This window comes from Haliotis asinina, chromosome 1, assembly GCF_037392515.1.
Source record: "Haliotis asinina isolate JCU_RB_2024 chromosome 1, JCU_Hal_asi_v2, whole genome shotgun sequence".
NCBI classification, from domain to species: Eukaryota; Metazoa; Mollusca; class Gastropoda; order Lepetellida; family Haliotidae; genus Haliotis; species Haliotis asinina.
The window spans coordinates 75,033,883-75,105,971 of NC_090280.1; the positions used below are offsets into that span (position 1 = coordinate 75,033,883).

The window sequence follows — 72,089 nt, forward strand, 5'->3', positions numbered from 1 at the left end:
GTCATTGGCTGGTTTTGAATTAGGTGTCCTACATCCCAACCCTTTGTTTCCACATGCTTTTTTCTTATCACTTGCACATGGACATTTGGATCATACAGACTCTCCGGACAGTGTATTAAAAGGGTTAGTAATCATTATGTATTTTATGCTATTGTAATGTATAAAGTGCTACATGTAAATATATCTAAGTCAGATTAATATTATGTCTCAACATGTTACATATACTCTGTGTGTGTGTGTGTGTGTGTGTATGAGTTGAGTGAATGTGTATGACAAAGGCCATATTTGATCATATGTGTGGTGTGGTTTTTTGTTGATGTGGTAGTAGATTGTATTGTTTATCAGTGAACTGATAATGGTGTATATGAAATATATAGATATGTAAATAGTATTCATGGTATGTTTTATATCATGAACAGGTCGATACCAGATATTATTGGTCAGACGCCAGGACAACACCCCCGTGGGAATCATAGGGTATATATGTTTATATCTACTTATAGAGTACCTAGCATACATATAATTATACATATTTTTATGGCATTCCAATTAATTAAGCATAATATCAGGCATGTGATAATGCCATATTTGTATTGTATGAGCAACTGAAACTGCAATGATTATGATGTGCTAAGTTTATATTTGTATCACTTATGACTGTGTAAAGTGTTGCTTTTATATGTCACCTTGTGAGAGTATGTCAGCTTGAGTCACCTTGTGAGAATTGTACTCTTATTTTTTCCATTCATTGTTGCAGGGTGTCAGTTTGTCATCAGTTTTACTCAACCAATAAACAGTTCTCACACCCTAGCCTGTGTCACTGTGAATGAATTCGCAAGACCATATTGATGGCTGTAACATTACCACCAAAAAGCACGTTTGGTAACATTTAGTAGATACACATCATGTGCTGGCCAATTGCCGGGTGCTACTGAGTATTTGAAGCACGGGAAATCATTTGGAACCGACGGTGTTACCCGTAGGATTCAAATGACATATTCCCGTGCTTCAGAGTACTTATTAATAAACCCCGACGGTTTAGCTGGAGGTTTCAAATGATTCCCTAGCTTCAAATACTGAGTAGCATTAAATTGGCCAACACGTAATGTTTATCGACATTGTCAACACAAAAGTAAAGCATAAGACACACGCGCATTTTCCTGTCTGCACTCACTGACACTGATTACGTGTACAGCAGTGAAGTGTCATCAGCCGATCCTTTCCTCGAAAAAAGTACTAACTGTTTGAACGTATTAATACGCTGCGAATACTCTTGCAATTTCAAGGAATCGAATACAGTTGGCTCATGTTTTTCAACCAAGGCACCAAAACGACCAACGAATACGTGGTGCTCTCTGCGCTGTAAACGCGAGGGGTTTGCAATTGCGCTGGTATTGATAACACATTTCAGGATGTTTTCGATTTACCTTCAGTTGTTGGCGGTCTGTAGCCCGTTTTGATATTGTATCGTTCTCTGTTTTAGAGTTAATTACTAGTTTTAAATATCTATCTGTGTTAATATAGTTGTTTTACTGTCCTTCGTTGACAGATTTTTGACCATTCACTGTTATGTATAATATTAATGGTTCTCGTCACGACATGGCTGAAATATTGCCGATGTGACGTTAAATATTAACTCACTCACTCACTGCAGGATACGTTCACCATGGACAAATGATCAGCAGCGTATGGTCAAGATTCGGTCAAGATTGTCGTTTGAGTGAAGCTGTTTTGCTATATTAATTCGTTTCAGTTTCAACCTCAAGGGTTATGAAAATGTGAAAATGTTGAAATTGCAAACCGTGATAACTGTGAACTTTTGTACGAGATGCTGTTACCCTCATCAGTGAGGCCAAGTGAGACATGTAAATACTTAGGTAATTGTGTATGGAAGTACTTTGATGAATTTAATACCGGAGGCAGTAGTGTATGTTGGATATTGACCCAATACGCCTTCACCTCCATATGAAGTGTGAGCATGTCATGTTCAGGTATATTTCGTGAAACTTTTGAAAGTGGCATGGACGAAAGATTTTGTTATGGACTAAATAATCTTTGAATTGTAAATACGTGAATCTGTTCATCAAAGTGAGATTAGGCTGAATAAAAAAGTGCAAATAAAAAAAAAACAAATGTTTCTCGGGCACCGGCTCATCACTTTTATATGTGTGCGTAACAATATTTCATTGCCATTTCAAAAGAGTAATTTTGACTTTGCCTCGTCCATTTGTCCAGTTAATGAATGAGTGTCTAAGAACGAGTGTGACAGAATCAACCACTCATTAACACGTACTAAACTTCCCAAGCTCTATTTCTGAGAAAAAAAATAGAAATGTGTTCCTTCCTCGTCACTTATTTTCAATCATTTAAAAAATAAAAAAGAAGCCTTATATAGCCTTGAGTTATAATTAAATAGGTATAAATGTTAACAGTTAGCCACAAGGTATATCTTGAAATTATGGACAATAGTTTCAGATATAGTTAAATATGTGAACATGTTGAAAGGAGGCGCATTATGGTATACCGTTACTGACCACCTCATAACATTTTACTAGCGGTTTGCATGGGTTTCTCTCTGAGGTATGTCACTTAATAATAGACATTTGAATATACATTTGTAGAATATGTATTGCCAACATGAACTAAATTTACTCTTTTAAAGTCCAGTGATAAAGCTGATCATATAGGAAAGCTGAATACGTATGTTGATAAATCTGTGCAAGAGAGAACTAAACTGTTAATATTGTGGCTGTTGTGCAGCTCCTGTATCATGGGCAGATGGTCGACGTCTCTTGAATAAACCACTTAATGCAGAGTTATATCAACAAGACGTAGAACGTTACTGGTGCTCACGGAGATACATACTTCTCCATTAAATGTCTTAGACCCAAAGTTTACATTAATAGTACATTGTTTATGCAACGGATAACAGCTATCACACTCTTTGCTTTGGCTGTCTAATGCCCCTTTCAATAATATTCCAGTAATTACTGCGGGCCCGCTCTGATAACTTGTACCGCGGTTTCCCGTATTCAAATCCACTGAGTCTCATAATTACGACCATGGGATCAATTACGGGGTATTGTCCTGGTATCGCAATCTACAGGACACTAAAATACGATAATAACATAGGACACACACCCCAAGAACAGTAAAGCATGTAACTATAAAAGTTAGGTTGTCGTTCAAGTTCAGGTTTTAGACAGTTCTGAATTTCCTTTGTGATTCACCAACGAACTAATTATTGGTCAGGAAACGCCTTTCTACTCAGATTGGTACAAGGAAGGAGTAAGGTCGCTTAAAGAAGTACTGGATAATGATGTAAAATATTTGGATTTTAATGAATCTGTGGCTAGGTTTCATTGCAATGCCATTTTCTTATCGCATCAAAGTATGATCACTTGTGTGAAACACCTACAAAAATATAATCTTGCTATCCTTAACTCAGACCGCTTATCATTAGAATTGCCTATAGCACCTTATTACATTCATTAAATGTTTCATCCCGACTGGTACAAGACTCAAACGTGTTCCACTTAGTGATGTTCGGGTCTGCGTGTGCATGTGTTAGTGTCATGTCCTGGTTTTACTGTGCCATTCTATCGGAATGCAAGCCAGAGTATATCATGGCTGTCTCACTTTACATTATGACCCCGAACCGACACGTACTTGCTTTTCTTAAATGGCACAGTGACAGCAAGTTGATTCTTTTAACGTATTTTAGCATTGCACGACCACCTGTTCTCCGCGTAGATGCTCTGTCCACTACACCAAAGAGGCAGATACTCACTGTCACTCACTCACTCACACAGAGATATCCATTTACGTATTTATACATGTTAAGTACATCAGGAATCTACAGATTATGTATGTATTTTCTTCATGGTTTACGTGACGAAGACAGTATACCGTCTGATAACATCAAAGTTCAATCAACGGAGCAAGTCGCGGTAACTTGAATTGAGTGTTTCACCGATGAATCATTAACTTTTGAAACAAAGATAGAGATGTAAGTACAATATCGTATATACTTTTATTGAAAAAAAACGGACTGGAAGCTGACGGCAAGCTAAATAACAAACCCCCAAAATATTAAATACACCAACCCCAATGCGCCCACTGAGTCCATTCATAAGGCTTTTAATTTCATATACGGATCTGATTAAGTAGTAATGGCAAGGATATATTTCCTATCTTTATATCGCCAGAAATGTGATTCGATGTCGACTAGAGCGCATTGTCGGCGTGAAACGTCTTAAAAATTATTTAATATTCATTGTTTCTCACAGATCAACAAATGCTTTTAAAAACATTTTTAAGTCGTCCATTTTTGTCACACAAGTGTCTATATATCTCATTTTTCTGATAATGACATTTTTTCATTATGCCAGTGCACTAAAACAACTTGAAAATGAGAAAATGGCGTAATAACGACTATCTATAATTTTACGAATGTTTGAAAGGAAAAATAATTAATCACGTCGAAATTAACTGGAAAATAGTCTTTGTCTTCTTTGACAATAAATGGTATTTGGAAAAGCAATTAAAACTGGCATTTCCTCCCATCTGGGGGCGAATTCCTGTGTATAGTGATCTTGAAATCTCAGTGCAAGTTGAATCCCACCCTATGACAGCTTGCTACAGGAGTGACTACATTGGTCGGCATTTGACAGGAGACGTTAATGTGTTTGTCGTTAATTGTCGATGTTAGTGAAATTATCTTGGATCGTCACGATAGTTAATGAGATATTCTGATATAATTGCCAAACCTGGGACTGATTAGGTGTTTCATTTGGGATGGTAATAATCCTTGGGGTCGGATCTATGTGAAAATAGTATCAGATTGCATCTATCTTTTTTCGCTTGTTTTGTTTTGGTCTTTTTTCGAGAATGGACTAGACAAGGCGTTTTGGGGCAGTTGTTAGTGTATGGTGTAATATAGATCTTTAAAACTTTAAAATTGTTCATATTAGTCTGTACGGAAGTTTTAATTCTGTATTGAATCAGTGAAAAAATGACTATAGATCTGTGCCGACTTTAGCGGCATCACAGCAATATCACAGCGGAGGACGAAATACAGTGAGTGAGTTTATCGCCACTTTTAGCAAAATTTCAGCAATATGACGGTGACTGATACTAGAAAACTAGAAATGGACTTTACACATTGCACCCATATATTACATGTTGGTAGTTGAACCCGTTTCTTCGGCGTGACGAGCAAACGCTTCAACCACTGAGCCACCCCACCGCCACTACAAGATCCAGGATAAGATCAATGACGATTATACATTTTGCCCATATTCTTCTAATATATATTTGAGTTATTTAGAAAGCTGCTAAAAACACATAAACATTAATAGTTCCATGTCTAATTACAGTCAATTGTTTCATCCTTTGTCCACGTGGCAATGTATTTCATCGCATAACCATATAACCCTAAACAATGCAATTCTTAATCAATACATGTAATATTATTGTTAAGGCCTCACAGGGAGTATAAATCGACCAGGGCGATCAAGCGAGACTGACTTAACTGTCCTTATTCAAGGCATGTATAAACCTCAGACAAGGCCGACGGGGAGAGGCATAACTGACTATTTATAAAACAATTATAACAATTACTGTAGGAATCGATAACGCTATTGTTCATGAATTTCCATCCAAATAACATCGGCTGTTCAGTTGTTCTGTGAGATAAAACATTCGCTCTCCCAACAAAGGAATATTAATGTTATTAGGTATAATTATATATCAAGTAGTGTGTTAAACGTTTCCTATGAAGTCAATATAGCCCGGAATTCAGGATATGTATCAAGTATATAGGTATACATCACTTATGCGGGCACCCAAATAAGTTAATGGACAAGTGTTTCTGTATTTTTCCAGGGTTTCTTCACAAGCTTTGTATCGCATAGCTTGTGAAGAAATCTGGAAAACAAAAGGGAAAGATGCTTCTCTTGCTTTCATGCGACCCGTTATTTTCCCCTCAGTATATAATGACTTCGTGCTAGCCTGTTATTCAGTGCAAAAGAATAGCCAGTCTTGACTATCTTCAGAAGTACACTGTATATGATGTAAGCGGCGGTGGGATTGTCCAGCGTTAAAACAAAGACACTTCTTTTGTGCTTCTGTTATATGTGTTAAACATTATTAAACATATATGGGGTTGTGGGGTAGCACAGAGGTTTGGTTCGTCACGCCGAACGCACGAGTTCGATTCCCCACATGGATACAATGTTTGAAGCCCATTCCTGGTGTCCCCCGCCATGATATTGCTGGAATATCGCTAAACAGGGAGTAAAACTAAAGTCTCTCATATGATGTAAAATATGAAATAGCTTTGAAATGTTTATGTATGGACCCTTCAAATCAGGGATGACATCAAGTGTTTGCAGGTAGATCATGTAGGTCCTGTCCATCTGTACAACTTGCCAACTTGCCTCAAACCGCAAGTATTTACACCTTACAGCACCCCAGTATAGCTACCACACGATACACAACCGTGTACATCAACCCGCTCTCACCTACCTGTTCCCGTCCCTCACTAAACACCCACACGCGGGCACGTGAAATAAGAAATATTTCTGCATGTTAGACAACCGGAATGGGGCCAGGTTCAACTTTGACGTCATATTAAACAACATGACGTCATAGAATCCGACGTGCGCAGTAGTCGAATTATTTTGCTGACAGGCGGCGACTGGTCAAACAGATACATATGTAGCTCGTTCCTGTATATGTCAATTCATGTTCTCTTTGAGATTTCCTGATGAATCAACAACTTGTAGTACGGATTCTCCTAGAACGAGATATCTGAACTCAATGCGAGTGTTGACGTGACAAAGTCTGACTGTGATGAAGTGATGCAGGAAGTGAAACGGTTCAGAGAAGAGCGTGAAATTACGAGATTGGATGTGACGGAACTCAAAACTACGATAGACACTTTGGAAAATGCTGTACACATCCAAACAGAGACTATTTAGACAGAGATGTACGTGATTTGGAAACCAGAAGCAGAGGCGATAATCTGGCTATCTATGGAGTCGAAGAACTAGACAAACACACTGCAGCAGACTGTCGCAAAAAAGTGCTTGATGTGCTGAATGAGATTCCCTCTCTCAGCCTGACAAGTGGAGAAGTCACCCCGTGCTCATAGAGTTGGTCACCGTCCATGAGACCGTGACAAGCCTATAATCATCAAACTTATGAATCTAGACGACAAACAGAATCTTCTTTCCAACGGAAGCTAATGGCTCCACAAAATATTACCATAGACCACAACATGACACGACGACAACCTGAAGTACTCTGGCGTGACCAAACAATCGGTTGCAACTTGCCGAGTTTATATACAGAATAAACGCCGAAAGAAAGGTTACCCTCCTCACTTTATGAATTAGTTTTTAAAATCTGTCCGTGATAAGTTACAAGGCATTAATTCACAAGAGTTGGGCTTTATGCAAAACGCGAAAGTGTTAGATTCGTTATATTCACCTGACGGTGAAACACACCGTTTTCAAAAGACTTTTCGACCGTGACGAAACAAACCAATAACAGTGATTTAGTGATTTATATCAGTGTCCAAATGAAAGATTCACAATAAAATCTGGTTTGAGATAAATATAAAACACTTAAAGTCAATGTTTTCAACTATTAAGACAGGACACAGCTGTGTGTAAAGTTGTAAATGAATCATTCTTATGATTTCAATCTTTTAACATTTTCCTCTGATTTGCTTTAGTGAATATAAGTAGAACGTGTCTTGATATTGTGATATTGTCAAAAGGTTTAAATTATCTTCTTTGTTAACATTTTTGCTTGTTAAAGTAACATTATTCCTTTTTCTGTTTACACATACCAAAATCAACCGCCAAAACGTAGCAATATTCAGGTAGTATTTGTAACAATTTCATGCGAAGAATGATTCTATGGGGTATAAAGAGAGACTAGAATGCATGATTTTATACACAAGTGCGAGAAATATGCCACGATTGTCATAGTTAGAAGGCATAATCAGCGCTACAGACAGAGTGACGTCACCGTAGACAGACCAAGAAGTGGACGTCCACGAATCACGATAGCTGAAGTTCATTAACGAAGGGAGGACCATCATGCAGACAGCGCATGCCACAGTTGTCCCTTGCTCGTTGTTCAAATTTCAATGGCCCATGTTTGCGCAGGGGTAAGCCCGGCCCATGTGCAACAGGATGTTGATTGTCATCAGAACCATTTCCTCGCTCGACAGTTGACCAGGTAGAAAGTTGACTCCCAAATTTATGATTTGGATATTTCCAGGTAGTAAGTGTTTATGAAATCGACTTGCGTTATAGCTAAAATGGATAGAATTATCATTAAAACGCCCGCACGTTATCAGAATTGAGCGGGCCACTGTAACTTATTAATGCCCGCAAAATTCTTGACGACGGGCCATTATCAAGCCCGTTGTTAGGTGACGTCATAAGTAGCTCAGCTGTTGAAGTTCAGTCAAATATCTTTCCCCCATGTACCTGAGCCCTTATGCACTTCCCTGCCTTTGCCAACCATGACAGCTGTACCATAAATTACCACATACAGCAATGGAAATATCGACTTGAAGTTTAACGTTGTTTAGCACTGAAAGCAATGGCGGCTGGCAGTATGGGCAAAGGTCAAGGTCGAATTTCGTCACTCTCAATAGTGACGTCATCTGCGTTGTTCTATGACGTGTCTGTATTTGTAATTCATGTGTCAGTGACCTCCGTCGTTTGTTGTTAGCAGTAAATGCTTGAAAACCGATGACGTTGTTTATATTTTTATTTAAAATTCTATTCATTTTAGCTAAAATAACGGTAACGCTACTTTTCAGGGCATTATAATTATCAGTATTTTCAACTGCCCGACGAAGGAGAAAGACCTCGTGCTTCTGCAAATGATAATGCCTTAAAAATAGCGTTACCCTTACTGTTATAAGCTGAATGATCATTGGTTATAACCCTATATCATTTGGTCATGACACGTTATTATCTGTTTGAAGTATTATTATCACGTCTTTTCTGTGCGAATCGAAAAGTCCGAGAAATCGTCCACTTTCGACGTCTTTACAACAATATCAATTGAATTCATTTCTCGTATTGTGCATTTTTAGGCTTATCCAGATTATATAAACGCTGGAATACTAACGTAAATATATCACCTGCGTGGGTCATTGAGAAGGTACTCTAGGGGTAGTTGGTTTAGCGTTATTTTCCAGCTGGACGTAGGTGCTGAGGGTAAACAGAAGAGATTGCAATTGAAGAACTGGTGTTTCTTCCTCATACGCTTGAAGATTTTAGAGTCGAATTCCAGAAATGTCCGAATTGTTTTTATTGCTTATTCAGCACGATACCCTTACTATGGGATAAAACAACTGCCAGTGGTTTTCAAATGCGCTAAAGCAAGCTCACTCTCTCATTCACACAGTCTGTCACGGCGACGATCTGTTTGATACTGCAGGTCAGTGCAAATGAGTCAGCCATTCCTAGAAAGCTTTACGTGAAGGTATGGCTCCGTGTTGATGCCATCAAAGCTGATAAAATCAGAAGAAAGAATGCCATAATGAATTATGACACTCCCCGTGATAATGTGTGTAACGTTATCCGAAATATGATTATATTGGGGAGACGTCTGATTGGTGAACATGTGATGTAATTTGTTCGTGCTAATTGTTGTCGTTCCTGTGAATGGTGTTGGCGTCTAGTGCCTAGCGTCTAGTCTAGACATGCCCATTAATGATGTCTGTCATTAGTATGTCCATACAAGCAGCTGCATGTTATGTGACCATGCCATTATAAATGTTGCTAATACTTTCTGGTAGTAACGATGACGTGGACAATTAACGAGTTAGAATTGGTCTTCAGCAACTCCACGCTTGATGTGTGAAGATCACTGCTAGAGCTGGCTTTCAACAACTCCACGCTTGACCAGTGTAGATCGGGACTAGAACTGGTTTTCAGTAGCACATGCTTGCCGTGAGAGGCGAATAACGGTACTGGGAGCTCAGACTAGCTCACTTTGCTCACACATGTCATGGTATCCCATCTGATCGTATCCCGATCGATGCTCATGACGTTAGTCACCGGATTGTCTGGTATAGACTCGCGCATTCACTCTCTTTAAACAATGATCGCACAATGTTCATGTATCTTTATAAGTGATGTTGCACTTTCATTACATTCTACTTTCATTGCACTAATTACTTTTCTCAGCATACTTAACGAAGCCTTTACACTTTATTTTTGCGGGGTCATTACTAAATTTACAAAAGTACGATATATATAATATTACCCAAAGTGAGTTACACTCGTCATTTAATATATGATTATATTTATTATTATATACGACAGCATCAGTTGGAAGCAAGACAATACAGATGAAAGAGGCCGCATGTAGGTCTCCCAGCGGAGTTTCGACATTTGCACGTGGAATCGTAAAGCCAATTTATAAAAAGGATAAACCTGCCCAAAGAAAAATCTTTCAGGATTTATGCAAGGACTGACAGTAAACCATTCCATGGCATGTGCTATCACGATATCTAGTCTTATCGATAATACAGACAAGTAATTTGTTCATTGACACAGCTGGCCAGCCCCAACAGGAATTTTTGAAGGTAAACTAAATTTAACCAGTCCATTTTCCTTTCAAGATTATATTTTCCATTGAAAATAGAAGGCATATCCATTGTCTATGTGTAATATATTTGATTATCTACTTAACTACATTCCTTAAACGTTTTGAAATAAGCAGACATGAAACGTGATAATTATAATGGCGACTTTACATTTGCATACAAGATCATTTATAACTAACCAATTAAACAACGATCTCTTGACATGCATTGGGGTAATTAAATGGTGAATCATGCATTATTTTTCTACTCCGCGTTGATATAAGGTAGGCTGTGATAGGGCCGTTATAACAGATCGCGTTACAAGCCATAGGAACTGCATTGATACTGACCACATAGGACTGATATATTCCACGCACGCTGTAGTAAAGACGAGGATGAGGACGATGCTGAAACTCATAGCAGCGTTATCGCTGTGCTCTCTGGTAAGGACTCGCTTCATGTTGTATATTTATTTCGGCTTCCAAAATGCTTTCTAATTTAGTTTCTCAGCTTGTTTCGGATAATACCAAAGCAAATAATTTTCATGGTCAGCCATGATAAACTGCTGATTGCATTCCGGTGTAACTGTACGGGGCTGGTACATGCATAGACTCGCACAGGAATAAGTATGTGGAACAATTTTGAATTTTACACTTACATGCAGTGTGCGAAATAGCCATTGTCCCGCAAGACCGTGTCTAGTAAAAATCCTGTCGGGTCAGTAAATCTCCACAGTTACAGGCCCGACTGGCAGTGAATTTTCATGGGATCTTTTTTTTAATATATCACACTCTCCGACTGTTAAGTTATAGAAACACATATGAATCGTGCAAGATTAGGGTATGATAAAAATGTTCAACATATTAGCATCTCAGTGATGAAACATTTGTCATGTCGGCAATATTGTATTCTTGTCTGTTGTTGTAATCTTTTACTTAGTTCCTACATCCAATTTTCTAGTGAATTATTTTGGCCAGCAAAATTTTCAACTATTTCGCACAGTGTCTACATGTATATATTGCCAGAGTGAGGACACATTTAATATTAGAGTATTGCTGCGAGACAAAGACAACCAACACAAAGAGGATGGTAAATGTTATTATATTGTACATACTGTTTAGACATTTATACTGAAATTGAGATAGTGGTGAGCTTGGTTAAACGTTGCTTTGAACTGTATCCCAGTTATTTAGAGGTGAATGTGTACATCTCAGACGTGCGCTGGGGTAGCCTAGTGGTTACAGCGTTCGTTCGTCACGATGAAGACCTGGGTTCGATTCCCCTGTTGGGTACAAGGGTGAAGCCCATTCCTCTTGTCACCCGCTGTGATGTTGTTGGACTAGTAGTATTGCAAAAAGCGGCGTAATGGTGGGACACATGATGGTGGGATCAGAAAAAGCCCTTAAACGTTGTACTCCAGAACATAGAGAATGTAACCCAGAAAAATCTATAGGCTCATTATTTAGCTTTCTTTATTTAAAATGGTGTTTAGGAACTTACATTTATGTTTGTGCATGTCAAGTTACATATTTATACAACTAGTTTACGACTGTCAATAATCTCATTAATACTTTATCATATACACTCAATGTAATTTCTTCACAGTGGTGTGTTGTGTTACATTGTCCCTTCTTAAATGTTGTAAATGCGTATTCCACATAAACACTTCACTTTTTTTCTTTGCAGGTTCATTTTGCGGAAGGTAAGTACATTTTTCAATACAGTAAACAGTTTGTGTTCTTGAAGACCCATTCTTTTATGTTTTTGTGAATAGAAATAGGCATTGTTTCAGTAAAGCAGCTTTTATACAAACGGTACGATTTTCATATTTACGGGGTGGCTGTTACAGTCGCTTTTCGAATTAAGAGATGGTCTCTATCCATGTGTAATCGCAAAAAGTCTACACTTAAGTGAGTGAATGGGTTCACCCGTTTAGCAATATTCAAGCAATATCCCGGCGGGACACACCAGAAATAGGCTTCACACATTGTACCCATGTAGGGACTCGAACCCGGGTCTTCGGTGTGACAAGCGAACGCTTTAGCCACTAGGCTTCCCTCTAAAACGTTTATGACTAAGGTGAATGTGTATGGTCCACACCTCTTACTGACTTACTCAGAATGCTACGTAATGAGTATACCATCAAAACGTTTAAAAGTTTTTAAAAAGTGTTTGAAAGTATTTTGCTTACATGTATCCCAACTTCACCAGAAACATGAAAAACATAGGTATATAACCATACGCGCCGACGTATAAAACTATCTTAAAACACATAGTTGGCACATGTTGGCACATAGTTGGCTACTCAGTGATGTGAGTAGTTTTCACACGACAGATCAGAACAATTAATATTGTAATTATGTCCGATTGGCTCCAAGATTAGACCAAAACCTTTGCCAGTTCAACTGTCAGTCATTAGAGCCAATCAGAGCAACATTACCATATTATACTGAAATGAATACTTGAAGGGATATTAAGGTCAAAGAAATTATATATAATTGCTGGAGTGTTTGTTCAAGTGCACGGACTATTAATTCTATTATGACAGAAGATGACTTCATACCATTAAATAATCGATGTTGACAGATATTGTTTAATATCAGTCAAACTGATAAAAACAATGACTATTTTCCAAGGAAATGTATTGTCGAACACTATTCTCTATATGTAAATTTTGTTTTGATATTTGAAACTCGTGAAGATACAAATTAGAAATGATCCTTGGTAACCTATACTTGCCTAAGAGACGACTAGCTGGATCAGGTGGTCAGGTTCGCTGACTTGGTTGACGCATATCATCGTATCTCATTTGCGCCGATCGATGCTCATGCTGTTGATCACTGGATCGTCTGATCCAGACTCGACTATTTACAGATGGCCGTTACATAGATGAATATTGCTGAGTGCGACGTAAAAATTAAACCTACTCACCATGTATTTGATTAAATAAATTTTTCATTTCTGAAATGAATTATAAATATATCAGTTATTTGCCTTCACGGTGAAACCTTCGCCTCAAGTTAATGATTGTTTCAAATATCCTCAGTCTTAAAGTCTCAATACAGAAGTCTGTAAAACGATATTACAAAAGTTTAAACTCACATGTTCAAATCATCTTCCTGAGATTCTAGCATCCCAGGGTTATAGGAATTACAATGTCAGTCTGGCTGAATATGTGTTGTTCATGCTATTGTCCACGTGGAGTCGGGTTTCTGACACTGCGCAGACTCTCCCGCCTTTGCAGTATGCATATTATACACTATAAATTGAAGGCATGCTCACCTTCTTGGGATAATACATTTCATACGTACTCTGTACATCGAAGGCATGCTCACCACCTTAGAATAATACATTCCATACGTACTCTGTATATTGAAGGCATGCTCACCTTCTTGGGATAATACATTTCATACGTACTCTGTATATTGAAGGCATGCTCACCACCTTAGAATAATACATTCCATACGTACTCTGTATATTGAAGGCATGCTCACCACCTTAGAATAATACATTCCACACGTACTCTGTATATTGAAGGCATGCTCACCTTCTTGGGATAATACATTTCATACGTACTCTGTATATTGAAGGTATGCTCACCACCTTAGAATAATACATTTTAAACGTACTCTGAATATTGAAGGTATGCTCACCTTCTTGGAATAATACATTCCACACGTACTCTGTATGTTGAAGGCATGCTCACCACCTTAGAATAGTACATTCCATACATACTCTGTATATTGAAGGCATGCTCACCTTCTTGGCAAAATACATTCAGTGTAAGAAACAGAAATCAATAATGCAATGCCAGATGAGTGATGTCAAATATATCAGATAACTTTACAGCAGACTAAAAAATCTTACTCAATGAAACAAAACAAAATAATTTGCTATGCCGATTTGCGGTTGAACTGTAATACAACTAAATTGCCCTGTTAAAAACATTTCCCATAATTACTAGTGAGAGTCATTCAGCACCGCTACAATCTACGTCGGTAAGACTGTGTTAATAATATTTCTAATGTGAACGTGCAAGTTGGCAGGCCCAGTAGCATGGGCTATTTCCAGCGTAGGATTGTTCTTGTCGTATATCCGTTAGGGGCGGGAAGAGGCTTTTTTCATCGAATATTTATTTATCGGAAAAGGTGGGGAAGGGGTTGTTTTCATCGTATATTTGTAGTAGTTGGGAAGACGCTGTTGTCATCGTGTTGTTAAAACAGTGGTGGAAACTCTCTTGCTGGTTTTCTTTGTATTTTCGCGCTAGCATATATTTTAATTATGATATTATTTGAAATTATCGTGTTAAGGCCTTAGTACATTGTGAACATGTTTCGTGCGCATTACGTTTCTTTATAAATAAAATTTCCTCCATCGAAACCAAATTACCATGCCTATTTCGGATTTTTCTTGTTCATCCATTCTAATTTTGACTAAATGTGGACAAACAACAGGGGAATGATCATTATGCCAAGATAGATACATGTGGACACAGTCATGTGGACACAGTCATGTGGACACAGTCATGTGGACACAGTCATGTGGACACAGTCATGTGGACACAGTCATGTGAACACTACATGATCTTGAAACATGATTGTTGTTGATTATTAGTATGTATTTCTGTTTAATCAATTGTCCATTCAGTGTGTTTGTTTATTGTGTATTCAAACTGAAATCAACGTAAAATTTAACTTTATCTTCCATGTGAATTGACAGAACGTACTTTTCTGAAGCAAAGGTTATTCGTATGAAACAAAAGCCACAAAACTCTCACATGAATAAGACTTCTCTTCTATAAACAATTGTCTATTGACTATGGTAATAATACCAGGATAAAACCTGTTATAAACAAAAATATAAATAAAATAGCCAGTGAGTGAGTGAGAGTGAACGTATGATACAAATCTGAATGAGGCCTTTTGTCAGTCATGCCCCAAATATAAATTTTCTGTATATCTAGCGTAAGGTTTTCAACATTATAACCTTGATGAGCAAACATGGCATGACGGGGTTTTTTTTAAATCCTGTTAAAAAGCATCTGCTATTGAAGTTGTAAAATATAAATACGAAAGACTGGCTGTGATAATTTAACCTAAATTCCAGTGATGACCTTCAAACAATTTGATAATATAATGCGTGTGGGAGAAATTCACATCTCCACCACCGATGTAGATATTTGTAATTATCTCTGACATCTGACAACCCGGTATTCGAGGTATCTATGGCCTTTTCAAATGAGGAGAAGAGAAAGGAAGAGCTTGTCACCACGTTTTATGAAAGTCCGTCCTCCATCCTTTATGTGCCTGCTCTGTACCTTTACAGCGAGGTCCTGTGCCCGCCCCTAATATACAGTTGCTCTTTATGGTATGTCTCCAACGTCTAAATTGCAACGTCGTCATTGTCTGTCTCGCAGTCCCGAACCAAATTATTTTCCCCACAGTCCAGCCGTCCGTGCAATGCTAAAGCCCTAAATGAAGCAAGGACTTCCCCTAGTTCAGGATCTCTGGTTTCCTTGGAGTTCCTTTTCAGTATATTTTAACAAAAGTCACTCACTCACTCATTCGCCGACCCACCAACCCACTCAAACACTCACGCACTAAAACACCCACTCACTCACTCACTCACCTTCCCTTCCACACACTCATCCACTGACGCATAACCTCATTCACGCGCCCACTAACCCACTCACTCACGCACCCACTAACCAACTCAGGCAGTCACTAACCAAGTCACGTACCCACTAACCTACGAAATAACGCAGTTACAAGCCACTCACTCACGGATCAACTAACTCACGCACCCACTAAACCTAAACCTAAACACTTATTCACGCACCCATTAATTCACTCACTCACGTACCCACTAACCTACCCACCCACTTACTCACCCACTCACTCACCCACTCACTGAAGCAGTCACTCACTCAACCACTCACGCACTTACTCACTCAACCACTCACCCACTCACTCACTCACTCACTCACTCACTCACTCACTCACTCACTCACTCACTCACTCACTCACTCACTCACTCACTCATATGTTTATGTTTCTAGGAAACGACGGCTGCGGACAGCCTGGTGATATTGTGTTCATCATAGACACGTCGAGAAGCATCTGGCCACCCTACTTCTACCAGCAGCTACACTTTGTACAGAATGTAGTTAAGATGTTCCATGTCAGGGCCGACAAAACCAGAATTGGAGCGGTGTCTTTCAGTGAGGGAGCTAGAGAAGAGTTTGGTTTGGGCGAATATGAAACCAAACAGGAAGTGACAAACGTAAGTAAAATGTAAGCTCGAAAATGCGAAGATCGAGAGAGTGAGTTTTATTTTACGCCGCTTTTAGCAATATTCAAGCAATATCACGAGGGGGGACACCAAAACATGGCAATATTCCAGTGAGTGAGTGAGTTTAGTTTTACGCTGCCCTCAGCAATATTACAGCTATATGGCGGCGGTCTGTAAATAATCGAGTCTGGACCAGACAATCCAGTCACCAACAACATGAGCACCGATCGGCGCAATTGGGAACCGATGACATGTGCCAACCAAGTCAGCCAGCCTGACCACCCGATCCCGTTAGTCGCCTCTTACGACAAGCATAGTCGCCTTTTATGGCGCGCATGGGTTGCTGAAGGCCTATTCTACCCCGGGACCTTCACGGGTAGCAATATTCCAGGGCAACTATACTCTTCACAATAACATACGCCAGTAGCGTACCTGCCATTAGGCACTTTAGGCACGTGCCTACACTTAGTTCAATACGTACCTTCGATCCAACATGGATGATGTCCACATTTCATCACGTGCACTTGCCCATGTACATGTACACAAAGAAATGCCAGTAAACACAGACCTTGTCACTGAGCAATTTTCTGCTCAGAAGACAATTCGCTTGGATTCCCTTTAAGACTGTACAAAACATGCTGACAGCGATAAAGCATACAAACCTTACCCATGAAAAAATATTTTTATGAACAGATTGAAATACATTCATTCAGGAAATCATAGCAGCGCATGCTGCCTAGAGCAACCATTTTTTGAAAATTTTCTTGGAAGTCGAGACATGCCCAAAACCCCCTACACTTTCCTTCTTTCCCGAGTACGCCCCTGTACACAGCAAACGACATGTTAACACGCTGATAGGAAATCAGCCAAAAGGAATTACCCATGGATGTTGATGAAGTTCGTGTCAGTACGAAGGAGAGTTGTAGTTACAGTTTAGGTAACGTTGACAAAAGTTACGGGTCATGTACGAAGCAAAGACTGGGCATCTCTTAGGAGATCAGTGATCCCTACCATTTTTTCAATATATACACCTGGAAATTAATCAAGCAACACCCCATTTTTTTCTATTGGAGCAACTTTGAAGTGTTCTGACAATCAAAATATGCCGGGTTGATATAGTTTGACACTTTTTTATTCAACAGACGATCTCTGACAAACAACTTAAAGGGAAAAAGTATCAAGACTTTGCTTTATTGCAACGAAATCCAAATTCTTAAAACTGTCTTAAATTCATGAAAAAATGGACACAATTTACTATTCATCCACAGACGTTGTTGTCAGGTGTATTAACACAAATGTCACATGGAAAGAAAGAACAGTCATCTGAGAGTCTGCACACCGACTTTCATCAATATCTAGTGTGTCCTCCCTGCGCACGCACCACCGATTCCAGACGCCTCCTCATTCCTTGGATGAGTCTCCGGATCTGATTCTGGGGGATCCTGTTCCACTCCTCATGCAGGGCAGCCGTCAATTCGTTGAGATTATGGACTGGTGGGTCTCTCTGCCTCACACGACGGCCAATAAAGTCCCACAAATGTTCAATGGGGTTGAGGTCAGGGCTCATGGCAGGCCATGGAATTCTGTCAATTGCATTTTGCCGCAAAAAATCATTTACAGCATGCGCCCTGTGAGGTCTAGCATTGTCGTCCATAAATATGGGTCTCGTTGCCAGAGGATGGTTCTCAAAATGAGGTACCACAGCCCTGTCAAGAACCTCCTGTTGGTAACGAACACCGTTAAGGTTGCCACGGATGGTAATGATATCCAACTTGCAGTTCATGGAAATGCACCCCCATACCATAACGGAACCTCCCCCAAAGGCCACAGTCTCCTGGATGTTCCGTGGAGCCATTGCTGTGTTCCTCTGCCTCCAGACCCGAGTACGACCGTCCACCATGTGCAGCAAGAACCGGCTCTCATCTGAGAAATGGACCTTCCTCCAAGAGGCAATGTTCCAGTGCAAACGGTCATTACACCAGGCCAGTCGGGCTGCCTTATGGGCTGGAGACAGTCTGGGTCGCTTGATTGGCCTCCTTGCCCGGTATCCTGCAGCTTTCAGACGATTCCGAACAGTCCTGTTCGAGATGGGTCTCCCTGGAAGCCACTCCTGTCTCAACCGAGAGCTCGAGTCGAAGGACCTGCGCCGTACAAGTCTCAGTAAAGCTCTGTCCTCCCGGACTGTGGTCTTCCTGGGTCTTCCTGGTCTAGGCAGGTCTTTAACTTCATTAGTGGCCCGGTATTTTTTCAAAAGTTTTGAAATTATGGAATGATGTCGTCCGATTTGAGTCCCGATTTGTCTTAGAGACATACCAGCATTCCTCATGCCGATTATTTGCCAACGAGTGGCCTCTGATAATTTCCTACGTGCCATGACATTGAAATGAATGAAAAACCGAATGCAATCGACAACCTGCGCTTGTAAACACCCCAGGGAAAAAGTGCATTTTTCGAAAGTTGAGGTTAAAGCAATGCACGTGCGCTGTGCAAGCTTCACGCGCGTCATATCAACCCATGAAAAGCTCATGCTGTATGTCAATACATCAAAATTGAATAATCAATCATCAAAATTACTTCGTTAAACTTTGTTAAGTTTTTATGTGTCTTTGAATTTGGTGTTGCTTAATTAATTTCCATATGTATATTTCAGAAGCATGATTAGCAAAAAACATACCTCATTGGATTGGATTGTCTGCTTATCATTGCATGTAGTAACGGAAGAGCAAATCTATTTTGCAATTTTTTCTCCCCGCGTTCATTTTTACCTGTTTTCTAGGCTATCGGTGACATAGAGTTCACAAAGGGTGGAGCCACCGATACCTATCTCGGGCTGCAGATCGCGCAGCAAATGATGGCGGTGAGCGGAAGGAAGGGAGTGCCGCATATTGCGATTGTCATTACAGATGGAAAGTCAACAAATACGTCCCTAACCTTACGAGGTAAACTAAAGTTCGAACGTCCCATTCTTAATGATACCACCGTGTTTTTTGTTGGTTTTTTTTGTTTTTTTTTTGTTTGGGTTTTTTGTTTTTTGTTTTTATTTGTTTTTGTTCTTGTTTTTGTTCTTTTGTTTGTTTGTTTGTTTGTTGTTGTTTTTTTTGTTTTGTTTTGTTTGTTTTTATTTTTGGGGGGGGGGGTTTGTGGGTTTTTTGTTTTTTGGGGGGTCTTTTGTTTTGTTTTTTTATGCTTTTTGATTGTTTGTTGTACTTTTTTTTCTTAAGTTTTGAAATACAATGCAAACATAAACGCATACATTTATGTGATTTCATTTTGCGTTTCTTTTGCTGCTCAGTATATGCCGAATTGCCACAGTTAGGCGTGTCAGTAACCTCTGATCGTGGCTCAAAGTCCAGTCTACAGCAAACTTTGCACTTCTAGCCAGAATGATCTACAGATACGCGAGCGTAATTCAACTGAAATATCGGTGAAATATGCGTTTAACCAAGTCGACTCACTAACACTCATCATAATAATATTATTTCTCGTCATAACGTTTTGCTATCTCATAACACCTTTAAAAATAACTGAATATATATCATATATGCTCAGTCATTATGAGCTTGTATTGGGAAATATATTGCTATTCTGATACCCGTATTCAGATGTGTATTGCGATATATTCGGAGCTTCGGCGTGTGACATTGACTGTACTTAAAGAGCCTATTTTCTGCTCAAGGCTTTAAAATAAGTGTTATGGTAGTGACATCAGAAATATTGAATTTAGATTTCATTTTGATGGAAGGTAATTTCTATTTTAGTATTTGTTTACAAATGTCGATTCGTCAAGTAATTGGAAACCATTGAGAATAAAAGTCTCTGAACCTCACAAAAACAGCACATAGACAAAATCACTGAACTTTAGAGCCTCCATCACCAAATATCCGTTTTTTTGTTTTGGTTTTTTTTATTGTTTGTTTGTGTCGTTTTTGTTTTTTTTCGTTTTTTTTGGGGGGGGGAGGGGGCGGGGCGGTTTTTTTTCATAAAACAACAACATTGCAATGCGTATCGTTTGGAAGGCTTATTGCGGTATATGATATATCGGTATACCGGGGTACTACCGGGCATTCCTGCTATTCTCCAGAGTCATCAAAGGCGAAGAAACAGGGTCTCCAAATCTTCGCAGTTGGTATAGGTTCCCGGGTGGACATTGATGAATTGGAGAAAATGGCCAGCTCCCCAGCGGAGGAGTACGTGAAAACTGTCAGCTTCAGAAAACTGGACACCATTCGAGCACTTCTTGCTATGGATGCATGTCAAGGTAAAGTTTTAAAGAAAAACAGTATACTGGTATACCCATTAGAACCTGTTTTCATTGTTTTCAGTAATTTCAATATTCAGTATTTACCTTGTAATCGGGTTCACAGATGGTCAGATGGTCTAAACCGAAACAATTTGCTGTGTTTAGTTAACCATGCACTCACTCACTCGACCACTCACTCAACCACCTAGTTCAACCACCCACACACTCACTCATTCCCTACTCACTCAACCCAACCCATACCTGCTAGAAACATATGATTGTGGGTTCGATTCCCATGTCTCTGTTCTGTGAGATATTGATATTCCCCAACACATCCACTTCACACGAAACTGAAACATTTACACCACTAAATCATTACAACTCATGGAACATACCTTTGACAGAGGCTGATTATATGTGAAGCCCATTTATACTGAAGTCCCACCGTTATAATGCTGTAAAATATGATAATGCTGCTCCTAAAAGGGACGCATTCGATTAACTATCAATATCCACGATAGGAGAATGTATTCAGTAAGCCAACCCTCCCCGCAATGACTGAGATAAACGTTTATCACACATTTAATGAGGCAGAATGAGCTTGGGCTGAGGCCTGCCATCTTAACAATAATGCTACCCCAACAGTGTTTTGTATCATTAGTGATCCGAATATATGGTAAATTTTAACATTAATAATTTCTCGTGAGAATTGTTTTTCACAGTGACAACCCCTGTTCCGCCTACAACAGAATCAACAACTACAACGACGACAACTACTACCACAACTACGACAACTACCACAACAACTACTACAGGTAGATTCTGTGTATTAACGTTTTCCATACCTATTTATCACGGAAATTGATTTTGCTGAGCTACATTATTGCGACTTCGAATACACTGTTATTTGATACAATTGTGGGCATGAAGGATTACTGAGACATGCGGGGTTTTATTTGGGTTTTTTTCGTAATTTACGCCAAACTCAGAACTCAGCAATAGTCCAGTTATATGGCGGCGGTCTGTAAATAACCGAGCGAGGACCAGACAATCCAGTGACTAACATCATGAGCATCGATCTGCGCAATTGCGATACGATGACATGCGTGTTTTGGAGGAAGGGGAATAGTGTAAGCGTGGGGGAATGTCGGTTGGGAATAGAGTGGATGGTGGATTGGAGGCAACAGTAAGCGAAAAAGGTCCGTCGGACCCAACAAAATGTGTTTGACGAACATTAAAATAAATGAGAGGAAACAATATTCAAGTATTCAAATATATCCATTACAGTTCCAACTACCACCACAACTACTACAACGACAACGACAACGACAACAACTACACCCACAACAACGACTATGAGCCGTAAGTACAACCAGTACGAACTGCAACGTGGATGCTTGACTCATCCAGCAATTATCCAGTAATTAACTGAAACACCCACCAAATAACTCGCTGGTTCAATGAGCAGGTCAAGCTGAGTTAATTACTGAAAAGATCATAAAGATAGTGATCTAACTATTTATAACTGCCGCGAAACTAGTTCTGACTGCCTGACATATAACGTGTCTATTTTCTCTCTTTTTGCCAATTCGTAATGCTATTTCAGCGGCTTTCCCTTTTTTGTATCTCATTTGCTAATTAAAATACAATCTACTTACCCCATAAAACAATTCGGTTATTAATGGGATAAAAAAATGCCAGAAACGTAAAATATTTTCTGTTAGTGATTTAAAGATCCATGAGCTTAAAGAATTGTCTGTTAAGGAAATAATAATTGGGATGTATGCTACAGGAAAACGGACATACCAGGTTATATCTCCTCAATTGATCACATCTTAGAGGTCGATTTCAATATACCTTCACTGATGGACATATTGATTTGGAAAGTCAGTATGTTTGTAAATATGGATTCATTTTGAATTCGACTGACTGGTTTTGTTTGGTGGCGAAATAGCGATGTCAAGTTATGACACAGACAGTTGTAATTGATAGCGCATGCCTTTGGTGGATTGCCTGTCTCTCTACCTATCTATCTGTATCCTAACGTTCTGTCAATAACAACTCTGTATATTATAACACAGAAACAGATAGATACTAATACATATATAGACTGATTACTTTTCAATTTTTTTCTTAATCGTGACATTTAAACACCACACTCAAATATATTATTATATTGCATAGCCTTTTCCTTGCGACGAACTAACATGCGTGCACTACCCTGCTTTGTTTATTGTCTTGCTTTTCATCCTTGTTGTATGAATTATTCATAATGATACACTTCCTTATTCCAGTTGATGCTATAATGGGCGCCGAGGCAATGAGACGTGAGATATTTATTATTTATAATTGTGAATGCTAACGAATACGATGATGTATTATTGTGTAAGCCAAGGAGTTAATTTCTCAAGTAGCACGGCGTTGGTAATATCATTGACATTGATTAAGACAAAGACAACCTTTTCAGTGAGTAGTTCCGTTAGGACTGATCTCGTTTGCTGAAGAAGTCTTGTGTGTGTTTGTTCATGTTTTGAAACACATTATAAGAGAAAGTCCTTTTCACTACATATTCAGAAATGAAATAACGTACTACTAATAATTTTCTTTATAACAATGTAATTATCGAAAGCTAACCGAGATTTTTATTTCCTTTGGAGATAGTTTATTCTACTTTGTCACAGTGTAGCGAGTGAATCTATTCACGAAGATTACCACTTTGTTCCAAAGTCTGCTAAACGCGTTTAATATTTATACGTTGTTTGTAACAACGCGCATAAAATATATATCTTTCCACTCATTAGATAGAAACATCACATTTCATTCAACATGTGGAATATCTTATTCATCATGTATATTTTATTGTAGTGCTTTTAGAAGTTGTTAAATTAAAAATGCAAAACATTGAAACGTGTCTAACTTGCACAACCCCTTGCAATGACAATTTAAATATAATATACATACAAAATAAACAACAACAAAAAATAGTTCCGGTCTATATTGGTGAGACATTAAAAAATGAGTATATACAGAATCAACTTAAAAATTAAACCATTGAAATCTTCGCGACTCTTTCACGAGACGTCACAGGCTAGTGACGTAACATCCTTTTCTGCAGTTTGCGGTGGGAAGCCAGCTGACGTCATCTTCGTAGTGGACACCTCCAGCAGTATCTGGATTGACGACTTCAAAGTTCAACAAGACTTTGTCAACGACGTCATCGACATCTTCGACATCGGTCCATGGAAAAGCCAGGTTGGCTTGATAACCTTCAGCGACAATGCATCAGTGGCGTTCCATCTCAACACTTTCGAAGACAAGGCGTCCATCCAAGAAGCTGTGAAAGCCATCAACTACACTGGCGGCAAGACCTACACCGCGGATGCTCTGTCTTTGGTACAGAAGAGCATGATGGCTGCCAGAAACGGCTTCCGGAAGTCGGTAGCTCACATCACTATTGTCATTACTGATGGCATGTCTGCAGAGCCCGAGAAGACGAAAAACGTTGCAGATGAGCTGAAAAAGAGGGGGATGTATGTTTTTGCAATAGGTATGAAAATACGTGGCTTTACAAATATCATGCATAACATCATTCCAAACTCACTACAAAAGTAATCACTAGATTATCTCTGCTATTATATACTCATGGAAACGGATAAGGGCAAACCTGAAAAGGCAAATGTTCAGTTATTCTTGCTCACGTTTCTTCACAAACTTCGTATTGTATTGTGGGTGAATTTCTGGAAAAGAATAAAGGAACACTTGCACATGTAGGCGCTCTCTTTTGCGTTTCCATGTGTGTATGTAGTCTCTCTCCCAAACGTAATGTCATAAATTAATACAGGATTTCCAGTTCACCTCAAGGTGGATACGCCAAGGCCGAAAACAAGGAACAAAGGTCCTTCTACTCCTCAAGTAATTATACATCGCAAGCGTATATTTGAGGTGTAATTTCACTCACGTCAAGGTTGTCCCGTTAAAGACTGTTCTGTAACTTGTGCATGCACAAAGCGCTTCATAAACGCCCGTTAATATTATTCTTAGGATTAGTAATGGCACTATATTTATAGCTATAACATACCGATATGACACCATATAACCAGTAGGGATTCCACAATGACCATACAGTTATACGTTCAACACAACGTGGGTATCATCTTACAAGTCTTAACAGTAACTGTGTGCTTCTTAGGTGTCAGCAACCAAACCGACTTCCCGGAGCTAAAGGCTATTGGATCGTCGCCTGCTGAAGACTTCGTCTACCAGGTCAATGGCTACAAAGCCCTGAGGAAACTCAAGAACATCCTTGCCATGAAGACTTGCGAAGGTAAGCACTGGCGCTTGGAATCAAGCCTTAATTGTCTGAAGAAAAAGGGATTTTTATGGACAGAGAACTTCTTTATTGAAATGAATGCGACCTTTCGGTACAGATGGTAACACCGTTATCAAGCATTGAATGGTAACAATGTTATCGACACAGAAACATCGCATCCATTGTAATAGAGTTTTCTATCCATGAAAAATCGTTCCTTTTCATCATTCCAGCTTCTAACTGAAGCTGGCATACAGATGACATACAAATGGCATTGATCTGCTTTTGTACATCCTAAACGTTAACGTAATTACGACTGAAATATTGATAAAACGACTGTACTACTTCCGCACATCTAAGAAATCCCTGTCAAATCAGAGTCCAATTCCAACTATGTTATCAGCATGTGTCTATGAATCACTATCAAAATGTGATGATACCTGGTGTTCGCAAATTGGCATTATACCCCACCAAGTGGCACCTGTCACAAACATCTGCATGTCAATTGTCGAAAACTACCCAAAAATCCAGAATCAAATTAGGAAGATGCACCTGGCATCATTTTCGCAACTGACTTCAAATTATTAAATTTCTTACAATGTTGCGCTTTACTGAGGCATTGAATTTGTAACATTGATGTCGTGAAATGTAAACAAGAGGCTAGAGCTTGGAATAATGCACGACTTAAACAGACGACTGAAACTGAAATCATCTCTTTTGACATATAACCTTGAATGACTATGAATCTTTATGCATAAATCTCAGTAAGAAATACATACGTAGGTGTCACCTGTCTCTTTTATTTCAAGTTCAGCAGAGGAAATCGGAGGGAGTGATATGGCTGTAATAAAAGCCACCAAGCACACATACAATTTCTCCATTGGCGGAGGGCGGCGGGGTAGCATAGTGGTTAAAGCGTTCACTCGTCACGCCGAAGACCTGGGTTCGATTCCCCACATGGGTACAATATGTGAAGCCCATTTTCTGGCGTCACCCGCCGTGATATTGCTGGAATATCGCTAAAAAGCGGTGTAAAACTAAACTCACTCACTCACTCACTCACTCCATGGGCGGATGTAATGTGTGAATTTTGAACCGCTTCTTCAGAGATCAACAAGGGTAACTCTTGGTATTCATCGATGTCAACATTTCTTTCATTAACGTAGATTTTTTATATATACCAGGAAGATAATGTTACGATATTTGTAATGAATGTGCCATTTATAATGACAGTTGGACGAGCTGTGAAGATGCGTGTTAGAAATGGTCTTCAACGACCCATGCTTGTCGTTAGAGGACACTAACAGGATCGGGTGGTCAGACTCGCTGACATGGTTGACACATGCAATGGTATTTACATTGTCTAGATCGATGCTCATGCTGTTGATCACTGGACTGTCTGGTCCGGACAAAATAATTCCAGACCTCCGCCATGTAGCTGGATATTGTTCTAAGCGGCCTTAAAAAACAAACAAATCAAACTAATTCTAATGCCACGATTCATTCTCTTTCAGTCGAGTTCAAAATGCAAGGAGACCAACCAAGTAAGTCTAATTTACAACCACTTCTTTAATAACCATAGAGACTTAACTTAAATATGATTCCAACAGTTTTACAAAATATCAACATCGTTGTGTGGAACTTTGATGTGCCGAGCATACGGTTATCTCGAAATAACAGTTGGTTCCCTATATACATGTATACCTTGTTTAATGTCATTTTGAAGTTGCATGGAACCTTTGATGCGTCTTTACTTAAGTCCCTTCAACAGTAATGTCTACATTGCATCAAACAATAGCGGATGGATATCGAAGATAATCGTGATTGAATCTGTAGATTGAATCTGTAGTACGATGAAAATCTGCAAGGAATCAATGGCTGTAGTTCGTGTACAGTTTTTGTATAACACTTGTATTGTCTTCTATAGTACACCTTCAGCTTATATATGTGTCTTTAATGTAATGAAGAAAATCTTTCATATATTACTGAAGAAAATGTTCAACTTACACATTTGTCGTTAATTTATTATTGAAGAAAATCTGAAATATGCTAGTATTTTACGTTCATATATAATTGAAGACAATCTTTGAATTACATATTTGTCGTAGATTTATAACTGAAGAAAATCTTTAACTTATATATTTGTCGTTTACTTACATACATGTCTTTAATTTATTATTCACATGAGGTGAATATTTTCATTCAGCCCAGTGTGCCAGCACGAGGCCCACTGACGTAATGTTCATCAATGACATTAGCAAAGCTGGGGGTAAAGACGTAACCAGAAGCTTTGGCATAATCAGAAGATCAGTTGACTCCCTCAACGTTGGTAAGAGAAAGATACGCGTTGGGCTCCTGTCAAATGAGTGCCCTGACGTGGACGACATCCCCTTAAACAAGTACTTCTTCTATGACGACTTCATGAATGCCGTGAAGCCAAACAAAACAAAGCCCCTAAGCAAGCTTCTTGCCATCAACCGCAGAACGCTGACTCTCAATCGCAATGGAGCGCGGAGAGGCGCCAAGAAAGTTGCCGTTGTGTTAGCGACTGGTCCTATCAGCGATCTGAAGAACGTTGCGAGGGAGGTACGAAGATCGGAACTTAGGAATGTTAAATTTATCTTTGTCAGGGCTGGTAGTGAAGCCAGTCTGAAGGAACTCCAACAGATGTCGAGGTTTCCAGTTCTTGATTACGAGAGTGTCGACTTCAAAAACGACATGACAGACAGACTCTGTGAAGGTACGTTATAAGCATACACCCAAAAGGAAGTTAGGAAAATCATTTTACTTAAATAGTTTTCTCTAAATGTTCTTCAGCAAATGGCGTCCGAAAATTATTTCTCTTATTGCTCACTTATATTAAACTCAAAGCTAGTCTGAGGATCCGGGTTAGAATTCATCTTCCATCAAACTTCGAAGTCAGGCTCGCTGACTTGGTTGACACACGTCATCGTATCCTAATTCCGTACATCGATGCCTATGCTAATGATCGCTCTATTGTCTGCCCAGACTCGAATATCTATAGGCCGCCGCCATACAGCTGGAATATTGCTGAGCTCGGCGAAAAACTAAATTCACCCACTCTTCGACCGGAAGGTGTGTATGGACATATCATCGTGACACCTGTCATATCACCATGCCTCTTATATGTCATTGACTATCGTATGTCAATGGCTATGCACCGCAGTAGTATAACGTCTATATATCTGTTTATGTTACAGTAATCAGCATGTCATAAACCACCTGAACGAAGAAGACGAGGACAATCGTAATCGACAGCCATCATCGTGTATATAGTACCATAACCATCGCAAAAGGCCGTGATACCACTCAAGTTGTTTTTAAATACTGAAACAGCCACGCGTTCCTTGTTTCAAACTTCCTTCGTGCAAACGCTTCCTTTCTTTTAAAGAAAAAAAACCCAGACCGAAATAGCATTCACATATATTCAGTATGTAACGTTATAGAAGGATTCCTTTAGTCAGAAACACATCCTAGGAAAAAACAACTGGTATTTCTAGTCTGTATATATTATAACTAATGTATTTATGTTGTCATCATGTAGGTGAAGGTGACGAATCATACTGCCTTCGAAATCACAAGTATTTTAGAACAATGATTCGTATAATAACAGTTGTCGCCTATTTTTACAGACAAAAAAGTTAATAAAATGATGTATTACTCCTATATGTTTTCTTTGTTGATTGTTTATTGGTCCATAACTTGAGTGTGTCTCTTCTCCTCCAAAAGGTCACCATTAAAATGCCCGAACTGACGCATGTGTCTAATGCTGCCACGGTTTGTCAAATATCCATTTACTCGACAACAATAATATATGCTATGATATGGTATAATCCAACCTAAGTTTCATAAGGCATATATTCACAGTAATAAAGTTATTACATAATCAAATCTACTGTGAAACGGTTGCACCATACAGATAAATATACAACACACAAAGTATATGGATAACCCAGCATTATAAAATGCCATATATACACTAATACTCCCTAAATATTAAAATATAAGTTTCTGATGATAACATGTATGTGCTAAACAAATGTTACATTGTACTGTTAATTCTGAGGGGAAAAAACTGTATAATTATGCAGCAAGTTTTCATGCCTCGACTTCACTGTTACACATGTTGACCATTGTATTTTTGTTGTGGTGGTTATATCCATGTAGGTATATTTTTCTACAGACGTTATGTTACGGACAACAAGATGAAAAAAGATATTCTTTTTCAGTGACGAAAGCGTTAGCAATATTCACAAAGGCGTTCTTCTCTATGTATGTTTTCCCATCTTCCATTTTCCACGATTATGGTTTGCACATCTCAGTTTACACAGGTGTCTTCTGAAATGACGGGTTATAAAACATATAAACAGTACGCTTCTAGATGAAGTAGTGAAGAAGTAGTGACTTCAGTTGGCGAAAGAAAATTCTAGCATATGTTTTTTTCCTGTATATGTGTACGTTAATATCCTTGAGACGTTGAGGAAAAAAGGTCCTCACATATCCAGTGGTTTGAGCAACCCATGCGTATCCAAATCCCTATGAAAATAGTAAAGTACTTACGTTACCAGTCCCCGTGTTCCTACCAGCATTATCCAGGGAACTCGGCATTTCATAAAAGTTCTTCAGGTGTCTTTCCCCCGACATGTGTAGTAATTTCAACCAATAAGCGATGCATTTCTTCATATAGTGTACTGCCACTTCCTAGTTTGCCAAGAACAGCAGAGCTACACGTTTTACTTCCCACTTCTGGAATCTGTATACAAAATTGATGGTGAATCCTTTACTTCGTAGCCTCAAATTTCTGATCCGTACGTTAATATTGTTAGAATCATTCTGTCAAACAGAAACGGTGAAGTATTTATATTACATTTACATCTAAATCACAACAGTCCAAAGCTTGTTTTCCTGGCTTGCTGCGATAAGTGATGCACTTGCAACACTCATCTTCAAAAGCCTGGTTATGTTTAGTCAACGTGGTCGAAATCCGCAAACACCTGTGTCATGTTCCAGTTGTGTTCTTGGGGTGACTGTTGTGCTGCTGGGAGATTGCATTGACATGCCGTACTCGGCGACCACAAGCATGTTTTGCTGACATTACTATACTAGTTTCTTCGTGTAAGCGATATATTTGATATATTTCATAGTACGGGAGCACTTGTCCAAACTAGATAGCAACAATCTTGTGTACGCGTAGGCTTTTTCTCAATAGAAGCTATGTCCACATGCTCACAGAGACGCTTGCATATATACGAATGTTGAACTTTCTGCTTCTTTTCAAGACAATCACAACAGCGCTTACCATGCTGTATTCAAAATCATCAGCACATGTCTCCCCCGGGTCAGTGTGTAATCTGACATTACAAAAAGGGGTATTGCCATCTGGGTAAGGAATTGGGGAGGTGAAAATACATTTGAATTACAGATTACAACACCCCCTTCTCTTTAAGCTTAAAACGTAACAACATGGAATGTGACAATGCGAAATAATGCGACAACGCGAAAGATTGCGACAATGTGAAATCTTTATCAGTCAGGTTCCATTCATGCCATTACACATACTCTTTATAATACTCTGGACTCTTCCTGGTACGGGTTGATCGGTGAAGACCTGGAGCAGGTCGCGTAACCTCAGTCTCCGATAGCATCGATATCATTGTCACCAAAGTTTGATGTAACGGTAACAGGAGTTCCCGGAGTAACTTGATCCTTACTCATGCCTGGCAAGTCCTGTAAATACCCGTCATTTGGAAGGTTCTCAACAGCCTAGGGTTCATCACTGTTGAAAGAAACAGATCTCATGTGGATGTGATCAATATGTCGTCGAGCAAGCTTATGTCCAACCATACAAATCACATAAGACAGGGGTCCAGCCACTACTTCCACTACACAAGATAACCACTTTGGACCTGGTCCAAAATCAAATTCTGACATAAACTGGATCACCTGCTGTAAATGAGAAAACTGCGATTCGATGTCACTTGTCTCTGTGCTTTACCCATTCGAGCCTTGAAATCTGGGAACATTAAGTCTAACCTGGACCTCAGTTTCCGCTTCATCAAGAGCTGAGCTGGGGGAATGCCTGTAGTGGTTTGATGAGTAACCCTATAGTGAAAGAGAAATCTCTGTAGCTTTGTGAGCAAACAATCTCCTTCTGTAGTCTTTCAACCTTGTTTGACAGTTCCGATAGCTCTCTCTGCTAATTCATTGGAAGATGGGTGGTAAGGAGCTGTTGTAATGTGATACATGTGTAATGAGGTCCAGCGAAGTCAGCATGTACACGCTGCCATGGTCGTGATTGAAATTCCAAAGGATATAATGGCGCAGATGACTTCTGGTTTTGATTTTCCTGACATGGACGACAGTATTGGACACATGTTTCACAATCATTGTCAATTGTAGGCCACCACACATATGATTCTGATTCTGAAATACTGTTTCAGTTCTTCTTGTATGTTTGAAGTCCATCCCTGGATGTATGCTCATGCACTAAAGACAATCTTCTGTCTTTGTGAGTCTGTCTTCCAATTTGGCACAAACGTGTACTAAAGTTTTTTTTTATCAAATATATTACAATTAAGCGTTTTGATGATTGTAATAGATTTACAGCTGACATATAGTTTCAATCTCATCAGTTTCAGTTCATTCCATTGTGTTATTGTATCCGGTAAAAATCGAATTCCTGTACATATCACTACGACATCTTCTAGTTTGAATGTTATTACTATTTCTCAATTTATAGTCACTTAATTGTGATACTTTTTCAGCTAGTGGGTCAGTTAAATAAACTGGTGTGATTCGATGAACCATTTTGTAAATTAATGATAGTATGCTTTTTCGTCTACGGTCAACTAGGTGCGTGGAGTTTGTTTCCTAATAAATTAAGTCGTGATGTGGTCCTCTAACTGCCCCACAAATCGTCCACGGAGCATCTAAATGTGTGTGAGTCCCAGTTACAATCCGATTGTAAGGCTACTCCTAAGTGTTTCTGTAATGTCTACTCCTTGCATTTTAAGTCTTGAAAATGGAGAATGTTAAAGGGTACTTCTGCGAGTGAATAAAACAACTTCAGTCTTACCTGGATCTTGTTTAAGTCATCATTTAGGGAAGCGGCAGTAAGTACATGATTGTCAACAATAACATATATAGTATCATCCCCAGGCATGAATCATAGCTCTACATTGGTCAGTGCATTATTATCGAGAAAAAAACGTTAAACACATGTTTAAAAGCACTTTTTTCAAATACCTTTGACAAACAGCTGGTAAGTGCTACCGGTCTGTAATTTTTACATTCATTAACACTACCTTTATATGGATAGGAATACCAGTAGCTTACTGCCACATTGTTGGAAATGTACAATATTCTAATGATAAATTGAATAGATTAGTGAGAGGGATAAAATGAGATGGAACAACTATTTTGATAAATCTGTTGCCTATTTTGTCTGGTCTAATGGCTTTGGAAATACCAGTTGATAATAGGATGTCTCTTACTTCTTGTGTGGTCAAGACAATAGACTGAAGAGAATTTGCCACTCTCAGACAAGACCAGATTGACTCCTCTAGCTTGTGCTCAGACGTGAATAGAAGCAGGCCAATGCATCCACTTGTGTGTAATAATCGTCCTAAAGACGCCCAAGGAGCTCCTATTGACCATGTCGAACACCGCTGAGAGATCAAGCAAGGGGAGAAGTGACATATTACACAAATCCTCATGGCATCTAAGGTCATTCAGAATTTGCATTGGAAGAAAATCATTGGAAGAAATGTAGGATCTGAGTCTAGCTTCAATTGAATGTTCAAGGGTCTCGGAGAGGAAAGAAGGCAGAAGACAGGTCTATGATTTATGAGTACTGATATCCAAATTGTCTTTCTGAAGACAAGGCTTTACCACAGCTTGCTGGAACATCTGGAAAGACACCATTAACTAAGCCCATGTTGATCAGTTTCGTGATACCTGGGAGAAGAGTCTCCAAACAGTCATCAAGGAGACGAGTTGCCATTGGATCGAGTAGACACAATGTCATTTTCAGCTGTCGGACAGTGATTTAGTACAGCTACTAGATTTGGCTCTCCCAAACGCCCTACCACAAGAGTTCCGCTCAGACTTTATAAAACTTTTAATGGTTACTCTTCCGCCATTTTCTCTCTGCAGCTCTGCGTTTCCGCTTGGCTCAGAGAACCTCCTCTTTGTACCAACGAGTCCCTGATCTGACAGTGATCTCCTTCGGAACTGATGGAGCATGTTTATCTAACTGTTGGTTTACATCATCCGGAGGGTCTTGGAGAAAGTCAGAGTCGACAAGATCTTTTCGAATCGCATCATTAGCAGTTCAATAGACTTCAGAGTATGACAGGATCGTTTGATAGTCTGACACTGTGGTTTGTCTGTACTCAGATCATAGAAACCATAAAGTGATCGGACCGTTGTATATCCTGCACACCGACTGAAGACACCAAGGAACTACTTTCGTAGGACCATGGTCTCCTTTATAGGTTGGAGCGTCAACATACTGACACAAACTATGTTGTTTGAGAAAATTTTTCGTCTTCTTTGTATTTGAGCGTTGACTATCATCGTAGTGAACAGTGACTATTATTAGCATAGTGAATATTTACATCACTAGGCAAAATAGTGTTTACCTGATTGTACTTCTCAACGAGTACATTCTATCTCTATGTTTAGGGGTCGTCAGCTCAGCGCTTTTCACCTTTTTCTCGGAGCCATGTGTCAATGAGAAAAAAATGTCAGCAAAAAAACCCAGCAATTTCCTTTATCAGATGAGAAAGTTCCAAATTCTTGCTTTTGCCTGACTGACATGGAAATCTTGCGGGATGAACTTGTTAAAGTTAACAGTGCCACCATCACTCCCAAACACTATTTGAATCATTTTAATTCGTTTCGGTATCTTTCGGCAAGATTTTCTTTTTGTTCTGGTTCGCTTTCTTAATTCAAATTCTAAGATCATTCACATGTTGAAGTTGTCAGATCCCTTGGCAGTTGTTTTAAGATGTGACCTTGAACACTATTCACCAATGACAATCAGAGTCTCCCTGCTGTAGTAGGCTATTGTTGATTAATTGGTCGTTGTTGCACTGGTCGAGTCAGCATGAGGTCTGAAGGCCTCGGCTACACCTTTGATTGGTGCTTAACTCCGTTATGAATGGGGCAAGTATGCACGAGTAAGCACAAAAGTGTCAGCCCTGATGGACGTGATGTGATGACATGTGAGGTGATGTTAATGCATCTTCAGAGTATTCCCCTTCATCTCCAGATAGGGATCGGACCACACACTAGGGTTAGTGACTGTAAACGCCTTCTCTTTGTGAACCAACAGTGCTCTAATTCACATATCACTCCCTGTGAAATTCCTGAAACAATTGCACTGACTCGACGAGTCTGATGACTTGAACTGAACAACGACAATTGCGTAGGTAACCAGTGTTCCTACGATCTGAAAATGGATGACATTTTTGTTTTTACGAATTTTATTTCGATTTTTCTTAAATTTCAAATTTAGGTAAAGTTTTATGTATCAATTTGCAAAATGGTAAACGTTCCTTCGCATTAAACGTGTAAAACTGTTCCGATACAATTTTCTGTTTGTGGTTCGTCATGATAGCAAGGTGAGAAATACGTGAACGAAAAAAGGCACTAGTTTTAAAATATAGCATTTATAATAACATTTCATTAAACGTCTATAATATATGTAGATATTTCATGCTAGTAAATGCTGAAATGAATTCGAAGAATATCATTTGAAATTCCTCATATCTTTAAATTATATCATTGCTTTATTTCTCGTTACATTCACATTTTAGTATAGCCATTACAACTTACTCCAAGGAGCACTGGCACGGTAATGGTGAAGAGGCCATGAATGTTGTGGCCGATGCTCTCTCCCATCATCCTTGACACAAACAGGAAGTAGGAAGAACTTTAAGACGCCCAGTCAATACAGACAGGCATTATGGATAACAACTCATCTATGTAATGAGTGTGACGTTTGGATTCAGATTCTTGCACATACGTCAAGTCAGGAATTGTCACTCAAAGAAGACTTCCAGCAAGACTGCACTGATGACAAGAATGAATATTTACTGAATGTTGAGGGGCGATTAACCGACACAACCAAAGCATCATGGCTGTCAAGCACCACAGGTTCAGCATGTTCGGTCCAAGCCACTAACAGCTTCTCAATAACACACAGGATGTTTGTGCTAGTGGGCATGGTGAAGGCGATCATGTGGGCAGTGGTCAAACCCTGTGACGTTGACGTCATCCTGCCTCAGTGGCTGCTCAACAGTGGTAAAAATTAACAGGCAAGACAACTATTTAGAGGCTGCCTTTTTGGTTTAAATAACGTTACGGGCGCGTCATCAGACGTCAAAGACGTCGTATCAGCTAACCAAATAGCGTGACTTGAATATCTCGCTGTTACAAACATACGATTTGATTGGCTTCCTACAATCCAAATGCTCTTTATTTACATTATAAGCATTTACCTAATTTTACAATAGGCATTGTTAGATATTTTTACATAGATGACCAATGTTTTGGTTCCCAGTGTTACGCTATACAATTTCTTGACGGTACTTGGTTCTGAAGCTAAATGTGATGTTTGCGTCTATTATAATTATGTTTACCTTGGAAGAAAGTTTGAACTAAATTTGAACAAATTACTGCTACTAGCATCAAAAGGAACACAAAAAATGGAAGTTCGACAATTGAATATGAGATAATGGAGTCGAATCTCGGATGGACCTCCACCGAAGAAAACACCATAATCTACCGGTTACAATGAAAGTGTAATCCCGAATATAACATCAGATTCAACAATATAAATGGTATTGTGCATTCATAAAGATATATTTATAGCTAAGGGTTGATCTAATGATCAGTTGGAGGGTGTCGTGGACTGGTGTCTGTTGATGATAAGGGCGCGGTAATTACGTGATATACAATAATATATACACTCTTCAAAAAGAGAAACGCAAAACTTAAATATCAATGAAAATTTGGTGTTATTCAAGGATGTGTAGATCAGCAGAAAACAAAGATGCATGAATGAAATTTTATGGAGCAATGCATTGCTGTCTTGTCCATATTTCATGAGTCATCACAGTCATCACAGTCATCACTGCTGTCCACCAGGTGGGTTGAAGTCAGTACCTCGTATGACCACCTCCAGCTTCTACCACTGCCTGACACTTTGTGGGTACAGATCGAATCAGTCGCTGGATGTTTTGTTGTGGAATCCTTCTCCATTCCTCATGTATGTGGAACAACTGTTGAAGATTCTGTCGTGGATTACGACGTCGGTTCGGTTGGGTTTAGACCCCGGGATCTGAAGGGCCAGGAGAGGGTATTGATGTTGTTATTGGCAGTAGTCCACGTTGGCACGTGTAGTGTGGGACCGTGCGTTGCCCTGTTGAAAGAGCTGCCGTTGACACTCAATAAGGTGAAGGACATGCGGACGGAGAATCTGGTCGATGTATCGATTGACCGTCAGATTGCCTTGAACGAGCACAAGTTCCGAGCTGCAGGTGTATGAGATCGCACCCCACACCATAACACTCTTCATCGAATCTGTCCACCTGTCTGATGCAGTTAGGAGCAAAACGTTCATGACGTCGTCTGTAGACACAGTCTATACCATCACGTCGCCTAAGGAGATAACGGGATTCATCGCTAAAACAGTTTGCCAGGTTCCATGGCAGCACCGTGTTACACCATCACCATCTTACGTCGACGTCGATGTAGTCGTGTCAAGGAGGGGGCAACTTTTGGACATTTGGCACGTATTCCTACTTCTCGGAGACGGTTAACGTTCCTGATTGTCTGGTCGGACACTCTTCGGGCTCCAAACTGTTCTTGTGTTGTGTCCCGGGTGGTACGATGGCGGTCACCTAGGTGGATTACCCGAATGTACCGATCTTGGGCAGGTGTGATGACTCTAGGTCTTCCTGATCTTGGACGGTCATTGCTTGACGAAGTCGATCCCACAATCGAGTTTTTGTGCTGGGATGAACATCGACGATCCCTGCAACCTCACTCTTTGATTCGCCAGCTTGCAATCGCCCAATTGCCTGATTTCGATCGGCAGCGTTGAGACGTCCCATTTTCGTGTTCAGTACTTGCAAAATGGGTCGATGAAATTGTGACATTCATTCAGGTCTTTTATAGTCACATGCTGTACTCATGCTTTGCACGTGAGAAACAATCATTGTGTCTGATATTCGTGCTGCATGACATCCACGCACATCGTGGCAATCCTGATTGCTAAAACCGTCTAAAATCATTTTTGGTTGCTTTTGGTCAAGCATGTTCTTCTAAAATATTCCAGAAACAATGTGCAACCCTAAAAAAATGTTTTGAGTTTACATATGTGTGGAAAAATTATCTTTTTTGAATTTCATTTTCCGTTTCTTTTCTCTCTTTTTTTCTTTGAAGAGTGTAACGATGGACAGCACGACTTCACTTTGAGCTGGTATCTCTCCAGAATAGGTCTTCACTTTTGCAAACATTTTCTTAAAAATGTAAAAATATGTTGCTTTCAGATATTGACGCCTCATATATCACAAAAGCAAGGTGCGATTGAAAATGATGGTACAATGAGACTACTAAATAGTCACTGTCACATGACGACGATACCTTGCTTCCTGATATTAACGCCTCAGGTATCTCAAAAGCAGGACGCGATTAAGAATAGTTTTAACAATATTCCACCACTGTCACATCAAGAGTGGAAAAACAACAACGCTTCAAATTACTCCTTCTCTGCTGTTTCCAGATTGTCAATGTCAGTGAGTGGGGATTTACGGGTTACATACGATGATTTGTTCCACTTCATTAAGGGTACAAGAACAGATAATATTCCAGAACAAAATGGAATCTGCCAGTCGTAACCCGGTTTTTCCAATGTCCCAATACACGTCCAATGACACTGACCCTGAACAGCTAATGTTCTTCCTAAAAACAGTGCTGCTGGTGTATATGGGGGTTTTCAGAAAAAAGTGTCTTTTCCCACAGGCACAGACACTCTAATGCTTGCATCCGTTTTTTTAAAAAGTTAATGTGATGTTCCATCGCGTATGTACTCCATTCAAATGGAACGCATTAGGACCCCTGAATGTTTGCTAGACTTGAAAGCAGTTCACACAAACGTAATGGGTTTGTAAACTCGAAAAGCATTTATTTCCTCTCCCCAGCATTGTAAATAACTGTGATAGAATCTAATGCATTCTACGGTTAATCAATACCGGTTTGTTTGTCTCTGTGTTAGTTCCATGGTGTCGGTTTAAAAAAAATGATGGCATTGACAAGTATCTTGTTATCCCTGGTCTGATAAAGTTTGGGCTATGTGGCATTGCCTTCCACCATAAGTTAAACACTCAAATGTTTGACTGCAATGCAGGTTTACAAATTGTTCTGAAAGTAAGATGAGATATTCACGTAAGGGCCACGTGAACGAAGCTGTGATGTTTAGAATTCAAGAAGGGACGTCGACATTGTCAAGTTGTCGCATTGTCGTGTTGTCACCCTCTCAAATATGAGGAAAAATTAACCAAAGCGCGACAATGCGACAGCACGACATTTCGACTATTTGACGCGATGTCGCGTGTCGCGTTTTGAATAATATTTTTCTTTTCCCCCAAACTGCTACACGCGACATAGCGACAATTTTCAAGATCAAAATATACATTTCTCGTTGTCGCATTGTCGCCCTATCTAAGATGTGTAAAAATTGACTAAAACGCGACACGCGACAACGCGAAAAAATATATATCGCATTGTCGCCCTTTTCTGTTACAGGTGCGCATGTGTAGAAAGTCAATTAATCTACGTATGCGCAGAAAATGTTATACTCTATTTCAGACTTCACTGGTCTGTCATTATCTCCAATGGTTTTTAAAATGAAGTAGTGCTGGTATTGCTAGTGCTAGTAGCAATGGGGCTGCTCTTCTTGAACTTAATGCAAATCTTTCTTTGTTGTTTTATTGTTTTATATGCTGTAAATGTATTTAGTCATTCAAGTGTGATTTAGCAAGAAGACAAATTATTAGATCTACCATTCAACAAATGTAGTGCATTAGATGTTTCCACTTCTATGTAGTAAACCAAAAATGCGAAATGACGATTTCACTACAGCATAGAATTATAGTTTACTGTGATTCATAGAAAATAATCACAATAACCTACAGCTATTGAAACCTACGTCGAATCAAAAACAGGAGTAAGGATAACAAAACTACAAGTGATGAAGCGGTTGGGTTATTTTTTAAAATAAACACGATCTACATTTCAATGGATTTTTAACAAGAGAATCTTGCATCAACGGACGTACCAAACCTTATGACTGAAAAAATAGTTCCTACATGTGACGTAATGAGGTGATTGTCGAATTCAGCCAAACACCGACAGGCAGAGTCACGTGAAGTGATTTGTACACTAGTGTATGTATTAAAAGTGTAACATGACTACTGTTCCACCATATGGGTAATGAAAGAGCTTGTCTCCTGCATTGGTTTTTATTATAGTTGTACAAGCCTTCTCACTATCCTCTCTGGACTCCAGCACGTAAATGGATGGCCTCTGCTACTTTCGCAATAGGGGTGGCAGTGTAGTTTGTGGCTAAAGCGTTTGCTCGTCATGCCGAGGGCCGAGGTACGATTCCCCTCATAGCTACAGTAAGTGAAGCCCATTTCTGGTGTCCCATGACATTTATTTATATAATAATTCTTCTCAACCCATGTACAGCACACAGAGGGCAAGTTGCTTTGGCAGCATGGACTACCAAGTGCTTAGGTCTTGCAGTGAAGTACATGTACCACATGTGTTGTTACCTTAGGCAAGTCATTTTGTTCCTAATGTGTGTCTGTTCACCCAGCAGTTAATGGGTACCAGGTAGGATGAGATGATAATATGACTTTTAAGGAAACAGGTAGACTCGGTATATAAGATTGTGCTGAGGACGGAAATTGAATAACCAGAACAATGCAGATGTATGTGTAGCTCAAATATTCCCACGTGTTACAACAAACATTATTACACTCACACTGACATGGTAGTCTGTCACCCGACAGCTTCTACTTCCATGTCAGTGCTAAGAAATATTGACGACAAGTTGGTATGGACAAATGCATAATTCACGTGCCACTTCTGACGAACAGTTAATCTGAGATTTCTGTTTATTTGGCATTTTTCTGCCACAAACGTGGTGCAAACCCAACAGACAAGGAAATGGTATACAGTTTATAAATGTTTTATGAAATGAGCTTTCCTTAAAAAATAAGCACAAAATGCTGCAAGCAAAATGGTAGCACTTGTATACAATATGATAGCAATGCAACTTTAATGACAGTACAACTATAGTAGCAGTACCACATACAATACAAGTACCAAATACAACGGCAGAAAAGTCAACAATCGTCTGACTGACCCTGTAAAACTGATCCAAACGAAAAGTCATATCACAAATATTAAACAACGCTTATAATTTGAACAAAGGTTCAAGAGACAACAGTTTTAGTTTTGTGAAGGCTCAAATTCATATGCGAGGTACCTAATGTGAGTATGTGGGAAAATCACACAAAGGATGTGGTTTACTATGACCTGTGGCAAATGAAAGAAGAGAATCTTGCCAACAGAAGATCAATGAACATCTGAGGAAGCGATGAAGCAGAAGTATAAGGATCAGAAAATATGTTTTCAAGAACGTAAAACATTTCTCTGAAGATCTGAGATGAAACTCGGTAATTAAAACTAAGACGATAACAATAGACGACACTAATCATCATCAGCATCTTTGAGGCGAGGCCAAGAATATTGGTCGACACTAATCACCATCAGCATCGTTGAGGGAAAGAATATTGGTCAAACTTTTATGTGTGGCACAGTGCTTGTGGATTTTGTCGCTGCAAGTGGCTCATTGATTGTACGTAGGTTGTATTTGTTTTCTGTGAAGAAGATACCGTTGACTGTAATATCCTTGTTCCTTAATATGTCACAATGCTGTTGATTGTTTCGCCGGCATATTAGCAACAATGTTGCTGTTCAATCATTATTTTAAAAGATCATATATTTAATTACATCATTTGTATTGGATTAAGATGGTATAATTCTTAAGTGATATTGTGGCAGGTTTGTTCTGCTCAGCATTCTCATCATCCTCATGGCATGTGTTTATATTAGTTCTAGCAAATCTTCAGGAATATTTCTTTACACAAAGTATAATAAAACAATTAAAGGAATATCACTCTGCCGTATGGTTTACCTGGATAATGATAGGCGAATGCTTCATTTTGTGAGGTTAAATATTTCAGTTAATTTGTCATGTCTATAATTTGTTGCTTAAGTTCCTAAAACATGCATAATCAAACTTTAGAAGTCCACACTCATTACTCAGTTTTGTGTTGTTCTAAACGTTCATCAAACATATCTTTAAGTTAAGGCACAGGCAGTTCGAAATACACAAATAATGATTAAGTTTTCATGGTTCGCTGTTTTATGTTGGGAGGGCGGGGTAGCTTAGTGGTTAAAATGTTCGCTCGTTACGTCAACTCATTTCTGGTGTCACCCGTCATGATAATGTTGGAATAGTACCAAAGCCCAACTCACTCACTCACCCACTTACGGCTGTATGCAACTGAAAACAAAATATTCACAATTTAAAGCGTACTTGACTTAAATAGACTCGTCACAAAGGAAACTAAAAGAGTTACATAAAAAGTCAAAATATTTGATACAAAATGCACAAAACGCAACTAAATGGAGAAGCAATAATCGACACTTCTGCTCATTCTACACGTGCAACAAGTCTGAGGAACTGACAATATCTGCCTGAACTTACATAAATCACAGAGAAATAGTTTCATTGATCATTTAGAAGCGGAGAAAGATATATATATACATAAGACATTACCTTAATATCTTTTATCATCGCAGTGGTTTCTTGAAAATCAACCAGAATAACATCTGCCAACGAATTTGTTCTGGTCTTTAGTGAGTGAGTGAGTGAGTTTAGTTTTACGCCACACTCAGCAATATTACAGCTATATGGCGGCGGTCTGTAAATAATCGAGTCTGGACCAGACAATCCAGTGATCAGCAACATGAGCATTGATCTGCGCATTTGGGAACCGATGACATGTGCCAACCAAGTCAGCGAGTCTGACCACCCGATCCCGTTAGTCGCCTCTTACGACAAGCTGAGTCGCCTTTTATGGCAAGCATGGGTTGCTGAAGGCCTATTCTACCCCGGGACCTTTACAGGGTCTGGTCTTTAGAATAAGACTGGACTGCAGCTTCTAAAACAAGATGGATACTGTTGTGTTACTCACAGCCGGGGTTGAGTGCCAATCTTCACCTAATAGTTTGATGATTCAGTATTTCCCTGATCTCACGAAATGCCTAGAATCACATAGTATTAATAATGATAATAGTCCTCTTGTTAAGTTACAATTGATGTTCCCAATTACATGTCACTCCCTGTGACATTCCTGAAACAGTTGCACAGACACGTCGCGCCTGATGGCTTGAACTGTACGACCACAATTATGTAGGTGACCAGAGTTCCGACAATCTGGAAATAGAGGACAAATATGGTTTTAAGCATTCCATACGCTTCGTCATCTTGAATTCTTATTCTAAGACGATAACCAACTTTCAGTTTCATCTTCATCATGACTATTTCGTAAAGACATATATAACAGTAAGAACCCTGCACGATTATTAAAAATGAAAAATAGTAACGCAAATAGGTGTCATGTATTCATATTTGTGTGAAAAACTGTCATTGAGGTAAAAGACACTTCCAATCAGTAGGCTGTGCCTCGCCATTGTCATGTTTTTGTTATGGACATAATGACTCACCCCAAGGAGTGTTGGCATGGTGATGGTGAAGAGGCCGTGAATGTTGTAGCCTATACTGTCTCCCGTCAATCTTGACACAAACAGGTTCACCTACAATACGAACGAATCTTTCAAACCTGTTTAAAACCTCTGCAAATAGATATGTTTTGATAGGTTCAGGTAATATAAGTGTCATAAAAGACAGAAAGGAACCCTTTGTATACATTACACGTCTGAGAAAATAGCCTTGACCTTGTACAAAAGTACCTAGCTGAATGATATTAACAAGTATGTAAAAAGAGAGGAACGGTTAAAGAAACTGCTGTCGTGGTTATAACCTACAGAACCTGTGTTACAGATCACAAATAACTGTGGTTACGTTCGATGACAAATAAATTCCATTCTCAGGTCTGATGATCTGATCAAGGTCAGTGGTCTCTTTTTAACTGTTCTAGCGTTTGATTAATTGAACAACAATCTATTTTACACTACGTACGCCCCTGATATTCTTTGATACTCCGTCCCAGAATCAGTTTTTAAAATGTCCAAAAGTAACTTCAAAAAAGGGAAGGATCTAATTATGTCTGTTTTAGTCGAATCTACACTGAGAGTTGCATCGCTTTATGCCATCAACTTGCAGACCACATGGATAAATACTGAATGTTGTTGGCTTTGTTTCAATATTTTCTCCAATGACGTTGTCCTTGTACACATAATGCAACATCCTAACATCTATAGGCATCTGGGCGTGATAATCAAGACTAAATACTTATACTACGCCAGATGAATATAATCATCAAGGCAAGGATTCCTTGATGTTCGATTTAGCAAAATAGTGGTACTAGCATAAATATTAAAATAAAGCAGTTTAACATGAAAGAAATGTGTTGCTAATCCTTCAGTATCACGTCATTACATTTCATGGTGTGTTAGTACATTAGGTAAGTATGACACGAAAGTCGATAAACCAGAGAGTGTAAGCTTCCCAGATACCTTCTGCAAGCCTTTGCCAGAGAAACGTTCTTTATCCAGCCCCCAAACATACTGAAGGGTACCATGAGCCTGCAAATAGAGCAATAATGGTATACTTCGTATCTAGCTACTGTCAAATATATTACAGTCCTATCCATCAGATCTTCTGGTTGTTGGGACATTAATCAGTATCACAATGTGTAATAACTACCCATTGTGCTTTTTGGCAAATTGGTAAGAATCGTTATGGTTTTCCTTTCACATTCAGATCAGTTGCAATGAAATAATTGTTAATAGTCATTATTATCTGTATCTTATAATACAAAAGAACAAAACATTTACCTTCAAATTTACAAGTGCATCAATAAACAGTCCAAAGCCTACACATACAAGGGCCCACACACACCCTGCACTGTACACCATCAGTTCTTCAGAAGTGACTTGATTGGATAGAATGGAATATATGATAGCACAAGTCACAGGCAAAGTGAGGAATACAGTCGTGAAAATAGAATGTTGTACATAGTTGCTGATATCCTCGAGCACTTCCGTGATCACATCAAAATGGATGACCAAAGTATTGAATCTGGATTCAGTGTCTTCACGGTAACTTTTTGCAAGCTCCTTGAATTGTGTTTGAACACGGTTCAGTTCTTGCCACAAAAGCATCGAAAGTATGTTTACAATAATATAATTGCCGTTCCAGTGCATCTCCATAAACATGTACCCCAGAAATGTAATACTTAAACCCACTGATCTCCCAGGCTCAATGAATGTGCTAGAAGGGAAGGTATCGTTCATTACATTAGGATAGACCCCCGTCAAGAGGTACTTAACTAGCGTAGATAATGCGATTGATAGAGAAACGACAACAACGATTGCTCTCAACTTCTTCACCCACTTCTTGAATCCATCGCTGAATCCGTACCGTTCTTCGTACTTGCAACAATGCACATACAAGATTTGGAACGATTTTGATAGACAGGTACTGTAGACAAATGATAAGTACAAGCATATGAGAAAAACAAAAAAGAACGACAAAAGACGGGTAATTGGTCTCAAGTCCATTGCATAGTTGTAGGTCGCAAAGATGTAGAACACAATGTTTGTCAATAGTACTATTTCAAAACATATGACATACACCAGTTTAAGTATGTCCCACCGTGTCATTTTTTCTCCAGGGTTCGCACTACGATAGATCCCTCCCAAACACGAAATGGCGCGCAAATGTTTAAAGAGTGAAGCTGTAACAACGGACCGTTTGACTTGATTTTGATTTGGTATCTCTTCAGTATGGTTCATTTTGTCTTCAAGCATTTTCGTTAATATGTGAAAAGAAAACTTTCATCTAGATATTGACGTCCATGCACTTATCACAAAAACTAGTTGCGATTAATATTGATAGTCTAACGATAGTCCATCAAGAATGTGCTCCAGCTTCTTCTTCTTCCCCTTCTTCTTCTTCTTCTTCTTCTTCTTCTTCTACTAGTACTACTACTACTTCCAATTTGTTAGTTGCATTGCTTTAATGTTTAACGAGTGTACGATAACAAATAACATCACAGAGCACAATATCCCACAGCACAGTGTCAGCCATGGTCACTTTGTCTGTATTCACACTAACAGTACATTATAAACGACAGTGTGTGTTAGGTGGTTTATCTTTGATTCCCAACCACGAAAAGCAAATAATCCCTCTTGGTGTGTGTGTTATGTCGTGTCACTTGAATGGAAAACTAAAGCCATGATTCGCCGTCTGATATATTTCAATTAAACGGAATGCATTAGCACCGTGAACGATTGCAATGGTTAGATGACTCAGATGCATTTGTGCCCACTCCCCAAACATTGTAAACAAATGTTCATAGAAACTAATGTATTCTGCGATTAATCAATACTGGTTTGTTTGTCTTTGTGTAGTTCTGTGATCCTTTTTTGTAGAAACAAAATGATTGATGGCATTGGCAAGTACCTTGTTATTCAGGGCCCTATGTAGTGTTTGGCTATGAAGCATTGCCTTCCATCATACGTTAAGCAGTTATTGTAATGTTTAACTCCTATAAACGCAAAGTGAAAACTGTTCTGAAATTAAGATGAGATATTCACGTGAGGAACACGTGAACGAAACTGTGACGTTACCGTTGAGTCTTTTGCAAATAAACAAAATAGCACGGGGATGTAGAGAATTGTCATGTTCTGTCCAAATATGACTCGCGTCATTATACCATCCGTCTACAAACCATTGTTAAAGAACCACCACATAAACAGCGACCAGAACTAGGATAGCAGTCCACAAATTCCTGAGACCCTATCTACTGTGATACTACTTCCGATTAACCCTAAAACTTCAGGCGATCAATAAGCGGAATATGATTTACTTCATGTTTTCTTGGAGAAACACAAAAAAATCATCATTTGTATATTCCCACTTAGAGTAACGAATGATCAAAAATGCAAATTCATCTTAGAAAGCTGAACAATAAGGCGATGATAAAACCCACGAAATTAGTGTTCAATAATTTCACCCCAGCTGGAGTGGAAATCGGTTTCAAGATCTATGGTGTACTGTGCACATAGCGCATGCGCAATGACTAGGCGCGTACAGTGTAAACTGGGATTCCTGGATGGATTATTCCCAAGAAGGCAACTCGTCGAAACACAGCAAGTGATATGTGCAAGGAACATCGGTGTGGTCGAAGTTAGAGGACAAAAGATGTTTCTTGTGATTACAAGCACCTGAGCCCTGCAGTAAAAGAAAATACACTGATTCCATCCCTTTTCTTATTTTTTTTTCCAAACTTTGTTTTGTTGGGGTGGCAAATTTGGAAACCAAGTCCAGAAATACTAACATCATTGTTACAAAATGCTCAGGATGAAAACGTTTCAAATGTTTTAATTCATGTCTATGGAAATATATTACAAAACATGGCATCTTATGGTGTCTCTTCATTGCAAACAAACTGCATGCATTTTTCTCGGATGACTGGATCGGATGGAAACCAATGCAAACTGTGATTGTCCTGCTTTGTACTTGGACGAACAACAGTTGTCAGCCACACAGTAGTTCACCATCCCAGTATTTCTCGATTGAATCGAACACAAATGCAGACAAAATAAGCATGTGTTCACAAAACCCAACATGCCCATATACCCACACCAGAGCGTATCGACAAATAAACTATCTAACCAAAGTCTTCTTTACACTTGCGTTCACGCCCACACTCTCTGACTGGGTTCGGTATCCCCGCTGCTTCGTTTCGAGGCTAGTAAACACAAGTTCATAATATTTCACTATGAGTTTGTGATTATATGCTTGTAAGTATTTTATTCGAGTATATTTTTATTTTTTTAACATTTTATTTTTTTCTTTTTACATAATGGGAACGTATATCATATGTCATGAATAAGTGGTCATTGTGTTTTAATTATGTTTTTAGGTTTGTCTATTCTTTTTGTTCTTTTTTTGTTGTTTTTCATTGTGTATATGTCAACAACGTAATAGTACTGACAGAGTATGGAGAGTATGACACCGATGTAAACTTGACCATATGCCATCAGTGTAATATGCATATATATATAAGTTGATCCTACATTTTTAACCAAAACAACACAAATGTACATATGTAGTTGATTAGAGTCGGAGTGCCTGGGTGAAAATGAACCGTTCATGAACTTCAAAATAATAACGTTCCTTCCATGGACTGGATCTGTTTGTTGGTCTTGCAAACACAAGTCAAAAAGGAGGCTGCAAAACCCTTTTCACATAAATAAGGAATCTCTCCTACGAACAGTGTTGATTTACAGTTCTGTCTCCATCATGAGTACGTGTTTCCCACCGATGGGAAAGGCTAGTCATTTGTTCACTTAAAGAATTATTGAACGCATGGTACAAGTCAAAATAGCTTTTTTTAAAACATTAAACAGTTTAAAAAAATTCTAGCACCCAGAATCTATACGACCGAGCCTGTGAAAACAGAATCTGCTGTAAAACTACGTGCGGCCCAAAATATTTTACGGTACAAGGATATTTTTATCACATTAGAGCTATATATGGCATTTATCTGTTAAATATTTTACTGACTTATGTTCAATAGTGAAAGTTGCTGTTCAATTATTTTCAACTATTTGCTTGTATAAATCTAAACTGACATGAATCTTGTGTGTCTGTTTTCTCGTGGTCATCATTTTTTCATGATTTTTTATGCTTTCATAAATACATAAATAATAAATAAAAAAAGTGTTCATGCACCTCATGTCTCTGGTGAATTGCTGCAGTTGCTGAAGTTTCTCCTTCATCACAACGAGAGATATAAGATAGTCAAAACTTTCTCTTTGTAACACATATGGTGCTCTTATTAACACATCACTCCCTGGGACATTATGCATGTTACAAGGGTTACTGCGATCTGAAAATGGATGGCATTGGTACAATCATGCTTTAGTAGTGTCAGTCAGAATATATGATGCCATTGTGATATTAATGCAGTTTTTAGAGTATTCGCCATCTAAACGAAATGCCTCACATTACAAGGACCAATCAATAGTGTTAGTGATGGTAAAGGCATTCTCTTAATTACATAATTAGTGTTCCAATTCACATATCACTCCCTGTGAAATTGCTGAGACAGTTGCATTGACATGAGTCTGATGGCTTGAACTGAACGACCACAATTATGTAGGTGATCAGTGTTCCTGCGATCTGAAAATAGATGACATTATTGTTTTATGTATCGGACGTGCTTTTTTTCATTTTGAATTGTATATATTTAATGTATTTCATAGTACATATAAAAATATATTTAGAGTATTGGACATAGACATTTTTTTTTTTTTTTTTTTTTTTTTTTTTTTTTTAATAGACATTATGGCTTACCCCAAGGAGTGTTGGCATGGTGATGGTGAAGAGGCCATGAATGTTGTAGCCGATAGTGTCTCCCGACAATCTTGACACAAACAGGTTCACCTACAATACGAACGAATCTTTCAAATTATAAGTTATAACTTCTGCAACGATGTTTCTAAATAGAATATGCCACAAGAACCCATCATTTTCCATAACTTCACTGAATTGTATAGCAACAGATGTTTAAACTACTATCATGAATAGCAGAGGTAAAACCGTTGTTACCTATGCTACAAAAATTCAATTTAAATCGTCAAATATAACGTCTCTTTGTCTAGTACTCATAGACTTGGAAAACATCTACCTACTGCACTGGAACTTAATTGAATGTTTTATGCCAGTATCTCTCACCATAGTAATGTAAGGGTTTCACTATAATAATATATAATTCCAATTTCATAAATGGTAATTGCCACTTTTGAGAAGATGCCGTCAACAGGATTTCTGACAAGAAATTTCTTCTATTTTTTTCAAAATACATACTTAATAATGCTCCTATGGTCTTTGCAGACTAATTGTATGTTTGTACTGTGATTCAATTAACTTAACAAGTTTCTCTTTTAAACATTGATGCACACTGTAAGCACCTGGTCATCATTGATACATTGTCCCAGTATCAGTTTCGTTCAATCTCAGGAACCTATATTGTACGGAGCGTTCTTTAGGGCAATACCTTTGACCAAATCGATTTGGACTGTTGAATCCTTAAGCGTAACATCTCTCTCTCTCTCTCTCTCTCTCTCTCTCTCTCTCTCTCTCTCTCTCCGTTTGTGAGTGCGACACCTTAGTTGTCAGTGACAGTAACATCTGCTAGTTTCCCACGTTATCAAATAGTTGTGTGGTCAAATGTATGTTCATTCCAGGATGTGAAAAAATAAGGACACACGACTCCATCCTCCCTTTCTGACCCATTCAAAAAATGTGCATGACTGGTTTGAGTTTGCCGACTCTAGTGTTTACACAGCAAAATATTTTGCTGATCTTGGTCAAAAATGCAGTTAAAGATGAAAGAAATGTTTTCTCTATTATTTAGTGGCAAATGCTCATTGGGGTTTAAGCTGAATTACATCTACGTATAGACATAGTTTCCAATATGCCTTCTGCAGGCCTTTGCCACAGAAACGTTTCTAGCCAGCCCCCAAACATAATGCACAGTATGCTACAGAGAATCAGGTAAACATCACATGAAACTCAATAAACCAGAGAGTGTAAAGGTAGTTTATCAGATACCTTCTGCAGGCCTTTGCCAGAGAAACGTTCTTTATCCAGACTCCAAATATACTGAAGGGTCCCATGAGCCTGCAAAGAGAGCCATAATGGTATACTTCATATCCAACAACTTTCAAATATGTTACAGATGTATCCATCAGATCTTCTGATTGCTGGTGCATTATTCAGACTCACAATGTGTAATGATGGTTTGCGGAAAATTGATAATCATCTAGAAAGTGTAGTCGTTTTGGTGTTCTTGTCACATTCAGATGAAGTGCAATGAAAAACATATCAATAATTAACATTATCTATATCTAAAGACACAAAAGAACAAAACCCTTTTTTGAACAGACAACAGCATCAATAAACAGTCCAAGACCGACACATAGACACACATCCTAAACCGTAAATCATCACTTCTTCGGAAATGACTTGATGGGATAGGAAGGAATATAGTATGCTGCTCCTCGCAGACTTTCAACTATTGTAGCTGTATCCGACTAAATTGTTTCTAGGACCTTCAGTCCTTATGATTTCTGACTAAATCAAGAAGTTCTTGTGACATAATTTTCAAAGCAGCATATCTTTTCATTGTCCAAATCTTAAGACATAAAACAATAAAACCCTTACCTTCGAACTGACATGTGCATCAATCAGTAGTATACCGCCAATACATAGAAGGGCCCATGCACACCCTACACTGTAAACCATCACTTCTTCAGAATTGATGTTCTTGGATAGAATGGAATATAGGATAGCACTGGTCACAGGCAAAGTCATGAATACATAAGTGAAAAGAGAATGTTGCACATAGTTGCTGACATCCTCAAGGACTTCAGTAATGTGGCCATGATGAATGACCAAAGCGTTGAACCTAGTTTCAGTGTCTTCACAGTGACTGTTGGAAAGTTCCTTGAATTGTGTTTCAACACGTTTGAATTCATAACACAAAAACAGCGAAAGAAATGGTACAGCAATGTAGTTACTTGCCCACTGAAACTCTACCATTGTGTATCCAAGGCATATGATACCTAGACCAACTGATTTCCAAGGTTCCGTGAAGGACATTGCAGGGACGATATCATACATAACTTCAGGGTAGCTCTGCGTCAAGTGATATTTCAGTGGAGCAAGTGATACCGTGTATAAAAAACTGAAAACAAGCATTGGCCTCAGCCTCTTCACCCATTTCTTGAATTCATCAGTCAATCCATACAGTTCCTCATATTTGCGGAAACGTACATGCAGTTGATGGAACGCTTTTGAGAGAAAGATGTTGTAGATCAATGATAAGTATAAATTAATGGCTATGACGGCACAGAAGGACACAAGACGTAAAACCGGTCTAGATTCAACTGCATAGATGTAAGTAGCAACGAGAAAGAACACAATGCAGGTCAGAAATGTTATATCAACAAATATGACATACACAAGTTTAAGTCGGTCACAGAATGCCATTTTCTTCCCATGATTCGCACGACGATAGATTCCCCCAAGACAAGAAATGAGACACAAATATTTGAAGAATACATCTGAAACGACGGGCTGTTCGTCATTGCGCTCAGCTGGTCTTCCGTCTGTGGAAGGATGTACCTTGGGAAGCATTTTGTCAGACTCTTATTTAAAAATAATAATGACACTGCATCAAAACATAATACAGTCCTTCCACTTCTCTGTGAGAATGTTTTGTAACGTTCCTGTACCAGAGACAGCTTTTCGAAAAAGAAAACCCGAAACACTTAAGTTGTGTTATCCGACTTATCAGACCAGAAATATCTCGCAATGACGTCTTTGGTAGAGAGGTGTCAATCTATGAAACAAGTAGTTCCACCACCAGACGTTTGTAATATGTTCCAGGATTCAAATCTCTTGATCAGAAGACTATAAGTATTTGTATGTCGTTGCATTATATAGCGTTGAGCAAATGTCCTTTTACTTCAAACGGTTTGAGTTGGTAAAAACACGATCTCTCCAAATACCTTTCTTATGTGTCTACAGGAGACGTTCCCTGCTGTATTTCCATAACTGCACTGAGCCCTCTTCCTGCGTTTCTGATTCCATACGATGTTCTGCTTCATTCCATAATCTGCACAAACAAGCAAATATTCCAGGGCAAACTGCTGCTCAAATATTATGAGCCCGTTGATTTCCTCGTGTACCAATTAAAAGTGTACGACCAAAGTCATTCCTGTACACCGTGGCTGTGAAGTAGACTCTGAAAAATCAACATCCAAAACCGTTCATAAATACGATCTCCACTGTTTGTGTTCCACTCCACATTGTCACCAATCCACTCACACCTTACAACGCCACGTTAAATCATCACGTCATTATTGCCCACGTTTAATCAATACTATTTAATGATATTGTTGATTCTCTGTATCTGGTTTGCAGGATTGTGGGGTCTTGCAATGTATGGCTTTCCTAGACGTGTACTTTGCTAGTTCTCATAAATACTTCGTGCCAGGCTATTGTTCTTGTTTGTCCCATAAACAGAGCAACGTATTTACATTGTACATGCTTCTTTACTTTTGGACTAACAGGTGCATCAACGAGTTCGTTCGATCGTTTGTTCGATTTACTGATGTGTCTCCCCGCCTTGATATTGCTGGAATATTGTTCAAAGCGGGCTAAATCTAAAATTTACTCACTCATTAATCATAAACCATCTCGACAAAAGACCAGTGCACAATTCTGACTATATCACGTATTTTATCAAGCAGGTGTTCATGAAACACTCGGGGCGGTGGGGTAACCTTACAGTTAAAGTGTTCAAGTCGAAGACCCGGGTTCGATTCCGTAAAGTGATATTCCCCACCGTGACATTGCTGGAATATTGCTAAACACGGTGTAAACCTATATTCGCTGTCACAAAACACTCTGAAATAGTTCTAGTACCACGTGTTCGCGAAAACATGTCATTTCACTACCTGATTGGTCTTAAAATCAATCTGGAAATCAATCGGATCATTATTTAATTGTCAGAATAATGATGGTGGGACAGCCTAGTGGTTAAAGTGTTTGTCCGTTGCGCCGAAGATTCGGGTTCGATTCCTGACATAGGTACAATGTATGAAACCCATTTCTGGCGTCCTTCCGCCACCACGATATTGATGGAATATTGCGACAAAAAACTGAACTCACTCACTCACTCACTAATTTTGACAAACACCAATACTTTGGATCGATTCCGTGTAGGTTAAAATGTTGCCTGATTTTCCTAATGCTGTAAGCAAAGATATTCGACACAACACTTTCCTGTGTTCCCATCACATGACAATGGCAGTCATAGCGATCGCGTGTGAGCACTGTTTGCATTACTCTCATCTAGTCCGGCTGATAAAATATTAATTTACATGGCGTTTTACCTTGTTGACGTAACGACTTAACGGAGCCGCATTTCTGATTATTGCTGGGAGGAGGGTGTTGAGGGGTGTAGTGGTTGTCTCGTGGTCGTTCCTTGTAGATCTGGTTTGGCTGTGTTGATGTTGTTGGTGTTAGGAGATTTGGGTTTGGGCGTGTTGTTTGCTTGGTTGTTGTAGGTGTTGTTCTTGTTGTCGTCGTCATCATCGTCGTTGTTAATTGAATGGAGGTGGATGCGGATTACCTAAGTAATGGACTACTTATAATTATATGAACACTTAATTGATTACTTTACTAACTCGTGCTAAACACCGTCTGTATTCCGGACATGTCACTAAAATGTGTAAACAACTAAAAACCAGGTACCAGAGTAAAAATATCATTTATCAAACCACTGGCTTCGATGTAACGGAGAGAGAGACAGACAGACAGACAGACAGAGGGAGAGACGGACAGAGAGAGACAGAGAGACAGAAACAGAGAGAAGACTGAACCTGCTCTAGAAGTTTCATGAATACCTAAAGCATGAAAATGTAGTATACCCAAACAGTTACTTACGTTAGGTGGTAATAAATTACGGGCAACAAATTATTGTTACAACACAATATCAACAACTTCTATTGGATCTTGACAAACACAATGAAAGTTTATGACAACAATATTAAACAATACATTGCAATAAATAATAGCTATTTTAACATTTCCATGATACCGGCTATTTAGACTTCTTCATTTTTATCATCAAACTATATTTAACCCCCTTCCATTTACGTACAATATATACACAATTCTCGCTATTTAGTGAAACTTTAATAGTAAATTCCTTCTTGACTTGATTCCGAAAATAGATGGAGAAATAGGCACTTGGAGGAAAATATGAAAGACTATCAACCTAACAGGAATTAATCAACAATGAGGAATGAGAAAACAATGTGAAATCGGGGAAATATCAACTGACAAACGACGACCAGAATAAAACGCCAACCAGACAGCGGAAGGCATGTGAGAACTGAGAGAAGTATTAGAGAATGTACGTACACTGAAAAAAACGTTTGTATGCAGTCAAGTCGCAACAAACTTATATAGGAAAAATTCAGATACAAGCATCTCGGGCAATAAACACTTGCATCGGAGATCCCTATTGAGAGTCACTAGGGAACGATACTACGGCGATGCACCTATTGGATCGGAAGGCAAAACGATACACACTTAGCAAAGTGTCCTATTCACCTGAGAAATCGGAATGTGGCCCTTCAGGAAGTCGGCGGAGGAAATCAAGATTCTGTTCATCTCATTTCCTCTGCATCGACGGTTGACAAAATTACCATTGTTAGACTTGATGACTTAAGAAAAGATCCCGCCAGTGTTTCTAAGTGCAGGGAAATAAAACAATGTTTACAAAGAAGAACTGAAAGTATTAGAAAACTTTCGAAACGTACATAGTAACAAGATCCAGACATTCTATATTTAATAAAATGCATTTAGGGAAATGACAGAAGATATGAATCGCCACAATCATTTCAATGGTATCTTGCATGAGGCTATGCCTCTAAAGTAACAGATACTGTACTGCGTATACAAACAAAAACAACAATAAATTTATTACCCAGCCATTCTTGTCCCCATGGAAATAAACGGTCCATGAGTCTCAACATGAGAAACGGACTGTGAACATCAGTGAAAAGCATTTACCGTACCTTATAGGTTCCAGGGGTGCAAATCTGTCTGACTGACCCTGTAAAACTCATCCAAATCATATCACAGATATTAAAGAAAGCTTAGAGAAGGTTGAAGAGACAACAGTTTTGGCCATTTTTGTGAAGGGTCAAATTCGTATGCGAGGTGCCTTATGTGAGAAAATCACACAAACGATGTGTTTTACCATGACCTGTGGCAATTGAAAGAAGAGAATCTTGCCAACAGAAGATCAATGAACATCTCAGGAAGCGATGAAGCAGAAGCATAAGGATCAGAAAATATGTTTTCAAGAACGTAAAACATTTTCCTGAAGATCTGAGATGAAATTAAAACTAAGACGATAACAATAGCCGACACTGAAAAAACCATCAGCATCTTTGAGGCGAGGCCATGAATATTGGTCACACTTTTATGTGTGGCACAGTACTTGTGAATTTTGTCGCTGGAACTGACTCAGTTATTGTACGTAGCTTGTATTTTGTTTTCTATTAGGAAGATACCGTCATCCTTAATATTCTTGTTTCTTAATATGTCACATTGCTGATGATTGTTTGTCCGATATAATAGCGACAATGTTGCTGTTCAATCATTATTCTATTTTAATTACATCATTTGTATTGGATTAAGATGGTATAATTCTAAAGCGAACATCACTCTGTTGTATCGTTTACCTAGATAATGATAAGCGAATGTTTCATTATGTAAAGTGAAATATTTCAGTTAATGTTAATTTGGCATGTCTGGGAGCAGGACAATTCCCACCCGGACAAATGCCACCTGGACAATTCCCACCTAGGGCAATTCCCACCCTGTTATTTTCACTATAATCCCCACCATACCACGTGAAGTGTTTACTTTGTGCAATACTCACTTTGATAAAATTTAAACTTGATGAAATTTTAAGATCAAATGTTTATAAAACCAGTTTATTTGAGCTTGGGTGCTACTTTAGTACAATATACATATTCTGAGATTGTGCCAAAAGAAGACCTATTTATTAAAATAACATTGAGAAATGTGTATTGGGAGCAAGTGCCTAGCAGTTCAAGTGTTTTTAAAACCAATTTATTTGAGCTTGGGTGATACTGTTTTAAGTATACATATTTTCAGATGAATCTTTATGTGAATGTTCTTATAAGGTGAGCATACATACTTTGCTAGAAAAACAGAAGAATTCTACAGGTTTTATCCTTTTGTTTTTCAGCAACTAATTTAGTAGTGTTTGTAGTAAATTAGAGAGTTGTACATAAAATGGTCTGTATTCCACATGTACCTCACTTTCACCATGGATAACCAAGTAGAGTATGTTATGTCGCAGAGAGGTGTCAAGAAGGTTCATTTCAAGGGGTATCGGTATATTAGACACAAAGATTTGAAGTATGGAGTTGTCAGCTACCACTGTGAGCTGAGACGGAGTGGACATTGCGGTGTGGCCATCAAGGTTCTCGACGATCAGTGTGTTGGTGTCCTGCATGAACACACACACGCGCCTGACCAGATCTTATCAGAAGTATGTTGTATTGTGTACACACACGCGTAAGTGATAAAAACAAATAAAATAAATAAATGAAATACACACATCTTCATTTTTTCATGGAATTTACATCGATCGAGGAAACAGTATCGCGACTGCCAGCAGCGCCTGCAGTCAATTGCCACAGACTACCCCAACAGACGGTGTCTAGACTTTTAAGGAAGTGTTGCCCACAATATTAGAAGTTAGAGAACTTGAGGTCACGCTACATGCAAACATGGCAATATCACGGCAAACATGGCAAACATAATATCAGCATGTCAAGAAGAAGGCAATAGTTCATGTTTGTTTTATATGGAATATTGTTATATGGTACATATGTTAAAATAAATAAATGTTGAAACAGAACTATATTCCTCATGCTACTTTTATTTTGGGGTGGGAATTGTCCGGGTGGGAATTGTCCTAGATAGGGCTCTCACGAGTACTCGAGTACTCGGGACCGAGTCGGGTAAAGTGAGACTCGAGTCCAGTTTCTTGGCCTCGAGGCCTCGAAAGGGAGATAACTCTAACCTCCCTACATTACCAACATGGACGACGGTGAGAAAAAATCGAACGTTTGGGCTCATTTTGATCTCGATTTGGTAACTAAGAAAACAAAATGCCGTCTCTGTGGCATATCTCTTAGTTACGCTGGTAGTACAACTAGCTCAATGCGTAAACATCTCTCTTGCAAGCATCCGCAATTGAGTACAGTCATTTCTAACAAAAAGCAAGCAACTCTAGGGCAATTTGGAAGTTTTGTTAGCAAAAGTAGAATACCCGTAGACAGGAATTGGTAAGAGTCAATCACACAAAAAGCAATGCTAATGTGCGTCAAAGACATGCGACCTATCAGTATTGTTACAGGCGAAGGGTTCAGAGCTTTCTGTGAGGCATTAAATCCCAACTACCAAGTGCCGTGTGCCGCTACTATACACAACTACTTAATGAAATCATATGAAGACATCAAGGGGGATCTGATTTCTATACTGAAAACAGTACCAGCCGTTGCTCTAACAACGGACATGTGGACCAGTGTAGCTACACACGGGTACATAACTGTCACAGGCCATTACCTGAGTAATTGGAGTTTAAAATCGTGTGTCCTAGCTACACGTCGGGTAGAAGAGAGACACACCGGCGAAAACACTGCTGCAAACCTGCTATCGATACAACAGGAATTGTGTATCCAATCTGTGTCTGGCATAACGACAGACAACGCTTCAAACATGTGTGTTGCGGCTAGATCAACTGGATATCCTCATGTTCGCTGGTTTGCCCACTCCCTCCAACTTGCAGTACACGATGGATTAAAAGTACCAGGCATTGAAAATATGCTCATGCATGCCAGAAAGCTTGTGGCATTTTTTGCAAAGTCAACAATGGCTACACAATTCCTAGAAAATCACCAAAAGCTCCTTGGAAAAAGTCCAAAACATGTTGTTACAGATGTAGTTACACGATGGAACTCAGTCTACTTTATGCTGGAAAGACTATCTCTCTTACATGGGGACATCGTTGCTGGTCTGCATGATCAATCAATTAAGAAACACAAACATCTGGACTTGAAAGATAATCACTGGGTACTTGTTGACCAACTGGTTTCAGCCCTGAAACCACTGGTTTCTGCCACAGAGGTACTTTGCAGTGAAGAATTCCCGACTTCTTCCGGAGTCTACCCGCTCGTCTTTGCTCTGGTCGACAACCATCTGATTGCTAAAGACCTTGACTCCAACATCGTCTGTGACATGAAGACAAGGATATCAGCTGGACTTTCTTCACGCCTGTTTCCTGACGGTTTCCTGGTTTCCCCAACTATGATAGCATCTGCACTGGACCCATGTTACAAGAACCTGAAATTTCTGAAGCCAGAACAGAGAACCGAAGTTCAAGCTGCTGTTGTGAGGCTGATAACTGAGATTGACAGCAGTGCTGAAACAGTTACTACGCCAACAGTTGTAAAGGAGGAGCCCCACTCTCAGTCTCAGTCCTCAGAACCTAGCCCCAAGAAATTCAAGTTCTCAGAGTCTGGAGATGCCATGTCTTTCCTACTAAGCGATATCATAGAGATCTCAGATGACTACGAATTTGAAAACAAGCGTGATGTCACCAAAGAGTATTCAGACTTCTTGGGTGCGCAAACAAGAGTCAAGGAACGGCCAACCCTAAAGTCACTCTCATTATCTTGGTGGAGGGAGAACGATATCCACTATCCCCGTGTGGCTAAACTTGCCCAGCGTTACCTTTCTATCCCGGGAACGAGCGTGCCTTCGGAACGTGCTTTCTCTGCGGCTGGGCTCACGATTACGAGACAACGAGCTGCCCTTAGTTCTGAAACTGCTGATGCGATAATATTCCTCAACAAGAACACTGGGAAACCATTGCTAGATGCAAACACTCCCTCGACTTCAACCTTGAATATCAAGACAGAGAAGCATGAGTATGAAACCCCTGCCCCCACCCCAGCAGAGACAACCACGGCCCCTCTGAGTCTGAGTCTGATAACGTCCCAGCTTTGCCTGTTCTTCCTGACATCTGAAAGAAGTGATGGTGTTGATGTCTCAGGTGTTCACTGTTTCACGAGTTCAAATTTTAACGTGCTTACTGTTTAGTAATCTTTACAGGACTTGATTCAATGACATTAATCACTGTTGATGACTACTAGTATTCATACACTGTAGTGAAAACTACCTTTAAAGTTTCAAAGGAAATAATTAGTGTTATTTTGTATTCTGTAATTAATTTGATCTAAAGGAAGAATTTATAAAAATACTGAATCATGAAAATATCGTTGTTTTATTACTAATTCTTTATATATATACGTTCAATTATCCAATCCCGACTGTCACAGTATAACGTATATATTACTAATTGGTACGTTAATGGTACTGCAATTAAAGAAAAGATATAATTTCCATCGATATTAGAGTAGTATTACGTTTAGTTTACACATCTGAGAGTTTGGTATTCTTTTCATTAATTTCACCTCTACTTAAAAACGTATTTAGAATCAATGATTATAGTTTTAGGAGGACGTATGATATTGGGAATTACATGAATAAATTATATGCGAAAACTCTAAACTAACAGGTTACTAATCGTTTAACATATATTACAAGTCATCAACAACAACTAGATAGAAATAACAACAGAATTTTAATAGTATGCCTGGTCATGCATCAACGAATGAATTATGTATAAATAGAACAACAAAGCAATGTTTCATAAATCATAATCGCCTTGATCACAGATCACATTCAGCTTTTTATATCATCCTATCCCCGTATTTCTGTCGTCTGCCATATCTGAAATAAACAAACAAATTAACTCTCGGAAGATAGATCTATCACTTTCGTTTGAGACCATTCGGGAAAATCAGTCACATGGTCAAATTTCTAAGAAATGATTGGTTGATTACAGTATGCAGATTTATCCATCAATAAAGTTGATTTATTTTCGAAGACAATTAAATGCAATATCACGTTCAATAACCTTAGATGACGCCACTCACTCATCACAAGATTGTCAGCGATCATCAGCTTCACAAACTGAGAACAGTCAGCCAGGACAAATATCTGATTTTAATTTAACTCAAGATACTCAGAGCGTTGAGAAACTCACAAATAAAGAAAAGAAAACGTTGAGAAGAAAGACCAGAACCCTCCAGCATTTAGAAGCATTCTGTGGCGGTTCAAAATCTGTTTGAACCGCTTGACATGGACATAACTCCGTCACAACCAGGGTGCAGGGGTAGCGCTGCCACGCGCTCACGATCTCCAGTTGAAGCGCCCTTAGCAGTTTTTATGGAATTAATACAGTGGAATCGCAGAGGACTCAGGAACAATTTTAATGAATTACAGTCATTATCACAAGATTTTACACCATCAACTTTTAGTCTACAGGAGACGTGCTTGAAAAGTACAGATCGATTTGAATTGCGTCGGTACAATTCTTTTCATGCATTCTCTCCTCCCGATGGAAAAGCCACGGGCGGTGCCTTTATACTCGTGAGGCAGGGTGTTATTCATAGTCCAGTTCCTCCCTCTTAAAACCAATCTTCAGGCTGTTGCCGTCCGTCTTACTCTTCATGTAACATTTACGCTTTGCTCTTGGTATATTTCCAGTTCTTCAGATCTTCAGCAGTCCGATCTTCATAATCTATTTGACCAACTTCCCAAACACTCTATAATTATGGGTGATCTGAACGGACATAATCCTTTGTGGGGAAGTACTAATATTAATAATAAAGGCATTGAAGACTTCATTTCTAACAATAATCTATGCCTATTTAATGATGGATCAGCCACATATTTACATCATGGAACTGGAACGTATTCTGAACTTGACTTATCACTCTCAGATCCAAATATTTATAACGAGTTTCAATGATCGGTCCATGATGACCTTCGCGGTAGTGACCATTTTCCGACAATTCTCTCCGCTTTAAATCCGACTGATGACCTACCTGCAACAAGGTGGAACTTTAATAAGGCCAACTGGCCTTTATTTCAAACACTTTGTACAGAAAAATTGAAATCTGATTTTTTTGTAAATGTTCCTGATCCTATTCAGTTGTTCTCGGATACACTGAATGATATCGCTGATGAAACTGTTCCCAAGTCCTCTGCTAAATCTCATTGCCGCAAACCATGGTTTTCTGATGATTGTAAACAGGCAAGGAAGAGCAGGAAAAAGGCAGAGAAGTACTTTCGACGACATCCTACAGTTCACAATTTAAATAATGTAAAAATAAATAATGCCAAGGCTCGGCGTACTTTTAAACAAAGTAAACGTCAGTCTTGGAAGACCTTTGTGTCAAAAATTAAGTACAAGGGAATTCCCTCGCTGTGTAAAGGTATTCCTCAGGTCCGAAAGTAGTCCGGTTCGGTGGGCGTGGCTTACTTTTTTCAGATTCATTGGGAAATGAACTCAAAAGAAATGTTCCCAGTTAACCAATCAGATTGCCAGAATTTTAATGAACACAATAAAAATTTAATTATTTAAGGATTGACTGTGTATTTCTTTCGTTGACCACGTCCACGTCCGGTTCGGTGGGCGTGGCTTATTTTTTCAGATTCATTGGGAAATGAACTCAAAAGAAATGTTCCCAGTTAACCAATCAGAGTGCCAGAATTTTAATGAACACAATAAAAATTTAATTATTCAAAAATTAATTCACGTACACCAATGACGAAGGTGTGGAACATGATACAGAGAATCAAGGGCAAACGTAGAAATTCTAGCGTTCATCATCTTAAAGATGGACATAATATGTTAACAGATAAAATTGACATTGCCAACAAGTTGGGTGAAACTTTAGCTAGTCATTCTTCTTCATCAAATTATCTTCCAAAGTTTCAGAGATATAAAACTCATCAAGAAAAGTTGAAATTCAACTTTCATTCCGAAAATGGTGAAGACTATAATGAAGTATTTTCACTGCATGAGCTGAATACTGCCTTGGCGCAAGCTCATGATACGGCAACTGGAGCAGATAATATCCACTACCAGCTCCTGAAACATTTACCCAATGCCTGTCTTGAGATACATTTGAACATTTTTTATCACATTTGGACTACAGGACACTTTCCTCTTTCGTGGCGTCATGCCATTTTTGTACCAATACCTAAGCCTGGCCGAGACAATACAGATCCATCTAACTATAGACCAATTTCTTTGATAAGCTGCGTTTGTAAAACCATGGAACGCTTGGTGAATAATAGATTAGTATGGTTTCTAGAATCCAATCATCTTATTTCTAACATTCAGTGTGGTTTTCGGAAAAATAGAAGCACTATTGATCATTTGGTTCGCCTAGAATCATTCGTTAAAAATTCCATTGTAAATAACCAGCATGCTGTGTCAATCTTTCTCGACCTGGAAAAGGCCTATGATACAACATGGAAACATGGTATTTTGAGAGACTTACATGACTTTGGTTTGAGATGCCGTTTGCCTAATTTTATATCCCAGTTCTTAGCAGGCAGACAATTTCAAGTTCACGTTGGATGAACCCTGTCTGAACATTATAATCAGGATCAGGGAGTTCCACAAGGTAGTATTTGGTCTGTTACCTTGTTTAGTATAAACATCAATAGTCTCTCGAAAGTATGAAATGACTCAATAGATGGGTCATTGTTTGTGGATGATTTTAACGTTTCATGTTGTGGTAAAAATATGCATACCATCGAAAAGCAATTGCAGATGTGTTAAAATAAAATTCATAAATGGTCACTTGAGAATGGCTTTAAATTTTCACAGATAAAGACCAAATGTATACATTTCTGTCGGAAATATAAGCCTCATAAAGATCCCGAACTGTTCTTTCATGGCTCTCCAATTAACGTTGTAAAGGAAGTCAAGTTTCTGGGATTGATTTTCGACACACATTTGACTTTTTGACCACATATTAAGTATCTGAAGACTAAATGCCTGAAGGCATTAGGTCTATTAAAAGTTGTGTCCAATTCAAAGTGGGGAGGGGATCAAACTACACTCCTTCATTTATACAGATCTCTTATCCGATCAAAACGTGATTATGGCCCCATAGTATATGGTGGGGCCTGCAAAAGCAACCTAAAACTATTAGATTCGGATCATCACCAAGGTCTGAGACTTTGTCTTGGATCTTTCAGAACATCTCCCATCGACAGTATCTACGTTAAGGCCGATGAGCCATCTTTAAAACTTCGCCGTATCAAATTATCTTTACAATATATCACAAAGTTATATTCTAATGAATCCAATCCTGCCCATAACTGCGTTTTTAATCCTCTTTATGAAGATTTGTATAATAAAAGAACTTCACTTGTTCCACCTCTTGGGATAAGAATCAAACCATTCATTTCTGCAGCTGGGATTGACTGGAGAATATTTCTCCTTCACGGCTTTTTTCATCTCCTCCTTGGCAGTTGGTGAGGCCACATGTTGACCTAACACTTACAGAGTTTAAAAAAATCTGAAACTAATGAATTACAATATAAACAAGAATGTATTCAATTAAAACATAAATATAATAAATACAAATTCTTATTTACAGATGGGTCCAAGGATGGTGGCGCAGTAGCTTGTGCCACTTTCATTGGAACCAGAACAATCTCTTTTAGAATACCTGATTATAGTTCTATTTTTACAGCAGAAGCAAACGTAGTACTAACGGCTCTTAAATATATTCAAAGACATCCTGCACATAAACAGTATATAATCTTTTCTGACTCTCTTTCTTGTCTTCAGGCTATTAAAAATCTATCTTGTAAACATCCACTTTTAATACAAATCATTGAGTTATATAATGATCTTGCTACTGGCCAATATGACATCTTCTTTTGTTGGTTACCCAGCCACGTGGGCATTTCTGGTAACACAATGGCCGATTTTGCTGCGAAGGTAGCACTCAATAAATCTGTGACACCACGTGCACTCCTTATTCCATACTCAGATTACAAAGCAACCATTAGAACTTACATCCGTGATCTGATGCAAAAGAAGTGGGACACCCAGGTGGGTATCAATAAATTGCATGAAATGAAACCGTATATTGGTTATACCTACTTGGGCTGTCAGTCCAGATTTGAGGAGGTCGTTATGCGACGATGTCGTATTGGCCATACGCGGTATACACACGAATGTTTACTTAAAGGTGAGGATTCTCCGTTTTGTATCCCTTGTAATGAAGCAGTCACGGTCAAGCATATCTTGCTTGACTGTATTGATTTTGCCATCACAAGGGAGAAATATTTTACTGTCAAAACAATGAAGGATCTTTTTAATGTTAATTATCATTTAATCATTGAATTTTTAAATGAAGTAGAATTATTAGATAAATTTTGAATAATATGTTTTGTAAATAGAAAGTTGATATTTTAAACATGGTAGTGTGAATTGTCAAGTGCGATTGTTAGTGGCCGTACCCTCAAAGGGGGTTAAAGCAGCGTAAAATCATTGTCCCCCTGAAAGGGTGCGTAAGTCCCCAAACTTGCAAAGCGAAATTTAAACTTACCAGTATTTTAAACGTAGTATTTTAAATTTCGGCTACATTTTCCAACAATCGCCAGCAGCTGAGGGGATGGTGTAAATCCAGCTAGGGGCCATGCAGGTTGCTAAAGTAACGTAAGTCCCCTTGGTTCCTAGTATGGTGATCTACCTTCAGTTGGTGGTGATCTATAGCCTACTTTTATATTATGTATTGTCCAAATTGTGCTGTAGTTTTAACTTCATAAGCTAGTTTTAGACTCGACTTGTGATACTCTAGTTATTTTACCGTACTTTGATGACGGATTTTATAATCCCTACATGTTCTGTATAATCATGTTTATTCTCGTCACGATATGGCTGAAATATTGCCGATGTGACGTTAAATTATGACTCACTCACCCTTCACAGCCGGGGTTGAAAGTCAGTCATCACCCCTCATCAATGGAATGCCTAGAATCACATGGTATTGTTAATGATAATAGTCCTCTTGTTCAGTCACAAATGATGTTCCCAATTACATATCACTCCCTGTGACATTCCTGAAACAGTTGCACGGAATCTGATGGCTTGAACTGTACAACCACAATTATGGAGGTGACCAGCGTCCCGAAAATCTGGAAATGGAGGACAAATATGGTTTGTAAGCATTGCAGCATTGCATACACTTCGTCTCGTTAAGTTCTTATTTTAAGTTTCATATTTTCTTCTTGATAATGGCTTTTACTTAAGGAAATCTGTAATCATACGCCAATAATATCTAGTAACAGTAATAACAGTACTCGATTACAAAAATGATATTAATAGTAACGCAAATATGTGTCATATGTTCATATTTGTATGTAAAGCTGTCATTGAGGTAAAAGACACTTCCAATGAGCAAGCTGTGCCTTCCTATTTCCATGCTTTATGGACATAATGACTTACCCCAAGGAGTGTTAGCATGGTGATGGTGAAGAGATTTTGATTTGGTATCTCAGCAGTAGGGTTCTTTTTCTCTTCAAACATTTTCTTTAATATGTGAAAAATACCTTGCTTCCAGATATTGACGACCATGCAGTTGTCACAATGACTAGTTGCGATTCAAAATGATTTACACCTCTTCTGTCGATAGTCCATGAAGAATGTGCTCCAGATTCTTCTTCTTCTTCTTCCAATTTGTTAGTTGCACTGCTTCAAAGTTTAACGAGTGTACGATAACAAATAAGATTCCAGAGCACAATATCCCACAGCACACCTTGTCTGTATTCACAGTAACAGTACAGTATAAACGACAGTGTGTTTTAAGTGGTTTATCTTTGATTCCCAACCACATGCAAATTAAACCTCTCTTGGTGTGTGTGTGTGTTATGTCGCTTCACTGTGACTCCCTACTACAGGCATCTGTAATGGAAAGCTAATGCCATGATTCGCCATCTAATATACTTCATTCAAATGGAATGCATTAGCACCCCTGAATGATTGCATTGGTTTGATGACTCAGACGCATTTGTGCCCACTCCCCAAACATTGTTTATAGAATCTAATGTCTTCTGCGATTAATCAATACTGGTTTGTTTGTCTTTGTGTAAAATGAAAATTCAACTCAGAAAATTGCCGGGATACCGAACCCAGTCAAAGCAGGTGGGCGTGAGTGCAAATGTAAAGAAGACTTTCAGTGGCTGGTTTATTTGCCGATACGCCCTGGTGTGGGTATATGGGGATGTTGGGTTTTGGAAATACATGCTCATTTTTTCTGCACTTGCCTTCGATTCAATCAACAAATACTGAGATGGTGAATCTAAATGACCTACCCTGTGAAAACAGAATCAAATGAAAGACCATATCCTTGATATGAAAGAACATTAAATGCCAGTGATGAATATTCATCACTCTTTAAGTAACAGGAGTTTCAAACCATCAATGTGTGATCTTGAAATGTCTGCTGTAAAACTACGTGCAGTCAAAAATATGTTTCCGGTACAAGGATATCTTTATCACATTAAAGCTAAATATGACTTTTAAATACTCTCTTAAATATTTTACGGACTTACGTTCAATAGTGAAAGTTGCTGTTCAATTATATTTGCTTGTATAAATCTAAACTAACATTGATCTTGTGTTTCTGTTTTCTCGTGGTCATCATATTTTCATGATGTTTTTATACTTTCACCAAATCTTGAAGGACCAATCTAATATTCACTATATTTAAGTGATAAATGGATCACAACATGAACAATTAAATACTTTGATACTGAAAATTGGGGTGGTCCTTAACTTTTCTTAAATGGAGTTCAAACGATTCAATAAATTTTCCCCAGCGTTGATGTGACAAGTGGGAAAAAACAGTATACACGACCGGTGTATGAGGTCGTGAGCAGTGGTCTTATCTTGGTTGTGTACACAAACAAATAAATCATCTGCTCGTTACATCAAAAAAAACATAGTGATTGTCATAAGCAGACTCTGTCACAGAGGAAACTCAATGTCTGGTTTATGGACACTTATATCTCTGCCTGTCTGTCTCTTCATGACAATATGCAATGCACAACTTCAATCACTGACCACATGTAATTAACAGATATCGGGCTTACAAGCTATAAACAAAGAGCCGGCTAAGCGTATCGGCCAATGAAAAAGCTGTGTTACACTTGAGTGCACATCCACCGGCTCTGACTGGCTTCGGTTTCAAGGGAGGTAAACCTAAGTACTAAATATTGCACTTTTGATTTGCGATTATACGCTTATGGTTTTGTTTATTTGTTTTTATCTTGAATAAGTGATAACTGTGTTTTAATTATGGTTGATCTTTTGGTTGCATGTAACCTTTAACTCGATTATGAGAATATGTTATTGTTAGGTGAAAATCTTTTTTCAGTAAATGATACATTTTCGTGTTTAATTTGTTTTAAACAAAAATGATCAAACGCCACTTATTCGGTAAACTTTACTATAATACTCCACACGCATTTTACTGTAATACAATCTTGTGCAGATCAAAGGGTTAATCAAACATAGAGTGAATAAACAGATGCGGGCATACTTAATTGCGCAAATAATAAAATGTGTTCATGCACCTCCTGTCTCTGGTGAGTTAGTGCAGCTGCTAAAGATTCTTCTTCATCACAACGAGAGATATAAGACAGTAAAAGCCTTCCCTTTGTAACACATATGGTGCTCTTATTCACACATCACTCCCTGGAATATTCCCAAACCAGATGCACTGACACGATGAATTTGATGTTTTGAACTGAACAACCGCAATTTTCCTTCCCCTATACAATTTCTAAATGCCCCTCAAAGAACACAATTATGAAAATGGATGGCACTGGTACCATCGCGTTTTGGGAGTGTCAGTCAGAATATATGATGTCATTGTGATATTAATGCAGTTTCAGAGTATTCGCCATCTATACGAAAGGCCTCACACTACAAGGACCAAACACTAGTTTTAGTGATGGAAAAAGCATCCTCTTAATAACATAAATAGTGTTCAAATTCACATATCACTCCCTGTGACATTCCGGAAACAGTTGCATTGACACGACGAATCTGATGGCTTGAACTGAACAACCACAAATATGTAGGTGATCAATGTTCCAGCGATCTGAAAATAATAGATGACATTTTTGTTTTATGTGACGGACGGAAAATTAGTAAAGTACATATGAAAATATGTGATATATTAAGAGAGTATTGGAGATAGACACGTTTCAGGTACATTGTGTCCTGATCTCGCGAAGCAAAGCAAAGGTTAATCATAGATCATAACTATTTAACACTGATAACACTTATTTATGTAATAAAGAATTAATTATCAAAAAATAATTGATATTAGTGTGTGAAACTATCATCACATTGTGCCTTGCCTTTACCGTGTTTTTTTTGTTGTTGTTGTTGTTGTTGTTGTTGTTGTTTTTGTTTTTGTTTTTTCTTATAGACATTATGGCTTACCCCAAGCAGTGTTGGCATGGTGATGGTGAAGAGGCCGTGAATGTTGTAGCCGATAGTGTCTCCCGTCAATCTTGACACAAACAGGTTCACCTACAATACGAACGAATCTTTCAAACCTGTTAGATCATCTGCAAAGATATATGTTTCCACCGGTATTATCAATGAAGTGTCATAAAAGACAGAAAGGAACATTTTGCCACCTAAAATATGTTGCAAGAACCCAACAGTGAAAAGCTTTCAAAATGCTATCATAAATAACAGAGGTAAAACCGTTGTTATCTATGCTAAAGATAGTTTATCTATATCGTCAAATATAACGTCTATTTGTCTAGTACTCATAGAATTGGGAAACATCTACCTACTGCATTGGAATTTAATTGAATGCTTCATGCTAATATCTCTCACCATAGTAATGTAAGGGTCTCACTACAATAAGATATAATTCCTATCTCGTAAATGGTAATTGCCACTTTTGAGAAAACAGGATTTCTGACAAGACATTTCTTCTAAATGTTTCAAAACAAATACTTAATAATGCTTCTACGGTCTTAACAAGTCTCTCTTTTAAACATTGACACCCGTTGTAAGCACCTGGCCATCACTGATACATTGTCCCTGTATCAGTTTCACCAAATCTCAGGAACCTGTGCTGTACGCAGTGTTCTTTAGGCCTATACCTTCATGTGACCAAATCGGTTTGGACTGTGGAACCCTTAAGCCCCCTTGTAGATGACGAGGATTGGACCATGTGTGTGTGTGTGTCTGTCTGTCTGTGTGTGTGTGTCTGTGTGTGTCTTAGTGTCTGTGTGTGTATGTGTGTGTCTGTGTGTGTGTCACTCTCTCGCTCTCCCCCTCTCTCCCTATGTGTGTGTGTGTGTGTGTGACATTAGTTGTCAGTGACAGTAACATCTGCTAGTTTCTCATGTTATAACATAGCTATAGGTGTGTGATCAAATGCATGTTCATTTCAAGGCGTAGGGAAATAAGGACACACGAGGACTCCATCCTCCCTTACTGGCCTATTCAAAAAAAGTGCAGTTATGTTATAAGTGGTATGAGTTTGCCGACTCTAGTGTTCACACAGCTAAATGTGTTTTTTATTTATTTAATCAATATCACATTATGCAGATGACTGGGATGTTAGTTGCTATTTATTAGGTCAAAAGAGCATATCAGAGCGCATTTTCCTGTATCAAAGGTGTCGATGGACTGTTTATAATAAATTTTCATTGATGATTTGGTGTACAAGGACAACACGGACGTTTTCATATCTGTGAACAATAAACGATTGTAGCTGTCTGAATGGGTCGCGTGGCCTATGCACTACACTATAGCAGAGATCCCTTGCTCACTGAGCCGGATCGTAACGAAAGAGACATGTGACAACTGTGATTGGATCAAATAATGTAAGATGTTTATGTTTCTTAAACACACCAGTTTGTAAAACGTACCACCATTTTAAGTACTTAGTGCTGTTGTTCCTTTCACCATGCCTTATGTGTACAGATATGTTCAAGTAGGTGCGTGCCTGGAGCTTATGTATTCAGCTTCCTGTGTGTGGCACAGCAAAAATAACTTCGGAAACCTAACTGAAACAAAATGGAAACGTAAGTTTCAGGTATGTTTCAGGATCGTTTCTTTACGTTTCCATCAAGTTTCCGATAAATGGAAACTCACAAGTTACCCACAGTCCGGTAAGGCTCCAGTGAGTTTCCGTTACCCAGATTCCAGTTGGGGCTCCAGTGGGTTTCTGTTACCCAGATTCCAGTAGTGACCCAGTGAGTTTCCGTTACCCAGATTCCGGTAAGTTTCCTCTGGGTTTTAGTTACCTTCATTCCAAAAAGGTTCCATATGTTTTCCACTATTCTCTACTTTCAGATAGTTTCAGTTACTTAATTCATTTAGGTTTCCCACTGATTTCCGTATTTATTAGATACATTAACCATATTCCGTAGGTTTCAATACATCAGAATTTGTGTTACTATATTTGGTTCTATAATTGGTGATATGTCCACATGATCGATGATTGTGTAAATTATTTGACACAATACATTCAAATACATGTTCACTCAGTTATCTCAACACCACCTGGACATAAAATAAAAATCAGTCAGTCAGTTGGTTTCTCTTTATTCGTCATAAACATTGATTTAGAAACTATCATCAAAATTTGCTCAATAGCATTAACATGTAGGAATTCACACACATAACAAAAACAATACCACCTATATTTACATCACATTGTCCTCATAGTGTGTCTGTGTTTCAATGTTGCAAATATACATTGTCACAAAAAAATAAAAAAATCCTGTCAGTAGATTTCTCTTTATTCAGAGAGGAATGACTTGCCCACTCACAAGCACATAAACCACTTACACACATGCATATTTATAATTATTATTTATCATTTTCCCAAGAACAAGGTTAAGTGTTTTCAAAACCCACATGTTTGGAATGTGTGATGGAATGATGACTCAGAAAGAGAATCATTAGTTGTTGCTTTCCTAAACATAGTGAACGCACTATCCTTAACTATCCTGAATCATATTCTCAATGACCAACTGGAAGATCTTTAGGTTGCAGGGACTGAATGCATCTTGTTGGGTGGCGTTGCAAGGTCTTCATTTTTGCCCTGGCTCTGGAACACGCTGGAGCCATTCGTTCATTGTCTAGTAAAGTCTTACAGTGTAGCAGCTCCTCGCTTTTCCCATGAAACTCCAACAGAGAAGACAAGGTTACAATCCTCCGTGTCAAACTCCACAGGCGATGTCAATTCTGGGGTTATGACTACATCCACTTCCTGTTTCCTTTCTCAGTCCAGTTAATAGTAGCAAGATTCTTCATGCGCTGTTGGAGTTTCTGAAAGAAAAAATACAACTAATGCATAATTCATGTCCATCGTATATTCTAGGGAGCGATGCTTGGTCTAATTAGATAGTGACACATTACGATGATAGGTAATGAAGTTATTTTATTGCAGTTATGTTGTGATGTGACAATACGCAGCACAAATGTCAGAAAAATGGGTGTTTCAAAGCCTGGGCCCCGTTTCACAAAACTCTCGTAAGCCTAAGGTCTCGTAACTTTTCTCGTAGCCTTTGCACCTCCTATGTTACAGTATGCCAGGTACAGATGCTACGAGAAAACTTACGAGACCTTAGGCTTACGAGAGTTTTGTGAAAG

At 38.7% G+C, this 72,089-nt stretch overlaps 5 protein-coding genes across 5 annotated transcripts in view; 2 read left to right on the top strand and 3 right to left on the bottom strand.

The window, feature by feature from the left end:
• The first annotated feature begins 10,947 nt into the window (after positions 1-10,947).
• Positions 10,948-29,151, top strand: LOC137282565 (cartilage matrix protein-like). Its single transcript, XM_067814340.1, has 13 exons — positions 10,948-11,067; positions 12,311-12,326; positions 16,683-16,906; positions 19,692-19,854; positions 20,997-21,173; positions 21,878-21,970; positions 22,443-22,517; positions 23,450-23,482; positions 24,271-24,702; positions 25,345-25,479; positions 26,979-27,008; positions 27,671-28,204; positions 28,686-29,151. Exons 1-13 carry the CDS (start codon positions 11,020-11,022, stop codon positions 28,700-28,702), a joined length of 1,977 nt encoding a protein of 658 aa, XP_067670441.1. The 5' UTR covers positions 10,948-11,019; the 3' UTR covers positions 28,703-29,151.
• A 13,810-nt stretch (positions 29,152-42,961) lies between these two features.
• On the bottom strand, positions 42,962-45,677 carry LOC137282574 (uncharacterized). Its single transcript, XM_067814350.1, has 4 exons — positions 44,653-45,677; positions 44,332-44,400; positions 43,360-43,449; positions 42,962-43,069 (listed from the first exon to the last, which is right to left on the bottom strand). The coding sequence occupies exons 1-4, from the start codon at positions 45,625-45,627 to the stop codon at positions 42,962-42,964; spliced, it is 1,242 nt and encodes a 413-aa protein (XP_067670451.1). The 5' UTR covers positions 45,628-45,677.
• Positions 45,678-48,835: 3,158 nt separating this feature from the next.
• Positions 48,836-51,898, bottom strand: LOC137282586 (uncharacterized). The gene is made up of 4 exons (XM_067814361.1): positions 51,056-51,898; positions 50,444-50,512; positions 49,184-49,273; positions 48,836-49,009 (listed from the first exon to the last, which is right to left on the bottom strand). Exons 1-4 carry the CDS (start codon positions 51,881-51,883, stop codon positions 48,905-48,907), a joined length of 1,092 nt encoding a protein of 363 aa, XP_067670462.1. The 5' UTR covers positions 51,884-51,898; the 3' UTR covers positions 48,836-48,904.
• A 6,486-nt stretch (positions 51,899-58,384) lies between these two features.
• LOC137275248 (E3 SUMO-protein ligase ZBED1-like) lies at positions 58,385-59,614 on the top strand. The gene has a single exon (XM_067808161.1). It carries the CDS (start codon positions 58,385-58,387, stop codon positions 59,612-59,614), a length of 1,230 nt encoding a protein of 409 aa, XP_067664262.1.
• An 8,837-nt stretch (positions 59,615-68,451) lies between these two features.
• Positions 68,452-72,089, bottom strand: part of LOC137282596 (uncharacterized) — an 8,782-nt gene continuing 5,144 nt past the window's right edge. Inside the window, exons 3-4 of the mRNA XM_067814371.1 lie at positions 68,907-68,996; positions 68,452-68,559 (exon numbers count right to left, since the gene is read on the bottom strand). Of these exons, the coding sequence (XP_067670472.1) occupies positions 68,452-68,559; positions 68,907-68,996 (198 nt within the window). The remainder of the gene's footprint in view (positions 68,560-68,906; positions 68,997-72,089) is intronic.

Bases quoted from the DNA above. Each gene is read 5' to 3' on its own strand.
- LOC137282565 (XM_067814340.1), top strand. From the start codon at position 11,020: ATGAGGACGATGCTGAAACTCATAGCAGCGTTATCGCTGTGCTCTCTG. The intron at 22,518-23,449 runs GTAAGTACAACC...TCCTTATTCCAG, and splicing joins CACAACAACGACTATGAGCC to TTGATGCTATAATGGGCGCC. The intron at 27,009-27,670 runs GTAAGTCTAATT...ATTTTCATTCAG, and splicing joins AATGCAAGGAGACCAACCAA to CCCAGTGTGCCAGCACGAGG.
- LOC137282586 (XM_067814361.1), bottom strand. From the start codon at position 51,883: ATGGCATTCTGTGACCGACTTAAACTTGTGTATGTCATATTTGTTGAT. The intron at 50,513-51,055 runs GTAAGGGTTTTA...CTCTCTTTGCAG, and splicing joins ATGCACATGTCAGTTCGAAG to GCTCATGGGACCCTTCAGTA. The intron at 49,274-50,443 runs GTATCTGATAAA...TTCGTATTGTAG, and splicing joins CTGGCAAAGGCCTGCAGAAG to GTGAACCTGTTTGTGTCAAG.
- LOC137282574 (XM_067814350.1), bottom strand. From the start codon at position 45,627: ATGCTTGAAGACAAAATGAACCATACTGAAGAGATACCAAATCAAAAT. The intron at 44,401-44,652 runs GTAAATGTTTTG...CTCTATTTGCAG, and splicing joins ATGCACTTGTAAATTTGAAG to GCTCATGGTACCCTTCAGTA. The intron at 43,070-43,359 runs GTGAGTCATTAT...CTCTATTTCCAG, and splicing joins CCATGCCAACACTCCTTGGG to ATTGTCGGAACTCTGGTCAC.
- LOC137275248 (XM_067808161.1), top strand. From the start codon at position 58,385: ATGGCTACACAATTCCTAGAAAATCACCAAAAGCTCCTTGGAAAAAGT.